This window comes from Mustela nivalis (assembly GCF_964662115.1).
Source record: "Mustela nivalis genome assembly, chromosome: 17".
Lineage (NCBI taxonomy): Eukaryota > Metazoa > Chordata > Mammalia > Carnivora > Mustelidae > Mustela > Mustela nivalis.
In genome coordinates this window covers 34,856,534-34,928,622 of record NC_139036.1, presented here as the reverse complement: position 1 = coordinate 34,928,622, position 72,089 = coordinate 34,856,534, and the positions used below count along the sequence as shown (strand labels likewise).

The 72,089-nt window shown below is 36.8% G+C and overlaps 1 long non-coding RNA gene across 1 annotated transcript; it reads right to left on the bottom strand.

Annotated features, from left to right (window-relative positions):
* Positions 1 to 25,477: 25,477 nt before the first annotated feature.
* Positions 25,478 to 46,411, bottom strand: LOC309851423. Its single transcript, XR_014304771.1, has 3 exons — positions 46,382 to 46,411; positions 46,191 to 46,291; positions 25,478 to 25,580 (listed from the first exon to the last, which is right to left on the bottom strand). It is a non-coding gene; the product is annotated as an uncharacterized lncRNA (long non-coding RNA).
* Between the last annotated feature and the right edge of the window lie 25,678 nt (positions 46,412 to 72,089).

Sequence of the window (72,089 nt, the reverse complement as noted above, 5' to 3'; positions counted from 1 at the left end):
GTAATTATGTTAGAACTGTGATTTTTTTTTTTAATTGAATAGAAGATATTTTTTGAGAAATCTTTTAGGTAGCTATGAGGAGGAAGGTGTTGAGGCAGATAAAAGAGGAGACAAAGGATAGTGAATATATTACTATACTAATTTGAGAGAGAATGAAGAATTACAGTAGGGCAATGGGACCACTACCCATGTACCATCAACAAGGTTCTGCACTGATTGGTCTGAGTTGGGTACCAAGTATTGGAATTTTTTCTAAGCTCAACAAGTAATTATGATACCTAATAAAACTTCAGGAATAGGAGCACCTGGGTGGCTCAGTGGGCTAAGCCTCTGCTTTTGGCTCAGGTCATGGTCTCAGGGTCCTGGGATTGAGCCCCGCATCAGGCTCTCTGCTCGCCAGGGAGCCTGCTTCCTCCCTCTTTCTCTGCCTGCCTCTCTGCCTATTTCTGATCTCTGTCAAATAAATAAATAAAATCTTAAAAAAAAGTTCAGGAATACTGAATTAGATAATTACTTAGAATAAATCAATAGGACTTGACTGATTGAAAAAGAGAATGAGAGAGCAGAGACACGGAGACATCTAAGATTGTGCCCAGAGTCCTATTTTGGAAAAGTCTGCAAATGTTGATGTTATTAATTCAGCTAAAGGAGGTGAGATATTGAATAACCTGAAGGGAAAAAATAATGCTTTCCAAATGAGCATATTAAGTTCAAGGTGCCCATGGTGTATCTGAATGTTGACGGTCAACAAGCAAGTGAATGTAATAGTTCAATACTTTGAAGTTGATATAAAATGTTAGTACTATGAAAAAAGATTTGCAGTTTGAAGGTATAAATTTTAGAGTCATCAGTGTCTTGAAGGGGGGTTAAAAACACCCTGATATGTTTTATTCTTCAGGGGCAGGTTGTGGAATGAGAAAGGCAGGAGACCAATGATGGAAATCTACACTGTGTCAGCATTTCAGGAATAAATAGTGGAAAACTTGCCAATGGAAGTAGCCAGAGGGAATGCTAAAGAGGTTTAATAAGAAATTAGGGAAGTGTGGAGTCATGAAAGCCAAGGAAGAACAGACTTCCAAGATATTATTTGCTGCAATGAAGAAATGATCTAAATTCAGAGTAGGAAGTGTTAATTAGTCTTAGACTAGGGGGACATTAGTAACCTAAGAAAGGTACTTCTCAGGGTATACCAGCTTGATGGAGTGTATTGAGGAATGAAGGAGTGATGAGATGTAGGGAGAGTGATCACAAATTTTTGTTTTGTAAAATTTGGGTAAGGAAATCAATAAAGGTCTGACAGAGTTAATATAGCTAGAGAGGGGCAATATGGCATGTTTGGAGAAGGTGGCAGTAGCAATTGTCTTACAATGACAAAGGTAAAGTGGAGTATGAAGTTGATTTCTTTGGATTAAAGGGACAATAATTTTGAAAGTTGTAAAAAAGGTAGCAGGTTTTATTTTTTTCAACAGTAGAGAACAAATGTAGTTAAATAATTAGGGCAAGAATGGGTAGAGAGCTAATTAAAATTCTACCTTAACTGAAAAGAAAACTTTTAAATTTCCCCTTTCAAAAAATTGTTTTACATAGATACTGAAGTTATTACATATTTTTAATATTAATATTTTAGGATTTCAACATAGGTAGTAACTGGTTTAGATACCAGTTCTGATTCCAAAGTATTTCTTCTAGTCTCTCATACCATCTCAGTTTAATAAGTTCATGAACATCATGCTAAAATATCTTTCAAGAGCAAGAAAACTGCCAAAATTATGAAGTGACTAGAAATCCTTTTTAACTAAAAATCAAGGACTATCCAGAAAACTCCATAGCCTTGTGCTTGGTATTTCTTGGTTGTACTTACTGTGTAATCATTTATATATCCCTATACATTACCCCTTGATAGATACCATCACCCATAAACCATCATCTCAATATTGACAGAGTAATGGTCCTATTGATTTTGACTGGTACTCACTGTAAAACAGGCTTATCTGGAAACTTGCTACAACAGTTTTGAGTTAACAGATTTTCTGTCATACATTTAGACATTAGACATCAATTGAACACATCAGGAGTGTTAATAATATTTGTCTTACCAACTTGCTGTTGAGTCTTAGGCAAGTAATACAACCTGTATAAAACTCTATTTTCCCATTTTGTAAAAAAAAAAAAAAAATGCAAGTATTATGCTTTAGCTTATCCCTTCGATTAAAAAATGCAACAAATTTATGTTATCATCAAGTTGTGTGATGAGAGATGGTAGTTGAGGGAGTAATTAAAAACATAAAATCTATTGGCTATTTGATTTAACCAGTGTCCCTTACTGATCTTGGCTGATCTTAGAGATAGTTTAAAAGTCCCCCTATTATCTGATAAGCCTGATACATATTTGTTAGTTACCATTTAGTTCCAAAGGCCCCATACCAGTGTAGTCCATCCTCTTCAGTCTATTGATTGTTGGCTAGGTTATTTCTTCTTTGGTTTATACACGTATTTAGGGGAAATTATTCTTCCAGATATTATGCCAGGTGCTTTGGAGAAGATACAAATGTGGAGTAAGATCCTTTCTTTCACGTACGAGAAGACTTGTTAAAAGAATTTATCAGGCACAAGAGATTTATATTCCAATATAGAATGTAGTAAACACTTTAAGGCAAGGGTAGATATAGTGATACAAATGCTCTTTCAATTAATCAACTTATTGAACACTATAATGAATGGAGCATTGTTTCTAAGTTCTTGCTCTTCCCAATATAGTCCATGTACCTGCAGCCTTGACTCTGCCTGGGACCTTGTTAGAAATATAGAATCTCAGGTCCAGACTTAGCCATATTAAATTACAACCCATGTTTTAATACAATCCTCAGTTATTGATAATCCTAGGTTATTGACATTCATTAAATCTTTTGAAACACTGATCTTGGGCATCCTGGGTGGCTCAGTTGCTTAACTTTCCAACTCTTGATTTGTGCTCAGGTCATGACTTCAGGGTCTGAGATTGAGTCCAGCATGAGGCTCCATGCTTAGAGGGGAATCTGCTTGAGATTCTCTCCCTCTCTACCTCTGTGCCACCCCCCTGCTCACATGCCCTCTCACTCTCTCTCTAAAATAAATAAATAAATATAAAAAAGAAATAAGGAAAGAAACACTGGTCTAGTTCAGTTTTTCTCGAAGTGGAATATAAGGACCATCTACAACAGAATCCTGGATTCTTGGATCCTACACCTAGCAATTCTGCTCTAGTAGGTTTGTAGTGGGGCCCTGAATCTTTATTGAAACAAAATTATTCTCATGTGATTTTTAACCACATTTGGTTTGAAAACCACTGGTTTGGGCATGGGGGTTGCAAAGCTGGGGATTTAAGGAAATTGACATAAAATTGGAAAGTTTGCTGAGGCCAAGCATGGCTGGATAGGTGTGGATCAAACCCCCCCACCCCGCAAAAAATGGTTTGGATGAAGACAACCATTCAAATGTTTTGATCATTGCAAAATGGGCTTCTTAAAGCAAGAGATTTATGTTATAAAGTCTTCTGTTTGACCATAGATAAATTCTGGTGGATATATCTAAAGCATTGTATTTGGGATCAAAATAGTTTTTATGTCTGGTGTATTAGTTTCCTAGGGGTGCCATAACAAATTACAACAAATTAGGTGGCTTGTAAAACAGAAATTTGTAAGTTCACAGTTCCACAGTATAGAAGTCTGAAATCAAGGTTTTGGCAGGGTGCTGTTTTCTCCAATGACTCCAGGCAAGAATTCTTCCCAGCCTCTAAGTTCTTCTGATGGTTGTTGGCAATCCTTGGCATTCTATGGCTTGGAGATGCTTACTGTAATCTCTACCGTCATCTGCACATGGCCTTCTTCCCTGTGTGTCTTTCTGTGTTCAAATTTTCTCCTTTTTGTGAACATATCTATAATATTTGATTTAGTATGACCTTATATTTTGTCTAGTATGACTTTAATTTTATTACATCTGCAAAGAAAAATGATAAAATAGCATTGACTTTTCATCAGAATGTATGGAATCCTCAATTTTTTTTAATGTTTTTATTTTTATGTTTTAAAAACATATTAAAAGTGCTGAAGGAAAAAAAAGTCATCTAAGAATTTTGTATTTAGAACAGCTATCCTTCAAAAATGAAGGTAAAATAAAAACATTTTTAGGCTAAAACAGTAAAAAAAAAAAAAAAAAACCAACAAAATACTATTGCCAGTAGACCAGCAACACAAGATGAGCTAAGGAAAGTTCTTTGGTCTAAAGGAAAATGACATTTAATGAAAATTCATATCATAAGAAGAAAGGAAGAGCATCAGAAATGATTATTATGTAGGTAAAAAAAAATGTGTATTTATTTTCATTTAATATTGTCAAAGGCAGATAAATAGATGACACTTGCTACTTTAGCTTTGCCTGTCGAAATATGCTTCTGTACTGGGGGCTCTGCCTAACAATCCGGTTCCTCCTTTTTTTTTTTTTTTTTACCCCCCAGTTTTATTGAGAAATCATTGACATACATCCCTGGACAAGTTAAAGGTGCACAGCATGATTTACCTAGATTGTGAAATGATGACCACAGAGAATTTAGTTTACATCCATCATGTCCTATAGCTACAGGGAAAAGAAATGTTCTCCTTGAGAACTCCTAGGATCTACTCTTTTACCTAGTCCCCTTCCTTTTTTCTTTCATAATCATAAACTAATCCCGTGGCCTTTAGTGCTAAGCCTATGTGCCTAACTTCCGATACCCAGCTCATCCTGCACTGGGACCAAAACAAACAAATTTACCAAGATGCCCGATTTCTGACAGCAAAACCATGCCTGGTCACTGCCTGTTTATTCAGTCAAATGTTCTTCATCTTTCCCATTTCACAGGAAAACTAACCTAAATATTCTGGACTGCTTTCTTTTTCTATCAAGAGTAGCTTCTTAAGACTCAATTTATCAGGGCGCCTGGGTGGCTCAGTGGATTAAGCCGCTGCCTTCGGCTCAGGTCATGATCTCAGTGTCCTGGGATCGAGCCCCGCATCGGGCTCTTTGCTCAGCGGGAGCCTGCTTCTCTCTCTCTCTCTGCCTGACTCTCTGCCTACTTGTGATTTCTCTCTCTGTCAAATAAATAAATAAAATCTTTAAAAAAAAAAAAAGACTCAATTTATCATACTATACCATTTTAATTGTTTTCTTAGCACTACAAATTTTAATGTTCTCCTATAAGGTACATGTTTGTTTTCCCTTACTAGTTCATAAGCAATATCAGAGCAATTCCTTTTTCTGTCTTACTCACTAAAATGCTGGCGAGGGAGAGAGTGGGCATTAAATAAATATTTATTAAATAAATTAAACCTTGGTGCCACTGCAAACTATTTAATGAAACAAGAGACTTTTTTTTTCTAAGTCTCAGTTTCCTAACATGCCAAATGGGAGTGAAAAAAAATAATAACTGTACTTAGAGGTGTCATTAACAAGAAATATAGCGTGTGAAAGTGAACTTAAAATTATAAAAATTTATTTTCTTTTAAATATTTAGTTTAGAGAGAAACAGAGAGAATGCACATGAGCTGAGTGGGGTATAGAGGGAGAGAGAGCATCCCAAGCAGCCTCCCTGCTGAACACAGACCCCCACATGGGCCTCAGTCTTAGGACCCCGAGATCATGATCTGAGCTGAAATCAAGAGTCAAGCATTTCATTGACTAAGCCACCCAGGGAGCCCCCAAATCACAGAATTTCTAACATGATTTTATTTTTTGATTTTATTTTATTTTTTATTTTCAGCAAAACAGTATTCATTAGTTTTTGCACCACACCCAGTGCTCCATGCAATCCGTGCCCTCTCCAATACCCACCACCTGGTTCCCCCAACCTCACACCCCCCGGCCCTTTAAAACCCTCAGATTGTTTTTCAGAGTCCATAGTCTCTCATGGTTCACCTCCCCTTCCAATTTCCCCCAACTCCCTTCTCCTCTCTAACTCCCCTTGTCCTCCATGCTATTTGTTATGCTCCACAAATAAGTGAAACCATATGATAACTGACTCTCTCTGCTTGACTTATTTCACTCAGCATAATCTCTTCCAGTCCCATCCATGTTGCTACAAAAGTTGGGTATTCATCCTTTCTGATGGAGGCATAATACTCCATAGTGTATATGGACCACATCTTCCTTATCCATTCATCTGTTGAAGGGCATCTTGGTTCTTTCCACAGTTTGGCAACCCCAAAGATACACATGCAGTGAAAAGAAGGGTCATCTGTACCCCAATGTTTATAACATGATTTTATTTTAAGTTACTTTCCTGGCCACACTGAAGAGCGTATGCTGTTCATATTCTTGAAGTTGCTGTAAGGCACTTAAAAATAATGATGACATTTTAATAGTCCATAATAGTAAATCAGGATAGGATTGAATAAGATATACCTTCAAATATGGAGGAATTCCACTTCCTTAGATATCCAAATCACTGGGCTGCATGAAACACTGGAAAAATGTAGAGTTACTCCAGTGTCTGGTTGTCAGGTTCCAGCTAAAGGCAGAGTGCAGATCCAGACAGTTTCCCCTGCCTGGACATGTGAATTCCAGGATAAAAGATGCCGGATTGTGGGCAGACCAGCCCTTCATGTGCCTGAAATGGTGGACAGAGGTCTCTAGAGGTAAGGAAAATAAGAACAGGTTTCTGAGATAATTAAACAACTTTGAATAACAAGGTTTCAAGTTCCCCTTCCCCTCTTCTTCTCTATAATCTGTGGCTTTTTAAGCATTTTCATGTTACTCCTTGCAGCCTTCCACCCAAGGCTGGCATGGATCCTAAAATTAAACTCTATCTTAATTTCCAGTATCTCATTACTCAACAATCAGGAGCTCTCAAGGGAAATAACCTAATATGTTAATTATTAGTTGGGTCCAGATGACTAACAATTACTGTCTTTAATTCTCTCCTTTTCTTTTCCTGGGGTGGGGAAATGTACATATCAACCCAACTGAATAAATTATAAAATTTCAGGTGATAAAAGAGACAGATATGAAAGAAACTAGTAGAAAGAGAGACACTGTTAAAACTTAATAACAAATTCAGTGAACATTTTATCTGTTATAAGTACTAATACTATAAGCCAACAGTAACCAAAGCTCTGATTGGATGCATAATGTATATTTATGATTATCTTTTTAACTTGTTTCTGGTCTGTGTAACTTGTATGCCCTATTATAACAATATATAATGTTGGAGATATATATATATAATGGATAATGACATTGAAGTTCAAAGTAAGTCACAAATCCAAATCTTCATATCCATAAACAGAGAGTCGGGGTTGAAACAGAGGTGCAAAGTTTGCATTCTATTAAAGTAAAAATGTATCTGCCCATAAGATTTCAAGAGTTGTGACATGGATCCATCTGCACCTGGATAATAAAATAATGGTTAAAAAATATCAATATAGGGACACCTAGGTGGCTCAGTGGGTTAAGCCTCTGCCTTCGGTTCAGGTCATGATCTCAGGGTCCTGGGATTGAGCCCCACATCATGCTCTCTGCTCAGTGGGGAGTCTGCTTCCCCCTCTCTCTCTGCCTTTCTCTCTACCTACTTGTGATCTCTTTCTCTCAAATACACAAATAAATATGTTTTAAAAAATCAATATAAATACAATACCATTGATCTGGATGAAAATTAAGGCTTTATTCTAAACATAGACATTCACTTCCATTGGAACAAACGGCTTGTTCAGTTATCTAGAATGTCTAAGGTTTGTTCCTTTGAGGTGAATTCTGCATGTTATTTTGATAAAGTCCTTCTAAAATTTCTACCCAAGTAAAGATTGTGGATTTGGGAGGGGGGGTTGTTTTTTTCTGATTGTTTGTTTTTGTTTTTCTTTCTCAAAACGTCCTTTCCCTAGAGTAACCCCCCAATGGCATTCAGTTTTTGAGAAAGTTTATAAAGAGGTTAATGATGTTGGTCACTCTGCATCATAAAGTTCTTATGATCTATTCAGCAAATAGCAGTTTTTAATGAGCTCAGTTGCCTCAAAGATAAAAGTATGTTAAGGTATCTGAGATGATAAAGTATGCATTGTGCAGCACTAATCATAATGGCTTAATTAGATGTTAATGTGGTTTTTACGTTCATTAGAATTTAATGGTAACTGAATTTTTAAGTGTTCAGTTAGTCAGCAGTTTGAATATCATAGTCCTGGTGAGGAGATATTTTCAAACCCAGAGCTTGGTAAGAGAGTTGGCGTCAGTGTAAATTATACCCCAAAGAGAAAATTCCCATTTCTCAAGTCCACATTTCATGCCAAGTGATAGCAGGTGGTGAAGTCAGACAGGGCATGAATAACACACCCTCTATTTATGACCAGTCCTATTTATGACCAGTCCTATTTATGACCAGAAGGTAGCAGCTGCCATCTGGCATAATTTTTGGAGGGTATTGAAAGGTCATTGTGACCAAAATATCGATTTAGTGTTATTTTGTGGTTTGGAGTCAGGTAACATTTATTGAGCTATAACTATATGTCAGGTGCTCCCACATATGCTATCTTTAAAAAAGGCCTAACACAAGTCCTATTTTTACCTCCGTTTATTAGATCAACACTTTAAGGTTTGGGGAAGGTAATGAGTGGCTGAAGATGATAGATAAACAATACCTAGACAATATGTAGTTAAGCTGAGTTAGGTACATCTCTAATTCCAAGTACACAATATAGAATTCTCACGGACATTGTCAGTCGTCACAGGTCTTCTCAAGATAGGTGCATTTTAGCTGTTCCTCCTACACTGATACTTAAAAAGGGGAACATATCATAATCAGTGAATAATCCAGTTCTAAAAGCAGTCTTAGGAACCAAAGTACAATATAGTTTACCTGAGGCTCTATGTTTAAAACTTAAAACAAGATATTGACAAAACAGAGACTGCTCAGTGATGGACAGCATGGATAATGAACAAACTCTAAACTATTAGATAGAAAAGACTGTTTTAAGATCCATATGTGTCTTCAAGTATTACTTGGAGTATTACCGAATACTTGGAGACACAGGAAGAAATGTAAGTGATGTTTTATATGTTACAAGCTGACTATAGGGGTAATAAGAAAGTACATGGTCTAAAATGTCTAAACTATCATGTGCTCCCAGGGATGTAGGGAGTGCCCTGTACATTTCCGAGAGAAGGCTGAATAAATGCTTCACAGTAATGTGGAAGGATTCAGCAAGCGATGTGTGATTGAGTTATATAAATTTTTAGGTTCTCCCTCCAGCTACTCCATACAACAATAATGAATAATCTTACATTTTTATGATGAAGTTGTATAAAGCTTACAACAGGGTGGAGCTCGAGAGATTTTTAAAACTTGATTGAAGATGGTTTAGGAGAACTTGCATGGCTCAACATGCAAGTTGAAGCCACTCCCTAGAGCTGGCTTGAAAGGTAAATGCTATATACAAAAAAACTAAAGTATAATTTAAGAGGCAACTAGAATTCATCCTGATCGATAGAATTTTTTCATTCTGTCACAGAGTCTCAAATTTTAGCATTATTGACACATGCAATTGTTTCTTAAAGGTTGGTTGATACCTTCTAGAATTTCTGTTAAAATGTTACACACCCCACAGGAGAATGACACCATAAACTTTTATCAACCAGCATTTTGAAGAAGTATGACAGCTGCATCAGACTCCAGCTCTAGGGGAATAGGGTGGAAGATTCATACTGAAACCTATAAGGAAAGGGTCAAAAAAAGGAGAATTAGAAAAAAGATCGAAAAGTACAGAGGGAAAGTTACAAAGGCAAAGTTTTTAGAAGGACTTCAGGGATTAGTGTTTCTCAATAATTCCTCTAATGTGAATTCTTTTCAAAAACTACCTCTGCAACTAGATGGCATGCATACACACCCATCCCCCCATTTTCTCATCAAATAAAATATGTTCGGTAGTGATCATATTTCCTCACACAATTAAAAGCACATGTATTTCCTTTTAAAAAATACTTTGAAGTACTATGTATATAAAAGAGCACATATCTATGTTTTTCATAAAAGATGCATATATCACACCCTCATCAAAGGATAGATTAGCTAATTTTAAGACACCCCTTCTCCAATCTACTCTGAGTTACTAGCTCCTTTCCTCCTCAAAGAGACCATCTTCCTGATTTCTAGCACCATATCTGAATGTAGCCCATTTCAGCGTTCTTAAAATGGAATAATTTGTCTTGAATTTAGCTTCCTGTCCTGAACAACAGGTTTTTAAGATTCCCCTATGTTCTGTCTTTGGCTTGTTCATTTTCATTGATGTATACTATTTGACCATATGAATGTGCCATGACTTACCTATTATCTCTGATCTTTATGATTTCATCCCAGGCATTTCCATACAGAATCTCAGCAGAGCAGGCTTTTGTAATACGAAGTTAAAAATATATGTGTAAACATTGGGGTACAAATGGCCCTTCTTTTCACTGCATCTGTATCTTTGGAGTAAATACCCAGGAGTGCAATTGCAGGGTCATAGGGAAGCTCTATTTTTAATTTCTTGAGGAATCTCCACACTGTTCTCCAAAGTGGCTGCACCAATTTGTATTCCCACCAACAGTGTAAGAGGGTTCCCCTTTCCCCACATCCCCTCCAACACATGTTTTTTTTTTTTTCCTGTCTTGCTAATTTTAGCCATTCTAACTGGTGTAAGGTGGTATCTCAATGTGGTTTTAATTTGAATCTCCCTGATGGCTAGTGATGATGAACATTTTTTCATGTGTCTGATAGCCATTTGTATGTCTTCATTGGAGAAGTGTCTGTTCATATCTTCTGCCCATTTTTTGATATGATTGTCTGTTTTGTGTGTGTTGAGTTTCAGGAGTTCTTTATAGATCCTGGATATCAACCTTTTGTCTGTACCGTCATTTTCAAATATCTTCTCCCATTCCTTGAGTTGCCTCTTTATTTTTTTGACTGTTTCCTTTGCTGTAATGACCACGGTTGCCAAACTATGGAAAGAACCAAGATGCCCTTCAATGGATGAATGGATAAGGAAGATGTGGTCCATATACACTATGGAGTATTATGCCTCCATCAGAAAGGATGAATACCCAACTTTTGTAGCAACATGGACGGGACTGGAAGAGATTATGCTGAGTAAAATAAGTCAAGCAGAGAGTCAATTATCAAATGTTTCACTTATTTGTGGAGCATAACAAATAGCATGGAGGACAAGGGGAGTTAGAGAGGAGAAGGGAGTTGGGGGAAATTGGAAGGGGAGGTGAACCATGAGAGACTATGGACTCTGAAAAACAATCTGAGGGTTTTAAAGGGCCGGGGGGTGGGAGGTTGGGGGAACCAGGTGGTGGGTATTGGAGAGGGCACGGATTGCATGGAGCACTTGGTGTCGTACAAAAATAATGAATACTGTTACGCTGAAAAAATAAAAATTTAAAAAAATATATGTGTAACATATGAAAACTCAAATAACCAAGAATGGTCAGAGCAATTTGTCATAGAATGCAGTTAAAGGACACCACCACCTGATTTTTAAGGTTTACCATGAAATCACAACAATTAAGGCATTAGTGAAAGTAGTAACTTCATTGGAACAGAGCTGGGAATTGAGAAATAGCTCCACACATATATGGCAAATTGATTTTCCACAAAGGTGCCAATAAAATGCAATGAGGAAATCAGAGTCTTTTCAATTAATGACGCAGCAGTACTGGATTTCTGTGTAAAACAATTGAACTGCAGCCCTGACCTTGCACCTTAACAAAAATTAAGACAAAATGTAAAAACAAGTTAATACTCAATAGGTCTAAAAAATATAGTAGAAAAATTTTTGCCGCTTTAGCTCGGCAAATATTTCTCAGCTAGGTTATAGAAAGCACAAACCATATAAGAAAACATCATAAATCATATGCCATCAAAATACAAAAATTTTTAAAAATAAACAACTTCTTTTTTGAAAGACACCATTAAGGAAGTGAAAAAGAAATCATAGACTGGGGGAAACTTTTGCAATACACAGAACTGACAAAGGATTCATAACCAAAACATAGGACATTCTTCAAATTTATAAGGTTGCATAATATAGAAATGGTCAGAGGAATTAAACAGAAATTACCCAAAGAAAAAAATATCTAAAGAGCAAAAAAATATGTGAAAGAGATAATCAATGTTAGTCATCAGGAAAATCCACATTAAAACCATAACAAGATTATGCTATATATCCATTAAAAGAGCTAAAAATTCAGAAAAATGATAGTTTCAATTATAGGAGAAGATGTGGAGCCATGTTGTATATAAGAAGCTGTATAGAGAAAAGGAATAACATTTTCAGTTCAGGTTAGATAATTTTGTAGATTTTGCACATATGCAATGAAATATGGATAGCCCCTCACATAAGTTAATTTTTTTTTTTTTTTCAGCTTTACGGTGGTGCAAAAGTAATATGTATTCAGTCAAAACTGTACTTCTGGTTGCAAATTTGTATTTTTCCCTGGGCTAATGATATGCAGTACAGTACTGTCTTATTATGCCAGGGAGTGACAGTTAAGCTATCTCTTTCAGTCAGCCTGATAATGAGGTTAAACAGTCAGTAACTTATGACCATAGTACAGCTGTTCTGTTTTTCAGTTTCAGTATAGTATTTAATGAATTTTATGATGTAGTCAACACTTTATTATAAAATAAGCTCTGCATTAGATGATTTTGCCCAACTGTAGGCTAAAGTAAGTGTTCTGAGCATGGTTGAGGTAGGCTAGGCTAAGCTATGATGTTTGTTAGTTTTTTTTTTTTTTTTAGATATATTTATTTATTTATTTATTTATTGACAGAGAGAGAGAGAGAGATCAGAAGTAGGCAGAGAGAGGGGGAAACAGGCTCCTTGCTGAGCAGAGAGCTTGATGGGGGCTCCATCCCAGTACCCTGAGATCATGACCTGAAGCTTAACCTACTGAGCCACCCAGGTGCCCCTGTTTGTTAGGTTAAGTACATGAAGTGCATTTTCAACTTGACAGTATTTTCAACTTACAGTGGGTTTGTTGTGATGTAACTGCGGGGTAAGTTGAGGAAGATCTGTACATGTACACTTTAGTTTTTTGTCAGTTTATAGATGATTACAATGAACCTTCAATTGTTTTAAGGACAAGTGGTTGTGAAAATGTTCTAACGGTAGAGTGATATGGCTTATTTTTTATACCAGTATACATATGAGAGTAAAAGTATGCCTGAAGATACATCTATAGACAAGTATTTCTAGTAATCTGTTGAAGCAGCAAATGACTTTTTAATTAATTGTCATACTGCTTAAATAAAAATCAAATTATCTTGCTTGAAATTATGTACTTATTTATGTTTCTGTCTATTCATCTGTAAATACGACTCTATCTTATAACTACATATGCTTACCTATATGTAGGAATAGAATAATGAAACACTTTTAATTGTGTTACTCTATAATTTTTACATTGTTTTCATTTTTTCTAACAAAATCACATATTTAGTAATTCAAAATATATGCTATATGAAAATCAGTTAATTGGCATTTTTTAGTTGAATCAATGATCAGTTCTTTAGAGGTATCTGGGTGGCTCAGTCTGTTAAACATCAGTCTCTTGATTTTGGCTCAGGTCACCTCATAGTCATGAGATCAAGCCCTGCCTCCCGCTCCATGCTCAGCTGGGAGTCTGCTTTAGATTCTCTCTCTCTACCCCCTACGTAAGCCCTGCCTAGCTATGTGTGCCTGCATATGCATGGACTCTGTCTCTAAAACAAATACATCATTAAAAAATAATCTGGATTTTACATTGCACAGTGAAGTTGTAATGAGATACAGATAAAGGAAATTTGGAGCAAATGTTCGAGCACTTGATACCTAGTTTCTTCTAGTCTTCCTTTGTTATTTCCAATATAGCTTGCTAACCTGTGGGCTCTCCCACTTTCTAAATGTGTTTTGACTTAGGCACTCTGATCCTGCTCTAAGATCCTGCTCTAGTTTTCTATTTTAAACCAGCTCATCTGTTGGATTCTGAGCCTGTTTTATTTATTTTATTTTGGACAACTCCCCTAGGCTTCAGTTTGCTTGCTGTCACTCCGTATCACTCTGTCTTCCTGGTCAGGTCACTAAGCCTTATTTTCATTATCTGTGAAATGGAAATAATATTGCCTCCTCCTAGTGCTGGAAGGAACTTTAATTGATAAATGCATGGTTGTTGTAAACTAATTTTCACATTAAGGAATTAGGAAAGAAAACTCTGAAGGATGCAAAAGAGGAACCTCAAACACCAATGGTATTTAGTCTTTTTATAAAACTCCATATATCACAGTGATCAGCAGCATCTTTATTCAAAAAATCTCCCAGCTACACAAAAAGGTGAAATATAATTACAGTTGTAAAACAGTGTCATCTTAATCTTTTCCCTACTTACTGGAAATTTGACTTAATGTGAGACCTCAAGGGGGAAGGGAGGGTGGGTAGTAACAGAAGTTTTTCTAAGAGACCCAGTCATTAAAAAAACATTGTTAACAATTGTTCTGGCCTACTTCTCATATTCTCATTTGGCTTCTTGCCCAGATTTGTAGAAATCACTAATAATGCCCCAAACAATTCATGAATATAGAGAAAAGAATAAAAAGGGGGGGTTGGCAAAAAAGGAAAAGGGAACTCAGGGGGGAAAATTAACATCAGTTTTTAATTACTGGGGCACTAATGAAGACAGTGAATCAAATAAACAGTTTGTTCTCAAAGTGTTATCATGCAAAACACAATAAACTTGAAAGTTCCTGAAATAACACTTCACAGCAAGTAAAGGAAAGTGCCCTATAACAGTCCTTGAAAGAAGAAATGCATTAGTATTTTGCTTTATGATTCCTGGTTGCAGGTTCCAATCTAATCTCCATAGAAATGGAATTCCAAGTGGGCCTCAGAGATACCTTACAAGCACACTATAATCCCAACTTGAGAGAGAAATTCAAGTTAACCGAAATTCAGTTTACTCTCAAGGGAACAGTTAGGCTGAACTACTAGGAGGGACCAAATTCAAGTTCTTTTTTTTTTTTTTTTTTATAATTTTTTATTTTTTATAAACATATATTTTTATCCCCAGGGGTACAGGTCTGTGAATCACCAGGTTTACACACTTCACAGCACTCACCAAAGCACATACCCTCCCCAATGTCCATAATCCCACCCCCTTCTTCCAAACCCCCTCCCCCAGCAACCCTCAGTTTGTTTTGTGAGATTAAGAGTCACTTATGGTTTGTCTCCCTCCCAATCCCATCTTGTTTCATTGATTCTTAAAAGTGGACTGGCTGAATTCTAAATTAAACCCAAAGAGCTAATATTAGAATTTGAAGAAACGTAGTTTGTTCTAACACCTCCTTCCCTCCCCCTCCCCCCACCAGACTTCTGTTTTCTTTTCTCCCTATTTCTACCCTCATCGGCCTCTTCCATCTCCCATTTTCTTTCATAAATAAGAAATTATTAGGAAAATGCAAAAGACAAAAATGCCCCCAAATTACACAAAGATTCAGGCATCTTTAGAAATAATAAAATACCTATTTAACCACAACTATAACATAGAGACTCTGAAACATATCCATGGAAACACAGTTTTTATTTTTATTTCAGCAGAGTCCTTTTGATCAGTTAGGAGTAAACATTTTTTTTTCCTTAAATGTTGATAGAGATCTAATTTTTTTAGTTTTCTTTTTTTTTTTTTTCCTTTTTAACTAAAGTGCAATACGATTTTTAAACTCACTTAATTGTATTTGGACACATTTTCTGACTAGAGAGTTTCCTTTCAACTATGTGTTAGAAATTTTCTGTTTCCCATTTCAAAACATTTGACAGCAGAAGTATTTCCTTTTTTTTTCCCCTATGCAATTGTGGATATAGTTTTTCAGTCAACTTGAGTATACATATTACTTGAGTGAGCTTTGAAAATTTTTCTGTGTACAAAGAATGATTTTATAGCTTGTCTTTATTTAGCACTTTGGGCGTCAGATAGAGTGGGGTTTAAGGAATAGGTCTGTCACTTAATATGGACAGGTTGTTGAAAAACTAGTTTCTCCAGCTGTGAAATAATTTCATAGTGAAGACTAAATGCTTTGAGGTAAATGGAGCTTCTAGAACAGTGTTTAGCTGTGGGAGACGCGTCCCCTTTGAATGGTCATCCACCTCAGCCAGTGCCTCTCTTTTGAGACCAGTTCTGAAGGCACGTATGTGGTCTTCCAGATGCCGTTTCAATACACCTGATCTTGTTCTTGGATGAAGCTCATGGATGTGGCGCTTTGATCTGGGCCAGATTCCCTCAGAAAATGGCCCTCAGCATAGGGAGGACACAGACCTTAGGAGTTACTTGATCTGGATCACGTTACAAGAAAACTCTTAAAGGAGAAAAAAAGAAAAGTTCTTGCTGCTGAGGTTTCCAGAGCTGGCATTAGTTCCTTGTCTCCTGATTCTGTCTGTGATCTCATGATAAACCACAGTTACCCTGCCGTATCAATATTTATGCATTTTTTTCCTCTTTTTTACTTGAGCTAGAAAGAGGTTCAGGTGCTTTTAAAGGAGCATTAACACATAATTATGTACAGAAGAGTGTGTTGTATAGACAGACCTTCAGGTAAATGTGGGCTACTTAGAATTGGAGACAATGAAGTGAAAGGTGAACAGACTATCTCCTATGTTAGTAGAAGAAAGCTAGTGACCTAGAAACAGCCCATTACAGGTATCTCCTGAGGATGATACTCTCAGAGACTTGGCCCCATAGAAGAAACTGAAAGAGAGACAAATGCCATTCTTGCATAATTGGATGGCTGCTCCTCATTGCACTGTGGAACATGACTGCTGAATCAGTGTTTGGTGGCCTTCTTCAGCAGTTCAAATCACTGAAAACCAAACACAGAAATGTATTTGTTTAGATTATTTGCTTACTTTAGCTTAATTCATGAGCTATTCATGATTATAATGTATGTATTATGTTGCTAGTCAACTGGGAATGGGCTTTTGGAAATAAGATTTAGAATTTCTAGGAAGCATTAAAAGAATTTAAGAAGAGTCATATGGTCCAACTCCACTCTATATCCCTTAAACACTTTATCTAGAGCCACTCTTGCTGAAGGAAATACCAAACCAATGGATGCCTAACCCTTCATTGTCACTTGTTATGGGACTCTTTTTAAAATCAAATTCAGCTGCAAATATGATTAGCAATATCAGAATAAAAACAAAAGAACTTACATCAAGAATTTACCAAAGGATATCATGAAAATCTGTTGGAGGTGGTGGTGGTGAAGTTAAAATCTGTACTTGCAGATGTTGAAGGTTCTCAACCAAGAATTTAACATAAGGAAAACTGCATTTAATGTCTTAGTTTGGATGGTCTGCTGTGTTTGTAACCCTTTTAAGAGTTGCTGATGCAAATATGGACACCATGCTTGATTGCCCCCAGTGTTATTAAATCATCAGATTACTCTGCCCAATACAGGGATAGGTCTTCAAAAATTTCAGAAGACAAACATGTTGGATTGTGTCTGTCACGTGTTTTCTGTTCAGTTCGCTTCCAAGTATTCTGGGAAGAAGGGTGACCAGGTCTTTTAAAAGGCTTTGCCTGGTTCTTCTGGGTGTTTTTGTTTGTTTGTTTGTTTGCTTTTTAGGCCAGGTGTATTAGAAGGAGTTTCAATTGAAATAAGATAACTGATCTACGACTAAAAATAAGGTACATGGTATATAGGACCCGTAAGGCAACAGTTCATCACAAGTAAAAAGACAACAAAGGAGGCTTAGTACTTGGTTTGTAAAGTGGCCTAACCCATCTAATGTGCAGTGAATTAGGAAGTCAACTCAGTTCTTCCCACAAAATAGAGCTATCTTATTACCATATCCAACTCTGCCACCCCAGGACAAGCAATCATCATCTCTTGCCTGAGGACTTCAGTGCCTCCAAACCAGTCTCTGTTCCCATGTTTCTCCACTGTAAACAATTACTAAGGAGAAACCAGAGTGGTTACAGAAACACATAAATCTTACCGTGACAACCATCTGCCCTATTTCAATAGTTTATTGTTGCATTGAGGATAAATCCAAATTTCTTTAAAAAAAAATTTCCTGCCCCCACCCATCCCATGTATTTCTCCTTTTACACAGGGAAGCTGTTCCTGATTCACATTAATTTTTATATAGCTTTACTACATTTGTATATACCCTGATCTGTATCTATACCTGTGTGTGTGCATGTACACATATTTTGAATAGGCAAGATACAGATCAGGGTATAATATTCTTTTTTTTTTTTTTTTTTTTTCAGGGTATAATATTCTTAATACATTTATTTGGAAAAGACCTGTTTCTACATAATATAAGGAATTCCTACAAATTAAAAGTAAGTGAATAAAAAGATGACCAATCCAATTTAACCCCCCCCCCCCCGCCCAAAAAAGGCAAAAGACCTAAGTAGATACTTCTTCAAAAATACATGCAAATGTCAGGAAGCAAGTGAAAAATCTTTGAACAGCTTTGGTCCTTAGGAAAAGTTCCTTAGCATGATAAAACAGATTAATAACAATAAAAAATTAATGACTTACCTGTTTTAAATATCTGGATGTTTTGTTGGCCATGGCCCTAACAAGTTCATGATCAGGGAAAGATTGCAACAGCTTGGGCAGTGGGCAAAATGATATGGTACAAGAAGTTGGCTCCAACAAAAGACTCTTATAAGTTAGAGAAGAACGCCATGTGAGTTATATCAACTTGCTATCTGAGAGAATTCATTTCAGTAAAGTTTACAATGACTTCATTTTCCTGTCCCTCTGAAGCAGGTTCTTAAGTACAGGCTTCTGTGTTTGGAACTGGGAACAAAAAGATGAATAAGACTCTGTCTTCCCTGAGTTCACAGTAAAGTACAGAAGACAGCTACTTAAACTGATCATCATAACATAGTATGGAAAGTGTTTAAAACAAGAGTATCTGTGAAGTGCTGTAAGTCCACAGAGGAAAGAACTGACCTTATCTGGGGTGAGTCTAGAAATACTTTGTAGAAGAGAAAACATTTGAACTGAATTGAGTGATAAGTAGGTGTTGTGCAGAGAAAGACAAAACAAAGGAGCATTAAGGCAGTAGAACCAGCATCTGAAGGCACAGATGTGTGAAAGAGTTTGAGACAGTGGAGGAAGGCCAAAGACACTGTTATAGTAGAATATAAACATTTTGAGTAAAGTGGAAAACATTGCAGTAAGTGGAATTGAAACCGTAGAATGTATTATAAGCAAAGTTAAACAGATTTGTAGCATCTGGAATGTATTCTCCAGTTAGTGAAGAACCTCTGATAGTTTCAAGGTGTGGAGATATTTTGGCAAAATTTATGACTTTGAAAATTCTTGTGATAGGAAGAATAATAACTTCCTCCTACCCAAAGATGTGAATTCATCCTAATCCCCAGAACTTGTGAATATGTTACCTTACCATGGCAAGAGAGGACTTTGCAGATGTGACTAAGGATCTTGAAATGGGAATATTATCCTGGACTATCCAGAAGGCCCGGTGTGATCACAAAAGTCCTTAAAAGTGGAAGCAAGAGGCAGGAGAGACAGAAGGAGATTTGATTGACAGAGCTGGACGTTGGCCTGATGAGACGTGAGAAAGACCCGGTCTGCCACTGCTGGATTTAAAGATGGGGAAAGAGAGCCAAGGGCCGTAGAATGTGAGTGGAGTTTAGATGCTGGAAAAGCCAAGAAAGCAGAGTCTTCCCTAGAGCCTCCAGAAGGAATGCCGCCCTGCTGACACATTGATTCTAGCTCAGTAAGACCGGGTTTAGATTTATGACCTCCAGGACTGTAAGAGAACAGATTTTGCTGTTATAAGACACTAAGTGTGTAGTGATGTATTACAGCAGCCATTCGATTCAAACACAGACTTCACATGACGATGAAAGGATCCTAAGGAGGAGCATTGCCCTCTGTGGTTTCTTCTTAGATATGGCTCTTTCCATCTTTCAGACTCTGGCTAAAAATAGGATCTTGAACCCGGCTGAGAGTGGTGCTTACTATACTACAGTAAATTTAAGAAGAACACGGTCTTTGAAGCCAGAGAAACTTGAATTACGGTCTCAGATCTGTCAGTCACTTACTCTATAAGCTTGGGATAAGTACTGCAAAGATTGACCCTCACTCAGCTTTCTCATCCACGACATACGGAGGATCGCACACTGCTCATGGAGTTGCTATGGGGATCGGCCAACCTAAGATTTCTGAAGATTTTGCAGTATTTGAGTGTACATGCCTAGCACATGCTCTCATTCTCACGTCACAGTTCTCACACCACAGTGAAATCTTAATATATCCGAACATACATATGCAGTCCAGGCTGTTAATTCAGATAGCAAGTGATGGAGGCAAATAGCAAACCCACAGTGAGCACCTGGGGGGAAATATTCTGGAACTGGATGGTAATAATACATCAGAGGAAAGTACTTGTGCACTTTCACAAATAAACACACACAGACACACACTTGCATCCAGAAACACACAAATACAGTGCATGATCGACTGGATTTGGGCATTTTTCTTCTGGATACGTACTGTCATAGAGATAGATGAAAAATTACTTGTTCCTCTGCCAGAGCTCTGCAAACCCACTCAAATGCGTGGGCTGGATATACACAAGGCAGTCCTAGTGAGATTCACCAGACAAATCTAAATTCTTCCTTGAAGAGTCTAGATTTTTTTTTTTTTTTAATTGTGTTCACCCAACAGGGTTTTATTTTTAACTTCCCTTAGTTTTGTTAACAATATCTTGGACAACAGTCCGGGTTTTTAATTAAAAATCAAGTTGGTGTCCCAGTTGAGCAGCTTAGTTTTATACCACTGAACAAAAAACTGGCGGAATTCTTTTATCCCCCAAGAATTTATCTCCATAGTGTGTCCCACATGCATATAGCAAATTACATTTCTCAAAGAGGGGTGCTTTGTTGTTATCTCCTCCAGACCTAAGTAGAAAATGTGTCACCAACCCATTGAATGGCTTAGAGATCTTAGGGAGGCAAAATACCTTAACACTGTTGTGCTAAAGACTTTGAAATATTTGACTGGTGGGTCATTCCAATAATAGCTCAAATAAAAGCAAGATAATGAAAAGAAACATCGCATGCAATATGTTCATATTTCTTGAAGTACTTCCTCAAAAATGATCTGTTTTACAACAAATCCGGATAAGCATTATTTCCCCTATTTTACAAATGAAAAAAATTAAAAATCTAAGTTTTAAGACCAATATCTAATGCCCTAAATTACATAAATGACAAAGCAAGAATCTGATCCCAAATGTGCTTACTAATTAAGGACTCAGTTCTCACTCACATGCACAAAGACGAAGTCATTCCAGGGGTGCCTGGCTGCCTCAGTCAGTTAAGTGTCTGACTCTTGGTTTTGGCTTAGGTCGTGATAAGAATCCTGAGATGGAGCCTTGTGTCCGGCTCTGCGTTCAGCTTGTAGTCTGCTTGAGATTCTCTCTCCCTCTTCCTCTGTCCCTTCCCCTGCTTGCATGTACACACTCATGCTGTCTCTTTAAATAATAAATAAAATCTTTAAAAATAAGACAAAAGCCATTCTGTTAACTTTTTCATTAATACTTTCTTTGATTATAAATTCATATGTTGCAAAGATTGTTTTCCCAAGGTTAGAATTTATTTCTCCTGACAAAAATAACACAGTTTTATATGTTAATCAGTATTCACTTCTACACCATAATTCAAAGTTTGAAGAGATCTGAATAATAGTCTTTGCACTGAGAGTAACTATCTAAACAATAGAAAAATCAAATAATCTTTTTAGGTATTGTAATTCCAATGTAAAACATGGGTACTGAGTTATGTGCCTTGCATTCATTTTATTTTTTAACACGATGTAACACCTGGGTGGCTCATTCGATAAAGCATCTCTGGCTCAGGTCAGGATCCCAGGGTCCTGGGATAGAGGCCCACATCGGCTCCTTGCTCACTGGGGAGTCTGCTTCTCCCTCTCCTTCTACTTGCCAATCCCCTTGCTTGTGCTTATGCTCTCTCTGGCAAGTAAATAAAATCTTTTAAACAAATAAGTAAATAAAAATAAACACGAAACATTCTATAATGCTAAAGCCCTGAAACTTTTTTATTGTCCATCTACTCATCATAGGATTAAAGCATAGTTGTTTTTTTCCTCTGGTTCTTATATTTTAAGTGAAGCCTTCTATGGGCCCAGTAACTCTTTTCATTTTTATAGGCATCTTGTGAAGCATTATAATATGGTTGCTATGTTGCTTCGATTCTTTGAAGTACTGTTCTTTGAAAGTGAAATTGGTTTTCTCAAAAAGTTTTTTTCAACAGCAATTGCTGTAAATTAGTAGTAGTAGTGGATTTATTCAGAATAGATACAAAAGATATCTTCTACTACCAATACCATACAGGAGTTACAAAAAACACATTTTTATTGTAAGGAAAAAAAATACAGAAATTATTACAAAAACTAAAGTATTTATGACTAAACGATGGACTGATGCTACTTGGAAAGGGAGATCATTACTTTCATTTGTCTATAAAATATTCACACGTGACTTTTTTATTCAAATATAATTAACATACAATTAGATTAGTTTCAGGTGTACGATATAGTGATTCAACAATTCTGTCCATTTCTCAGTGCTCATTAAGATAAGTCACACATGTATTTTTTTTTAAGATTTTATTTATTTATTTGACAGAGATCACAAGTAGGCAGAGAAGCAGGCAAAGAGAGAGGGGGAAGCAGGCTCCCTGCTGAGCAGAGATTCCCAATGTGGGGCTCCTTCCCAGGACCCTGAGATCATAAAGGCAGAGGCTAAGCCAAAGGCAGAGGCCTTAACCCACTGAGCCACCCAGGCACCCCCACAGGTGTATTTTTGTCTCCCTTTCTCCCCTTCAATGTGGTCCAGCATCATTCATTTTTGTCACAACATCACTCATATGATGATTGTGATCATCATATGATCACACCTTAAGGTCCACCCTTGAAATTCAACCTCAGTCTAGAGTCGTCTTAACTGGTTTGGAACCCAGTACTGTCCCCACTAGCACTGTACTTAGAATTTATTTAATACCCTTCTCAGCATTCTGTTTTCTCATTTATGAGCCACCGACTGTGAGAAAGTTGCATACAACTTTCTATGCATGATCTCATGCAACCGTGGAGGTAAAATTGGTGGAAAGCAGAACCTATTTTAGATGTTGATAGATAAGGCAGTCACTCCTGTCTGCTTATCAGCTTCCTGATTTGTTAAGAGAGGAATAATAAGATTAGTTGCAATCACCAAGGCTAGCTGCAAGTTAGATTGTCAATAAATTGATGATGATCACCTGCCACTTAATGCTTTCTTGGTCCATTATCTGGAGCTTTCCCAAGACCTTAGTTATTACAGTTTGAAATCGCATGCTCTCATTCCCTCTTCCTTGCTTATACCCAATGTGGAAATCTCTGTTCTCTAGTCTCAGACCTCTCAGGGACCTCCTCTTGCCAGTAACCTCTAATTCTTTCATAAAATTATTTGACTCCCAGATGGCTGACAGTATGTCATCCTTCTAATTTCTTTCTCCTTACAGATCTGCTAGGATTTCTTAATTGGGCAGGATGGATTCATATTTTATGCCTCAAGAATTGACCCATAATTATAATAAAATATAAAGAAGGTTGACTAAATTCTTCTTATCTCCTCAAATCCCTCCCATCCTTTATATTTCTGCTCAAGTTAATTTTTTGAAATGCCTATATGATCACAGATTTAAATGTGTCCGTATCTATTATAGTTTCAATGATATTAAGTTCCTCAGCTTAGCAGAAAAGTCCATTTATGTTGAAGCCCTTGCTATTATTTCTAACTTAATTTTTTGTCCCTTTCTTGCAGGCTTCATTTCAGACTTTTATTGCTTTATGCCAGTGCCTATTTACACATATCATTCCATCGACTAAGAATATCCTTCATTTCCTCTTTTTTTTTTTTACCATTTAACTCCCACTTAAGTTTTAAGAAAGACTTCATTCCTTCAAGTCTAAATTCCTTTTTGTAAAAGCATTTTGTGTGTTCCACAGTTCAGTATGCTTTTTACAGTGTGCAAAACTGAATCATTGACTTACTACCTATATGTTTCATGGGGCCATGGGACCTTACATGTGAGAATATATCTCAGTCATAATTTTATCCTGAGTATTTAGAAAGGAATCAGACTATAGCTTGATTCTGGTCAGATCCTGACTGTCTTAGTTCTGTATAAGATATCTATTTCCATTTGAGTGTCTCATAGATACCTCTAACTCGATTTGTGCATAACTGAGATTTTCCTCCCTTATGAAACATTATTCTCTTTCTATATCCATTCTTTTTATAAATAACCACAGTATCCACTCAGTTTTCTAAGATGGAAACTTCGAAATTGTTCTTTTTTTTTTTTTTTAATTTTATTTATTTGTCAGAGAGAGAGTGAGTGAGAGCGAGCACAGGCAGACAGAGTGGAAGGAAGAGTCAGAGGGAGAGGCAGGCTCCCTGCGGAGCAAGGAGCCCGATGTGGGACTCGATCCCAGGACGCTGGGATCATGACCTGAGCCGAAGGCAGCTGCTTAACCAACTGAGCCACCCAGGCGTCCCCGAAATTGTTCTTAATACTTCTCTGCCCTCACCATATCCTATGCCTTGCCAATCTGTCACATTTCATGTGTTCTCAAATGTCCAGTGTCAAAGTCTGTCCTGCTTTAGGGTCTGTTTAGGGTCAAAGTACTGCCACTGCTTTAGGGTCTGTTTCTAGCAGATGGACTCAGAGTTACTAATACTTCTGGAGCTAGATTACCTTTCATTAGTCTTCTCCAACTGATATCCATTCTCCAACTGGATCTGCATCCAGATCCAACCTGAGGGATATTTCTTTTTTTTTTTTTTAATTTATTTTTTATTTTCAGCATAACAGTATTCATTATTTTTCACCACACCCAGTGCTCCATGCAATTCGTGCCCTTTATAATACCCACCACCTAGTACCCCAACCTCCCAACCCCCACCCCTTCAAAACCCTCAGATTGTTTTTCAGAGTCCATAGTCTCTCATGGTTCACCTCCTGAGGGATATTTCTAATTATCTGATTATGCCATGCTATATCCCCAGAAAATTCTGATGATCTACTTACCATTGTCTTTGGAAAAAAAATTCAAATTGCTTATTATGGCTAGTGAGGACATTCGCCACATATTTACTTCTTTTTATCTTTTTTTAAAGATTTTATTTATTTATTTGATGGAGATCATAAGCAGGCAGAGAGACAGGCAGAGAGAGAAAGCACATTTACTTCTTTAAGTACGTTTTTATGTACTTCAAGTATCAAAATATTATCCAGTCAAAAATGAGTTCCTTGTAGTTTCCCCCAAACGCCATGTATTCTTTCACTTCCAGATGTTTATCTGTGCTCATCTATCTGCCTGCAAGTCTTTCCCCTCCTCTCTCTGCTTCACTAATTAATGTCCTTTCTTCATATTCAGTTAGATATCACTCCCTTCTGGAAATCTTCCTTGGCCACGATGATGGTGGTAATCCCCATAGGAGTGGGCCAGAGACTCCCTGCATTGGTTCAAAAACAAACATTCAAAGAATTTGTGAATAGTTGTTAAACTATTGGTAGCTTGAAATTGGCCATGGTGGAATTATTTACAACATGGAAATGAATAAATAGGACAAAATCACGTTTGTTTGTTTTTACAAAATCAGGTTTTTAATCCCCCCCCCCCAGAAGCACACATGCTTCAACACTTACTTTCATCCAAGCATTTTATACACTATATTGCAATTGTCTGCTCATTAGCTTGCCTTCCCATGAGTTGTAAGATACTTGAAGCTAAGGATAGTTTCTGTTTATTTTATTGCTGACATTTTGTTCGTAGCAGATACAAATTATACATTGCTGCCCCCCCCCAAAAAAGTATTGCCCCGATCCAGTGCCAAGAGATATACCAATTATAATGGGTGTTAAGTGAAAAGAGCTCTGTAGACAAAAATCACAGAGGAATGAATTACTTTCTAATATGGCATTTCTCGAGCTTATCATTTTGTCCTAGTTTTAAGAGAGCTTTATCATAGAAAGCTGGGAGCATAAAAACAAGCTTTAGTGGAAAACAGCTTCAGTACTCCGTTACTAAGTCACTCAGAAATGAGAAAATGCAGTGCCATGTGTAGTCTTTACCTATGGGGTAATATAGTTGTTATTAGCAGAAAGGTATTACCTTCTTTTATGTTTCTAGACATCTTCCTAATTTCAGGTCATTATTAGGGGGATTAAAGTATAGTAAAGCCAACCATAATACTATGGGAGTTCAACAATCCATTTCATTAAGTGCAAGTTCATATATTAAAGGAGTAAACGAGGGTGCCTGGGTGGCTCAGTTCATTAAGCAACTGCCTTTGGCTCCGGTCATGATCCTGAGGTCCCGGAATTAAGTCCCACGTTGGGTTCCCTGCTGGGCAGGGAGTCTGGCTCTCCTGCTGACCTCTCATGCTCTCTCACTCTCATTCTTTCTCTCTCTCTCTCAAATAAATAAATTAAATCTTAAAAAAAAAAAAGCAGGGGCAAATGAGTGACTGGGCTGAATTCACTATAGAAGACAAATGTATTTCCAAATGTATTTTATCTGAAGACTTACTATTGTGGGACTATATTCATAGGAAAGCAAATAAACTATTAGACTGAAATAGATTATATTTTCCTTTCAGCCCAATGATGGTCTATTTAATTTATGCCTTAAGAATCTGTTATTTAGGGGTGCCTGGGTGGCTCAGTGGGTTAAAGCCTCTGCCTTCAGCTCAGGTCATGATCTCAGGGTCCTTGGATCGAGCCCCACGTTGGGCTCTCTGTTCCGTGGGGAGCCTGCTTCCCCCTCTCTCTCTCTCTGCCTGCCTCTCTGCCTACTTGTGATCTCTCTGTCAAATAAATAAATAAAATCTTAAAAAAAAAAAAGAATCTGTTATTTAGTAAGTGTGGGAAAACTTTGATGAGATGTAATTTTTCACAGAAGAAAGAACCAATAGTTCAGCCTATAAGCTTAACAGTAACTATATATAAGAATAAGAATAGGCCTTCAAATATCTTTTTATAATGTTCTTGATGTCAGTAAAACAGAACAAAGCATGATTAAAAAGAAAAAACTATTATTTAGGATGCTATCTTAGCTTTATAGACCTAATCCTGGATATCAAGGAAGTGTACTGTGTTAGCTCCTACTAAGAATTTTAATATGTTTATTAGAGAGCTTCTAGTTATAAATGATTGGCATCTTATTCAAATAACTAAACGATGAAGAATACTAACTCAATTAAAAGAAGAAAAGTAGTTCAGTTTAGACATGGCCGTGTCTTAAGTCCTCAGATGGGAGGTTTGCTGTTACGACATACAGACCTAAGGAAAGGGGAGCATCTTTCTGGTTAGCTCTGGAGAAACAATTCAAATTCTGATTGCCATGATTTGAGTCATGTCACCATCTACGAATCAATCACTTTATCCAAGGAATGGCATACTTTTTCATTTGCCTGTGCTTGTGACTGGGTATATATGTGTCAAAACCTAGAACACATTTCTTTCTGTACATAAAATATTTTAAAATCTCCACCAAACCAATTTTTTAAAAAAATACTTAAATTTACAAATTAAAAACAAAGAATAATCCTAAGTTCAACTTAAAAATATCCCCATTCTTCCAAAAGAGATCTACCTAAACCTGCCTATAGATACGACTTCCAGATCAGTATGTATAGGTTTTATCTTCTTCATTGTCAGAAATAGGCTAAATGATAAAGTCATTTGTGCCCAATATGTATTTCTGATGAACATGAAATGGAATAAGAACAACTTTGCTGGGGTGCCTGGGTGGCTCAGTGGGTTAAGCCGCTGCCTTCGGCTCAGGTCATGACCTCAGGGTCCTGGGATCGAGCCCCGCATCAGGCTCTCTGCTCCGCAGGGAGCCTGCTTCCATCTCTCTCTCTCTCTCTCTGCCTGCCTCTCTGCCTACTTGTGATCTCTGTCAAACAAATAAATAAATAAATCTTTAAAAAAAAAAAAAAGAACAACTTTGCTAAGATCTCTCATTAGAAAAAGGGGAAAAGTTGAAACAACATAAAACATTCACTGATCCATAACATATATAGCATTTCTTTCTGGAAAAGAAGAGTAAACACTTTCTCTTTACCAATAATGAGTTTTTAATCACCCAATGCATTCCCTTCATGTTCTTGAGAGGATAATTTTCCTCCTTGCCACATCTTTGTACAACTTTGGGGGCCAGCATGGATTCTGGAGCTCATTTCCTTTCACTGAGAATTAAGGGCCCTGTGGAATATCTCGGGCATTGAGCAAATAGGTTATCACTATATCCACCACCTGAAAGCACTGTGGGCTAATAAGTAGATTTTTAAAAGGGCCTGAAATCCTTGGGGTGCCCAGGTGGTTTAGTCGGTTAGGAATCCCACTCTTGGTTTTGGCTCAGGTCATAATCTCAGGGTTGTGTGATCAAGCCCGATGTGGGCCTCTGCCATCAGTGCAGAATCTGCTTAAGACTGTCTCTCCCTCTGCTCCCCCTCCCCCGAAGCTCTCTCTTTCTGTAAAATCAATCAATCAGTCAATCCATGTATCTTTTTAAAAAAGTGTCCTCAAATCCAATGTCAACAGGTCATGAAAATGGTTTTCACCATTGTGGCTTTTGTTGCCTTGCACTGAACTGCAGTGTTCAGCCCAACTTTGCAGACTTTCAAAATAAAAGGCCTTGGCTTTTGAAACAGTAGTTTTAGGGGGCACCTGGGTGTCTCAGTCAGTTAAGTGTCTGCCTTCAGCTCACCTCATGAGCCCAGGGTCCTGGGATTGAATCCCGCTTTAGGCTCCCTGGTCTGCTTCTTCCTCTGCCTCTCTTCCATGCTGTGCACTCTCTCTCTCTCTCAGAAATAAATAAATAAAATCTTCTTAAAAAAAAGAAACAGTATTATCAGGTATATATTACCTGGTATAGGAGGCCTTCTATGCTCCTTGAACCCAGGCTGCATCAAATACAGTGGCTCTTTAAATTGTGGATAATGGTTTAATTTAAATGGCAGGATACACCTAACAGAGTTTCTGGAAACCTACATGTTCCATTTTTGTATCCTCTGCGTCCTCTAAATCTTTTCTCCCATTTTTATTAGCTTGGAAACAAAGATTTTTGTTTTTGTTTTGTTGCGTTTGTTGTTTTTCAGTCCAGCAGTCTGTATGGTTTTATGACTTGCTCCATCTTGACTGTGGACTGAAGGAACATAGGACCTCTCCTAACAACACATGCTGTGTTTACTTGTTGCTTTCCAGCATGTCATCTGAGACTGTAACTTTCTCTTTTTGGATGGGATTTTACAAAAGGACATTACAGAAAGACTCCAACATTCTGAAAGATTTTACCAAAGTCTCTTAACTCTCCAGTATTGATGGGTACCTGATATTTTTCCCAGAGACAGAGAACAATATTTTAACCATCACCTTAAATACAATAGTAACTAAGTCCAGAGCTCCTCACCACACTACCCTTTTTCAGGTTAGCCACTTCATTACTACAACTGTTAACTAGCAATAAATTAATTCCAGGCACTAATTACTTAATAAAGTAGGAGTCATTAAATTTACAGAATTTAACAGAAATTTATAGAAATGCAGCTCAATATAGTTAACAAAGTAAAACTTTATTAGATTATATAACTGTAAAGTCCTTTGGCAGACTTTCTTCAGGAATAGCAGAATCAAGGTTCTACCCCATTTCATCACTGGCTTCTGTTCTTCCCAGCATTGTCTTCATTTCTTGGGAATATCTCTTGTATAACTAATGATAAAGATGTACAAGTAGCTTATAGTTAATATACTTTCTGTGGCTTAAAATTCCAGCAAAAAGTGGGATGGTTTTCTCACTAATGTTAACCAAAATCCTAGTGATGAAGTTCTAGAACCTAGGTGAGGTTCGGTGGGCTGAGGTCCGGAGCTGATGACCAAGAAAGAATTCTTGAGACACCTTTGGTGCAAAATGGTGGTTTATTAAAGAACGGGAACAGGACCCATGGGCAGGAAGAGCTGCTGCCTCAGGTTTTGAGGGATGGCAGGTTATATACCTTGCCTTTGTGGGGAGGGTATGAAGGGAAGGGAGATTTTTTTTTTTTTAAGATTTTATTTATTCATTTGACAGAGAGAGATCACAGGTAGGTAGAGAGGCTGGCAGAGAGAGAGAGAGAGAAGCAGGCTCCCCGCTGAGCAGAGAGCCTGATGCGGGACTCGATCCCAGGACCCTGAGATCATGACCTGAGCCGAAGGCAGCGGCTTAACCCACTGAGCCACCCAGGCGCCCCGGAAGGGAGATTCTTGGTGGGGTGTTACAATCCTGCTATCATTTACATTCCCTTCTACCTCAGCCTCCTCCAGTTTATGGTGGGGAGGGAGACATTAGGGCTTCAGGAACTGAGAGTTATTTGCCTCTGAAAATTTGTGCTATTGATAAGGTAACCTCCCTGTTTGTAGATCTCTAGGACATCTGTAGAGCAAGGGAGATTCCTGTTCTGCAGGATTGTGATCTCTGCAAGTTAACTATTTATAGTTTTATGGCAGTCAGGGGTGCCTGAGGAATGCTACACATACTAAGGAGGGGAGCGGGTGGAGAGAGGGTGCAAAGTGCCAGCTTTTGCTCTGTCTTCAGCCAGCCTCCTGCTCCCTCATCACTAGGGCAGGTGTTAATTTATGGAGATGTTTGAACCATTACTCTTTTCAGAGAAATGGAATGTTCTGATTACCCAGCTGGAGGGCACAAATGAGGATTTACTCTCACTCTACTCAAAAACAAAGGTATTTTATAGGATTACTATGAAATTAAGGAGCATTGGTTTTTAAATAAAAGGTATATTGTTAAAAAGAATAGAAATAGAAGGAGGGAAGGAAGGAAGGAAGGAACTTTATATCCAGTAGATACTGAAACTAGAACTCTGCATCAGCTTCAAGATTTTCATGTTCTTTGATGGAGAGCTAACCATCATGATAAGAGTCAGATGATGTTAATTGTAGAGAGGTAGACAAGGAGGCATAAAAGTTATGAAAGGAGAGAATATTGGATCATCTTAAAGGTAACCTATGGATTACTATAGTGATGATATAACCTCAGGGTAAAAGGGATGTCTCACTGAGGCTAGCAGATGGATCCTATCATCTATATTTTCTTGTGATATGAATGAATTTAAAAATCCATTCCTGTACCAATAATCTTATTTTTACTAGCTATTAACTATAATCTACAGATTTTTGACATCTGGGCCATAATACCTTAAAGAATAAAGGAAAAAAAAAAAAGAAAACAGGAATAATACAATGTGCAAATAATTATGTAATGGGTTAAATTCCTTTCTTGAGGCATTTCTCATTTTTCAAACAGTATCTCTCTTGAGAGGTACACATGACTGAGTAATAAAATGAGAATCAATTGACAAACACTTGTCTCCATCAAAAACACTTCTTTCCTCCTCGGCTTCCTTCTCCACCAACAACCCCCCACCGCTAGCAACTTTGGTAGGTTTGCACCTACACAAATATTCTACTTTTCCTTTATAGTTTAAAGGAGGGAGTGGGCTTGAAAAAAGCAAAGAAAATAAAACAATATAACAAAAGCAGTTTTCAAAATTTCTAGAGGTTTAAAAACATGTAGATTATGTATTTATTGATATCCTTAGCTCAATATATAAAATTAGCAAGTGTCACCTCAGTGGTAATCATTTTTTTTTAAAAGATTTTACTTATTTATTTGACAGACAGAGATCACAAGTAGGCAGAGAGGCAGGCAGAGAGAGAGAGAGAGAGGAGGAAGCAGGCTCCCTGCTGAGCAGAGAGCCCGATGTGGGGCTCGATCCCAAGACTCTGAGATCATGACCTGAGCTGAAGGCAGAGGCTTTAACCCACTGAGCCACCCAGGCGCCCCTGTGGTAATCATTTCTAAGGTTTTTTTCTATTGCCGAGTTACTGAAGTCCTAATCTGTAGTGATATTCCTTAACTTCTTATTTTCCTCTCTCTCCACAAAAAAATTAATATTGGATTAAATACTACATTTCCTAAGAGAGAGCTACTTCATATGTTAATCTTTTAATGAATATTATACTGTTTTCTTACTTCTGACTTAAAAATTCTTTGGATTAGGTAAGCTTGACACACACCTAACTTTAAGCCATTGTCTAATTACTTTTTGTATGAGCATAAAAATAATTTATGCCCTTGCAAAAATGAGGAATAAATAAAATAAAGATATAAATAAAGATAATCTATAAATAAATATATAAATAAATAATGCATATAAATAAAGATAATCTATAAATAAATATATAAATAAATAAAGCATATAAATAAAGATAATCTATAAATCCTTTCCCTTGTGTAAGTAATACCTTTTTTTCATATGTTATTGGTATGGCTAGAAGTTTTATCTTAAGAAGCTTGCCAATATCATATATATTTATAATTATAAGAATGATATATTTTTGATATATAAAATTTTAGATGGTAATGTCAGTGTCCCCTCAAATAATACCTGTGCATACTCTTGTCATTTTACTTGATATTAAACTTAACTATAAATATGTTTTGATTAATTTATCTATATTAAATTGATGAGGGAGCAGGAAGCTGGCTGAGGACAAAGCAAAAGATGGAACCTTGCACCTCCTCTCCACCTGCTCCCCTCCCCTTGGTAATGTATGTGACATTCCTCAGGGACCCCTGACTGCCATAAAGGATAAACAACTTGCAGAGATCACAATCCTGCAAGACAGGAGTCTCCCTTGGTTTACAAATGTCCTAGAGATCTACAAAGAAATTACCTTATCAAGAGCACAAATTTCCAAAGGCAAATAACTCAGTTCCTCAAGCCCCAATGTCTCCCTCCCCACTGTAAACAAAACTGGAGGAGGCTGAGGTAGAAGGGAATGTAAATATAGTTAAATCTCTTCTAAACCTAAATCTCACTAACAAAGACTATTGATTATGACATCCCACCAAGAATCTCCTGACTATCTTGGTGTTAATGGTTGGCTTAAAGACAACATTGATCAAGCACAAGAGCAAGGCACCTCATAGGCCCGCTTTAACATATGAAAACTCCATTGAAACCTTCCTTCCCCTCACCTTCCCCCAACCACAGAGTACCTGCCATCCCTCACAACCCAGGGCAACAGCTCTTCCTGCCCATGGGTTCTGTCCCGTGCTTTAATAAACCACTATTTTGCACCAAAGGTGTCTCAAGAATTCTTGATCATCGGCTCCGGACCTCAGCCCACCGAACCTCACCTAGGTTCTAGAACTTCATCAAAATCATCATCATTATTATTATTATACCATATATTAGCATGATATATCTGTTTAAACCATTACATAAAGCAAGTTCCGGTAAGAATTCTTTGTTAGTGCTAGTCTAAAAGGGGGGTCTTCAAAAAGACTGCAGTAATGCACTACAGAAAGATCATAGGTTATAAAACCAGAAATTTTGATATCAGATCTGTTTAGATGATTCTTACTGTGTGCCTATGAGCAAGCTAATTAAATAACCTGAACCCATGTTTTCTCATCTATGAAATAATGTTTACAGTCCTTATTTTTTACCATTTGTCTTGTGAACTAATTGAGTAACATATGTGAGTTACCTGTCACATCATAAATTCTACATACTAATTTCTTCTTTCTTTTCAAATAATTTTGAATTACAATTTAAGAAAATTGAAATCAATTCATGTGCTTAAGAAATTGTTAGTTGTTGAATTTTTGAGTGTGCATGTTTTCAAATTTCCCTTGACATGTATACAGGAAGGAAGGAAAGAATAGAAAGAGAGAGAAGGAAGGGAGTGGGGGAAGAAAGGAAAGGAGGAAGAGAAGGAAGGGAGGGAGGGAGGAAAGGAAATGATATTAGGGTTTTTCAGAGACACAGAACCAGTAGAGTAGGTAGGTAGGTAGATAGGTAGATAATTAGCTTATTGTGATTAAGGAAGCTGAGAAGTCTCACAATCTGCAGTCAGCTATTTGTAGACCCAGAAGATGTAATGTCAGTCCCAATCTGAAGGCCTGAGAACAATCAATAATATAAATTCTAGTCCAAAAGCTGGCAGAATTGAGACACAAGAAGAATCAAGTGTTTCCATTCCAGTCTCATGACAGGAAAAAGACCAATGTTCTAGCTCAAGGCAGGCAGTCAGGAGGAGTGCCCATCTTATTCAGGGGAGAATCAGCCTTTTTTTATTTTATTTTTTTCAGAACTTCAACTGATTGAATGAGGGCCACTCACATTAAGGAGAGCAATCTGCTTTACACAGTCCACCAATTCAAATGTTAATCTCATCAAATACACCTAGAATAGTGTTGACCAAAATATCTGGGTACCCATTTTCCAGTCAAATTAACACACAAAATTAATCATCACAGGAGTAGAAATGGCATGCTTACTTTTTGACAATGGACAGTTTAGTGTGGTTTTAGTTCTGATATTTTCAAACTCCAGAAATGGCCTCTGAAGCATAGGTCATTTCCTTGGGAATTAATTGCTATATTAGGGTTAATGGCCCACAGCAATGAACTTTCTGAGACAGCCATTAATCTGCCTTGATTATTATTGCTTAATTACTAACTAAAGTCTCCTCCTCCATATATAAGCTGAGTATCTCAGCTCAAGATCTGCCATTTTAAAATGTCCGTTCATGATTCTTTTGGGCATATTAGAAACTAATGTTGAAAACAGAAGGTAAATTAAGATAATCACAAGCACAATAACTGATTTTATATTCTAAAATAAACGTTACTTTATTATTTTATTTCACTAATGGTATTAACATTGATATCATTCATATTTAAAAAGTAATTTAAAAAAAGCAATTTTAATATGTTATTTACTATCCAGGCATTTTGGAGATTATATTGTTTCAGTGATGCTTTTCTTTCTGCATTTTTATATGTAGGTATAATATCTAACATGAAAAGTTAGTAGTATGGCATAATGTTATTTCAACATATCTCACACTTATTTTATATACTATTAATGGTGCATTTCAGTCATAAAAATTTAAGCTTAAATTGTTTATATTAGAATTTCACATCAAAAACTAATGATGTACTATATGCTGGCTAATTGAACATAATAAAAAATAAAGTAATTCTTTAAAAAAATTAAAAAATAAACACTAAAACAAAAAAAGCAAAAAAAATTTTTTTCAAAAATTTAAGCTTAAATTGTTTATATTAGAATTCCGCATCAAAAACTAATGATGTACAATATGCTGGCTAATTGAATATAATAAAAAAAAGTAATTCTTTAAAAATTTTAAAAATAAACACTAAAGCAAAAAAAAAAAAAAAAAAAAGTTTTCACATTAAATTTAGTTGCCCAAAATTCTAAATTAAAATGAGTCTGCAAAATCTTCTCCAAAGAAATAAAGTCATAAAGGTAGACCTCTCAGCATAAATGCTGAGGCCTAGAGAAGAGAATCTTCAAAAGTAAAAGCAACATGTATATGCTATCTCTCCCTGGGATGAGAGCTTTCTTTCATCATTTAATTCTCATTTCAATCCATTAAATTAGTTTCTGCTGTTTATACCTTAAATAGTAGAAACTGAGACTCACTTAAGTTAAATGATTTACTCCAACTCCCGTAGTTAGTGGTAAAGCAAAAATTTTAAATTGTCTCTGATTCCAAATCATTTGCACTTTGGATTTAGGAATTAGGGATGTGGGGCAGAGGGAACTTTTTAGCAATCCTCCATTTTATTGAACAGAATTATAAAATGTATAATAAAAAATATATCCATGCCTTCTTTCACATGCCCTATTTGTCCTCTAAAGGCAACTTCTGCCAATTATATGAACTGCTCCTTCTTATATTTAGCTCTGTTATTTCCAGCTAATACATTTATATAAGCATGCTTACTACCTTGATTTTATTAATAATTTATTGATGCCTATTAAGAAATAGGAAGCATTATCACATGAACCACTTCTGTTTCCCCTCTCCCCCCAAAGTATCCTTATATTAAATCAGTATATAGTATGTACATTATTTTTGAGTATGCAAATATTTTTTTCATTTCTGTGCCAACCTGTGTCACTGTTAACCTTAAATTACATACAATAAACAACTTTTTTTTTTTCCTGGAGTTATTAGTTGTTTCCGTTTTTTTGTGTTTTGTTTGTTTGTTTGTTTTTAAGATTTCATTTATTTATGTGACAGGCAGAGAGGCAGGCAGAGAGAGGAGGACGCAGGCTCCCTGAGGAGCAGAGAGCTTGATACCTGGGGTCGTGACCTGAGCTTAACCCACTGAGCCACGCAGGAGCCCCGAGTTGTTTCAGTTTTAATTTGCTCAGTTTTCAGTGTACTTATCAGTAATTCTTTCCAAATCCTCTCATAGAATCCCAATGCCATTTTCTAAATGTTGAAATATATCAGATAATGTTATTGTTCCAAAGGCAACCTATATATCTTCAGGGGTTCTACATCCTCCTGCTTTAAACTTAACTGGTTGCTCCTTAGGCTGTATATACAGTCTCAGTGTAATATGAGACTCTGTTTAACATTATCTTTGTGATTCTTTTCACCTCTTTCTGCTATTGGATTTCTTATTTTCTGGATGTGTTAGCTTCCTCTTTACAAGTGGTAAACCTTTTTTCAGGTCTTACATTCGTGAAAATGTTTATCTTGATTGATAATCTAGCTGGATATAGAATTATGCTAAAAAAAAAATTCTTCAGAACTCTAAAGGCATGGTTCATTTCTTGTGAGGTTGCATGCTGCTTATGAGAGGACCAGTACAATTTTGATTCAGGTTTTCATATATGTGTAAGCTTTCTTTATTTCATTTAAAAATGCTCTGACATTGAGAACTTTAGGTGTTCTCTATTTCTTCTGTTCTAAAATTTCAGTATGGTGTGCTTTCTTGTGGTTCTATTTTCATTTGCTGTTCTTTGCAGTGAGACCTTACAATATGCAAACTCAGATCCTTCAATCCTTAGAAATATGCTTACATTATCTTTCTTAAATTCCTTCTCTTTGTTTAATCCTCTTTGTCTTTCTGAAATTATATTTAATGAATTTTGACCTCATTGTTTCTTTAGTTTTCTTTTTTCACCTATGTCCATTTGTGATACGGTATACTGTGCTTTATAGTAAGAAGTATATTATTTTGTCTTTGTCTTTGTTTCTGGCACAAGAGTTCCTGAAACCCCTGGAATTTTCTAAGTGATGAGAACTGTGAAAGTGTCTTTTGTTATGTGAATGAGGTAGCTGTTGAGCTTTTTGTTTGTTTATTTATGTTCAGTTAGCCAGCATATAGTACATCATTAGTTTTTTTTTTTTTAAAGATTTTATTTATTTATTTGACAGGCAGAGATCACAAGTAGGCAGAGAGGCATACAGAGAGAGAGAGAGGAGGAAGCAGGCTCCCCGCTGAGCAGAGACCCCAATGCGGGACTCGATCCCAGGACCCTGAGATCATGACCTGAGCCGAAGGCAGAGGCTCAACCCACTGAGCCACCCAGGCGCCCCATCATTAGTTTTTGATGTAGTGTTCATTGATTCATTAGTTGGGTATAACACCCAGTGCTTACTACAGCATGTTCCCTCCTTACTACCTATCACCCTGTTACCCTATCCCCCTATCCTCCTCCTCTCTGAAACCCTTGGTTTGTTTCTGGAGTCCATAGTCTCTCATGGTTCATCTCCCTCTATGATTCCCCCCCCTTCAGTTTCCCTGCCTTCCCCTATGGCCGTCCGTACTATTGCTTATGTTCCACATATGAGTGAAACCATATGATAACCGTCTTTCTCTGCTTGACTTACTTCACTTAGTGTAGTCCTCTTCAGTTGCATCCATGTCTTTGCAAATGGTGAGTATTCATCCTCTCTCATGGCTGAATCATATTCCATTGACTTTTGGACTGTAGGTACAGATGAGGCCAGTTGCCAGGGAGCCTACCATGTGATTAGAGGGTTGGAACTTTCAATCCCATCTCACCCAATTTCCAGGGAGAGGCAAGGATCTGGAGGTTGAATCAATTGCCAGTAGCCAGTGATTTAATCAATCATGTCTATGCACTGAAGCCTCCTTAAAAGCCCCCAAAGGACTGAGTTTGGAGAGCTTCTGGACTGGTAAATGTGTAGTGGTGTAAGGGAGTGGTGGACCAGGAGAGGACGTGGAAGCTCTGTGCCCTTTCCACATGCCTTTCCTGTGTATCTCTTTCATCTGGATGTTCATCTGTATTCTTTACATTTCATTGTATAATAAACTGGCAAATGTAAGTAAACTATTTTCCTGAATTCTGTGAGCTACTCTAGTAAGTTAATTGAACCTGAGGCAAGGGGCCATGGGAGCCTCAATTTGTAGACAAATCCAAATCAGATAGAAGTTATGGGTAACCTGTGGATATACTGTTTGTGACTAGTATCTGAGTAGGGGGCAATCTTGTGGAACTGAGACAGGGAAACTGAAGGGACCCCATTTAAAAAGCTGTGGGTTTTTTTGTTTTGTTTTGTTTTGCTCCTTTTCCAGTTTCTCTTCTTGCTGGGATCTGTACCACTGTCTGAATTTGCACATGCCTTGTAATGGAAATAGCATATGTCCTAGTAAGGGACAAAGAGATTATGATATCTTTGGAGACTTCTAGCACTATAGATAACATCTAAGGAGTGACATGGTGGGGTCCTTATAAATGTTCTCCAAGACCACTGATTTCAAATATCTTGACCCAAGACTCGCTTCAGGGAATGCATGACTTATGAAGGACACCTGGGCCTTGCCCTTGTTAGGGCCAGTTCCTGGATGGCTAAAAGGACACATACACAAGACCACAATTGCCAGTAAAAATCTCAGATACCAAGCAAAGAAAAGATTCATGTTTTTTTTTTGTTTTTCCAAGTCCCTTCGACACCCTCTACCTCTCTCTATGTATATATATACAGATATATATATATATACATATACATGTATGTCCCTTCGACACCCTCTACCTCTCTCTATGTATATATATACATATATATATATGTATATATATATATACACATACATATACATGTATACACACACACACACACACACAGAGGGAGAGAGATCTTCAGTAATTCAGTGAATTGCTTTTACTTCTTGTTGGTTCACATTTGATCTCCATACTGTTGTGAAGCCAAGGACCCTCTTGGCTAACCTATGGAACCCCTCTCTGGCTTGTCAGACCCAGCCTGCCTGTATCAAAACTAGGCCCTTAACCTCAGGGATCTGATACTGTCTCCATGTAGATAGTGTTAGATGGAATTAAATTCTAGGACACTAACTGGTATACTAAGTATTGCTTGTTGAAGGTGTACGAACCCCACCCCCACACACACATTTTGGAATTGGGTCCCAGAATTGTAAAGACTACTTCATTGACTTGTCTTAGCTTATTTTTTAACTTTTTTAAAAGCATTTTTAAAACATTTACTGATTTTTTATGTCTTCTATTAAGGATTTTATTGTCCATTTTTAATTCATTATTTTCAAGTTAAATTCACTGGTTTATAAATTACATTCATTGAAATTTATACCGTTTAAATGTAGAGTTGTATGAGTTTATGAAATAATGGAGCAGACACTACCACAATCAAAGTATAAGGCGTTATCATCATGCAAAAAGCTCTCTTATGCCCCATTGTTGATCAATCCCTTTTACCCACCCACTGATATGATTTTGGTTTCTGTATTTTTGCCTTTTCCAGAATGTTACATAAATAGAATCAAATTACAGCCAATATTTTGTGTGTTGCATTGGTCAATAGCAAAATGGCTTGAGATTCATTTATGCAATTGAATTCATCAAGAGTTTATACCTTCTCAATGCTGAGGAGCATTATATTCCTGGTTATACCATAATTTTATAATTTACCCATTAGTTGATAGACCTTGAGTTGTTTCTTATAAACAACAAATGGACATTCACATTCAAATCAAGTTTTTCTGTACGAAAATGTGTTTTGTTACTCTTGAGCAAATGCCTTAGAAAAGGTATTATTGGGTTGTATGACAAATATATGTTTAACCCTCAAGACACTGCCAAAAGCTTGTCCAAAGAACCTGTATTATTTTGCATTCTCACCAGCATTGTATGAGATTTACAAGGGCTCTTCTCTACATCCTTGCCAGTACTTGATGTTTTTTTACTTTTTGTTAGAAACCTCTGCAGGCACTTGAGTTTCAACTTCCACTCTTCCATTCACTTTCAACCTTTCAAAAACGTGTTCAGACTTTTCCTTTCAGAAAGATAAAATATATGTACTTTCCTCTATTCCTTCCACTAAGAACAGCCTAAAACATTGACTATATATATATATATATATATATATATATATATATATATATATATACAGCAAATGTTAAGAAAACTCCAAGAGGTGGAGAGAAGGTAGGCAGATGGGCTAGGGACCTTGGGCCCAAGGAACTACTCTGTGCAGTCCCTGGGTTTTTTGGGTTTTGGGTTTGTTTGTTTGTTTGGTTGGTTCTTTGTACTAGAGCTTGGAGCTGAAGAAGTCATATAACTAGAAACACCCACAGGCATGATAAAAAGTCTGTTCTCTCCAGCCAAAGGATCAAGAAAGTGACAGCCTGGTAAAAACAGGGAAGTTTTAGACAGTGACTACTCTACTCTAGGCAGTCATCACAGAAAAATTATGAACTTATCCCCACCCATGCCACCAAAACCCAAGTAGGGGAGCTTAGACTTACACCAATACTAGAATGTAATAAAGCTCCTTACTATCTTCACTGGGATGGTTACAGAAAAACACAGAAGGAGCTGGGATTTTCATCCTGTTGTCCAGCAATAAGCCATCCATACCCTGGTATCATTGGAGACCCTGACCTTCCGCCCCCCACCCAATAGTAAGAAGGTCGGTGGTACAAAAGGAGGTCCAACAGAGGATCTAGACTTTCACTACCACCCAGTAGTACTGAGAAAACTCTCACCACAGTGTCCATGGGACCATGAAGTGAGCCAGAACTCCCGCTTCTACACAAACATAACAAAAAATATCCCAACTTCAGGTGTCAGTAGAAGCCCAGTAAGGAATGCAGACTTTGACTTCACCTGGTAGTAATGTTTTAATGCCTGCCCTGTATGTCCCTGATCTGGCCTTATATTATGTGATTTATACTCTATTTCTAATGCATTAATTTGCTCTGGTATAGTTTACTGGGAACAAGTTATTTTTTTAACACATAGCTATCACTTACCTTATTCTTAATATTTTCTTTTTACATACAGTTCCAAATTTTTGTGTCTTCCTTAATTCCTTGAAAAGTATAGCTACTGTTGAAAATTTTTCTTTTTCTATTTCCTAGTGTGTATGTGTGTGTATGTATGTGTATACACACACACACACACACACACACACACACACACATATATATATTCCAGATTTGATTCTCTTTTTCTTTCCTTTTTATTTTGCCATTTCCATCTTTCCTTACTCTTATTATTTGATCGAGTATTTTTGTATTGTTGCCCTGCCATATCTTCTTAGGCTGTTTATTAATTAAATAGGCTGCTTCATCTGTATCTTACATTTGGCCAAATGTATTTTGAGTATGCTATTTTTAGCTCCCTTCAAACATCAGGTGAGCTCTGTGTTTGGGGTTTTGCATCAGAGCTTCAGATCAAGAATTGAAAATTAGGCTCCGTTTTGTATTCTATATTCCAATTTTCTATTAACTCTTGATGGTGGTAAGAGGGCATTAAGGGTTTTATAGCCAGTGAATATTTTTCACTGCTCTCTCACATTTTCAATTTCATACTGCCTTGTTAGAATGATATAAAGTATTGTGGCCAGTGAGGATGGGAGAGCTTTGATTCATATGGTTACCCTTGTTTCATGTGGTTCTTTTTTTTTTTCTCCCAAAGATCTGTTTATCTTTTTTTTTTTTCTTATTTTTTAGAGAAAGAGTGTGGGGAGGGCAGAGGGACTGGGGGAGAGAGAGAATCTTAAGCACACTCCCTGCTGAGTACAAAGCCCCACATTGGGTCTCCATCCCACACTCCTGATAATCATGCTCTGAGCTGAAATCAAGAGACAATGCCCAACTGACTGAGCCACCAGATGCCACTATGCTGATTTCATATGGTTCTAATATTTGAGTTCACAGAGCACATCCATTTCTATTTCCTTCTAAGCCAGTGTAACAGGGGACCCATGTCATCCCTTCTTGTGTCATTCACAGTGAGTAGATGGCCTTCATTTGGGATACTGTGCTTGCCCCTTTCATTTGGGAAACTATGTTGCCCCTATGTTTGGGATATTATATTATTATATACCTGTAGGCATTCACATTTACTTTACATTTTATTTTTTCTTACGTCTAACAAAATATTTGATTATTAATTATTTAATTATTGGGGATAATTGGTATTGCCACCTTTCTCCCTGTCAGAAGGAAACTGACAAATTCTATTAATGATGTCAGTTTTTAGCAAGTCACATCAATGAAGAAGTGTATTCTATTTCCTTTTGTTCATTTTCCAACCTCACTTCCTTCCCATCTGGCCCACCGCTGCTTCGCTATCCCTTCCTCTCAGACCAGTCATCAAAGTCCCTTCTCAAATTAGTCAAATTTCTCTTAATTCCTTGCTTCTCATTCTCCCCACAATGCTGAAGTCTAGTGGTGAGTGGTGAGGGTCCCAGTAGAAGGTGGTGGTACTGTACTGGTAGAGGAAGGCATTCCTGTCAATTACTGTTGCCTGCTTTCAATTTTGATCTGCTCATTCTTTTGCTACTAAGCAGTACTTTTCAAGATTTGTGATACAAAATTTGGTTCTTTCATAAGCTTGAATGCTATTAGTTTTTTTGTTGATATTTTTATTATTTTTAAATTTCCTTTAGATGTATGGTAAGGTAGGTTCTGTGAATTTCTTAATATTAATTATTTTTATTTATTTTTAAATTTTAAATTAAAAAAATGTTTTTCTTAGGAAAGTTTAATAAAATTAATAAATTCCTAGCAAGAAGTAGAGAAAGTGCAAATTATCCATACCAGGTATAAAAGAGGGAACACTGTTACAGCAACTACATATCTCAAAATGACAGCGTTATGGACAAATTTATACCAACACATTTGACAGTTTAGGTAGAATGGACAAATTCTTTGAAAAATACAATGTAACGAAACTAATGCAAGAAGAAACAAAATCTGAATAGTGGCATATCTAGCAAATAAATGGAAATTATTACTGAATGTGTCCCCACAAAAAGATTTTATTTATTTGAAAGAGAGAGAGAGAAAGAGAGAGGGAGAGACAGCTGGAGGGGAGGCCAAGGGCAGAGGGAGAGCAGCTAAAAGACTCCCCATGATAAGGGAGCCCAATGCAGGGCTCAGTCCCAGGACCCTGAGATATTCACCATGGGTAAGTGGATGGTCTGTTTTTACAACATGGGAATTGGTAAATGAGCAAGAAATGTAAGCACATTCCCAAGGCTATCTTATCTGAACCGAAGTCAGAGGCTAAACCGATTGAGCCACCCAGGCAACCCTAGGTTCTGTGAATTTTTATTTAACCCTCAATCTTTGAACCACCAATATTTTGTCAACAACTTACTTACGATTTTGGCTGCCCTTATGGTAGTGATAGAACTTGAGTTAATTAAGATAGTTCACTCAGGTGTCCTTTTAGTAAGGGCAACAATGGTAACCCAGGTTGCAATTTCAAGCCCTGTGTATAGCTACTACCCTAATTCTTGACAGTATTCTTAGAAATGATCACTTTTATTAGGAGTGATTGGTGACTAAGGACAGACACTTGACTGAACCCATCATTCAAATGTAAAGCCAGCTCCAAGTTCAACTCCTATCAATGGCAGTTGAGTTGCAAATGACCCACATGAAGGTTCTACATAAAGGATCCATTGTTTTTAAGCTGCCAGTGTTGACCAGGACCTATTTGACCTCTTGGTGATAGTCCCATGTTTGTCTGGTTCTTAACATTAAGACAAGTGATACAAGTGAACACTCATGTGTGCACACAGCCCTAATACAGAAATCTTAGCTTTTCAAGCAATTTGTCATGACTTTCAAAGAAGTGACTAACGGTCAATTTCTAGAACATGTAAGGATCTTTTTGGCATTTTCTATCTGTGAAAAAGTCACAAATACCAAACTATGACCAAAAGACAAATAAATTACTTGCTGTTCATTTACATTCTAGGTTTGTCATGGAAGCGAATGGCCACTGAGAACTCATGTCAAAATCCCAGGCATGTCTCTCATACCTTGGAATAATTTTATTTCATTTGAAATGCTTCTTCTACCCTAGGAAAAATGTCGTCATGTCTAGAGTCCTCTGGTAGAAGAAAGAAGGATCCAACTTTTCCAGAAGTTCAGGAAATATGAAAGCATGTGTCAAACAACAAATATGTAGAAACATATTTCATATTTCAGTCACTCAAAGTACATGTCCTTCAACCAGATTTTCTCTTCTTTACTTGTCTGCATTTGGTGGCATTTGGAACATTAACCTTCAGACTGCAGTTTCCTTATTCTGCTTTCTCCTTTCCTAGCTAGGATTAATTTTAATCAGATGGTAATTAAAATAGGTGCTGCATAACCAACTCACATTTCTGCAGGTAATTAAAGCTTCTAGATTCATGCATTTTCCCCCTCCCAGCTCTGTTAGAAGCAGTGGCAGATAATTTGTATTTTTCCTTCCAGCACAATTCTTATTGCAGTAATGTCTCAAGTTCTAATAAATCTCTTGCAAATAACTTGTTGAGGCTTTGTAATATAAGACAGAAATTATCAATTGTTCATTTGTTCTTCCTATTCTTAAAAAATGTATATAATTCTCAATTGTATGCTGTTCATTCTAAAAACTATAACCTGCCATTGTTTCATTATGAAATAGTTGGGAGTTGTGTCTCAGAAAACCCTAGAACAAACCCTAGAGTAAAGATGGCCAGCATTTTTATTTCTATTTTCATCCTTACTTCTTTCTCTGTCACAGTTACTGAGCATGATACAAAGGATTTTCAAGAAAGATTTCTCCATATGGAGAAAAAAAGATAGCCTTGGGAATGTGCTTACATTTCTTGCTCATTTACCAATTCCCATGTTGTAAAAACAGACCATCCACTTACCCATGGTGAATATCTTTTTTATGAAACATTTGCCCACCATCATTACTTTTTTTAAAAAATTTTACTTATTTATTTGAGAGAGAGCTTGAGAGGGGAGGTCAGAGGGAGAAGCAGACTCCCCATGGAGCTGAGAGCCCAATGTAGGACTCGATCCTAGGACTCCAGGATCATGACCTGAGCCAAAGGCAGTCGTTAACCAACTGAACCACCCAAGTGCCCCTACCATCATTACTTTTAAGATTTCTACATGCACGGGGCATCTGGGTGGCTCAGTGGGTTAAAGCCTCTGCCTTCAGCTCGGGTCATGATCTCGGGGTCCTGGGATCGAGCCCCGCGTCGTGCTCTCTGCTCAGCAGGGGGGAACCTGCTTGCCTTCCTCTCTCTCTCTGCCTGCCTTTCTGCCTGCTTGTGATTTCTGTCAAATAAATAAAATTTTTAAAAAAAGATTTCTACATGCACTCGTTAGATAAGATGCAGCATCCACAAATGGAACTGCTGTAATCCATGATTTAAAAAAAAAAAAAACAAAACACACACACAAACTCTTCCTTCCAGACAGGATGCCATGTTTCTCCCAGCTGCTGGTATGTCTATGGCTTCCATCCTGGAGCTGCCTGAATGTCCCTGGCAGTCCCCAGCTTGGAGCACGGGATCACTTGCCAGGGGCATGACCAACAAACAGCAGTCCACCAAAGCCTCACTCCTTGGGACAGGGTTGCCTGTTAGCTATTGCCAAAGTCTCTGGTGAGCAGCTCACTATGCATCTGGTGGTTATGAAATCTCATTTCATTACACTACTAATTTACAGGGAATGAAATTATAAACAAGGTGATTACTGAGCGTAATTTATGGTCCATGTAATTATATAGCTGTCAAAGTAGTGCTGGCAGTGGAATTGCGCAGAAGAGGGCTGCACTTTTGCCTGGTCTACTGAGTTTGTTAATTGTCCACAGCTGAAAATATTTTTTTGTACTGCAAGATCAGCAACCTTCAGTATAGAGAGCCCAGCTAGAGCTGGTTATAATTACCTGCCTGACTGGAAATGTTGGCTGTTGGCTTTGAAGACCTTCAGGTGATGGAAAATTATCCTCTAGCCTTTTGGTCAATGGAGAAGAACACGTCCACCTTCCTGGGGGGAGGGAAAAGACATAATGAAATAGTAGCAAGTAATAAAATACAGAGCCAAAGTATTCTGTCTCTATCTGTAAATATCTTATACCTGTTATACAGACTCATACTTAGATGCACACAATAAAAGTAATAGTGGTAGAAACGTAACTTAGTATTGCTATAATGAAAAATAAACAGAAAACATCTACTTTTGCCCTTTCTCAATAAATTAGACTTTTAATTATGGCTTTGCTAAGCACAACCCAGCATGTAGGGCTTGTGAGGGAAACCGTATCTGCGAATAATCAGAAGGGGGTGAAACACTCCAGACTACCTTAACCTCTTGCCAAAATCGGTGAAAAACAAAGCACAGAGTGGGCCATTAAACCAAAGTCTTTGTTTACACAGCTACAGTCTGATTTGATGGGCTTGCAATCCTACCCACCCACAGAAGCACTAGTTGTTTTGCAATTTTCATTTTGTAGATGCTACCTGGAAAGCCTAGACAAGTGTTTTTATTTACCTGAATAGCTTGTGCTATAGAAAATCTGAAAATTTAATGCGCAGAGGCATGTAAACTATGCGGCCTGTTTTTAAAAAAATATTTTATTTATTTGAAAGAGACAGAGAGAGTGCACAAACAGGGTAGAGGGGGGTAGAAGGAGAAGCAGTCTCCATGCTGAGCAGGGAGATCAACAAGGGGCTTGATCCCAGGACCTTGGCATCATAACATGAGCTGAAGGCAGACGCTTAACCAACCGAGCCACCCAGGCGCCCCTATGCTGCCTATTTAAACACATTAGAATCTCTGCAACTTTGGCTTCCTCTCATTTCACATGTTATTGAAAATGAGTAGATAGAATTATTGTCCCCTGGTCCTTCTCTGACGGCTATTTCTAGAATCAGTTCTATCTGGATCCTGAATGAGAAGTTCTTCTGAACGAGACCATATTTGTGGTATAGTCACTATTTTTCTTAGAACCAGGACAGAGAGAGCAGAAGGTTCTGTTCCTGAGACTTGAGACAGGTAAATGTTAACCGCGATGATAGAAAGTCATTGATTTTTTTTTTTTCATTTTAAGTTAGAATAAAAACTCTAATAAATGGTATTAGAGTTAAGTAAAATTTTATGTCCATCAATAGGACACAGATTAATTTAAAAAAAAAATGAGCTCTTACCATCTGCCAAATCCATTGTGTGATTTCCTAATAGGCCATAACATAACATAGTAACCTGATAGCAGAACAATTAGTCACCAGAAAATCATATTGCTGGAAGGAGTCCATGGGAAGTTCTGCATATAGGAAAATTTGCCTTTGTGTTGAAATTGATAAGATCGTACACTGCTAGCAACCAGTGCACATTTTTCAGAAAGCAATTTGTCAATTTCTCGAGGTCCTCTGGTCCCTTAGATTTAACTTAAAGAAGTACGTAGAGATTTACAGTCAGAAAGGTGTTCACATACAACATTCTTTTTTAGTAGTAAGAGATTAAAAACATCTAAAATTCCATTTTGTGAAAGATTATTTTAGTAAATCACGATACATTATTAAGATATAAATCGAAGTAAAGTGAGCTTGGTGTAGCGTTGTATCTACATAGTAATGGCACTTTCAAGCTGGGTAAACTTACAGAATATTAGAAGTAAGTATCAGAGAGAAAAGTAAGTGGTTGAGGCACATAGGTTGGTAGAATCATACGTAGCTTTACTTTAAAAGTGCCATTGTGGGATGCCTGGGTGGCTCAGTGTGTTAGAGGACTGACTCTTGATTTCAGCTGAGGTCATGCTCTTAGGGCTCTGAGATGGAGCCCCACATCTGCCTCTGTGCTCAGTGTAGTCTGCTTGGGATTCTCTCTCCCTTTCCCTCTGCCCCTCCCCTTCCTCACACTCCCTCTCTCCCTCACTCCCTCTTTCTCTCTCTCCAAAACAACAACAAAAACCACAACAAAAAAATTAAAATAAAAGTGCCATTGCTACAGCAGTATCTGTACAATGCCTATTGCAGGATACCTTAAACTAAAGCAAAAGTTGCTTCCCCTCCCCTTCCCCCTACCCAGTTCCCTGTTGAATTCTCCTGTTCCCAAAGACCCTATCTGGCTAATGACAGAACTCTGCTTCCCCAGGAAGGAGCCAGACCTCTGCATCAGTTGGCAAGCTTTATAATGGCCAGAATATCCTTAAGATTCATTTGCTTGACTGCAATCTGCTGCCAACTCAGATGCGTTCAGGCAAGGATGCAGAAAATGTGTGTACTTGCTGAAGTGTGCTTCGTTCTCGGCAGCAGGACGGCCAGTGGCGCAGAGTCTGGGAGGGAAACACATTTGTAGTCAGGGTGCAGGGATTGTTTGGTGAAAAGGAGACAGTCAGAACCAGCATTTCCTCTAAGTTAATAAAAAGTCACAGTGGGGAACCCCATCTAACGAATCTCTCTTGTCTTTGTGATCTAGGGTGACTGGAAATTCAGCCCCAGGTTCGCAGGGCTCTAATGCAAACTGATTTCCAGGCAATGTGAGTCATTGTATGGTGGAAAGCTAAAGAAAATAAATAGAAAGCAAATGGAACTTAACTTCGCAGAGAAAAATATCAAATCATGATGGCAAATAATTTACTTTGTTCTTAACTGCCAGGTCAATCTATGGAGTCCTTTTGTATTCAGTTATCATGTATCTTATTTCAAGATAAAATTAATACCCATTTTCCACTACCAGTGTCCAACCCTGCAAGTCTGTGTAAAGAGGGCCAGTCCCAACACAGAAGCCTTTAACTGACTTGACATTGGTTAATTTAATCTAAACACACACACATACACACACAGTCACACATGTACCCGCACACTCCTTTTGGTTACTTCCCTGAAAAAAAAAAAAAATCACCACATATTTTTATAATTCTGCATTTCTCTCCATGTTTTTTTTATCTCACTGGACGTGGAAAAGTTGCATCCCAGCTTTCCTATCTCAGAAACAGTTTTCTCTCCCCTACTCCATTCTCTCCCATCTCATAAATACACAAAGAAATTTCTCCATTTTTTTTTTAATTTTTATTTTTTATAAACATATATTTTTATCCCCAGGGGTACAGGTCTGTTGACAAGATTTCAGATGCAGTTGCATTTCGGTAACTTCTTTAGCATTCTGTTTCATTACCCTAGGTCTTCCAAAAATGGAGGGTCAGACTTGCCTAGGGAAACAAAAATGTGCTCCCTTTAACCTCTCATGCTACAAATCAAATTGTAATCAAATTATCTCACTCTTCCCACTTAAGTAGAAAAGAATAGAGAGTAAATGTAGCTGAAGTAACCTTAGGAGACTTTTTCTGTTAAAAAAAAAAAATCCTTATCTGCATGCTTTACTCACTATCTTTCTTTCTCCCTCCAGTGGCTCTCTGAAAAAAAGATTACTCTTAATTCCCTTGATATGCTGGATACAAATGTGTGTTCACATGAAGCATTTAAGGACTTTTTTTTTTTTTTTTATCTGCACTCTAGACTTTGGCTCAATCTTAGGCTTTGAGAGAAGTAGCCACTCCTGCCTTCTCTTTTGCCTCGAATGTGGTTATTTATGGAATGCTTTTGCCATTGTACTTCTCAGACTCCCTCCTCCCTCTGGTTTTTGTTCTAGAGAGGTAGAGTGATATTTGAAATTATGCTCCAGGACCTTAGGCAAAAGGGCACTTTGCTTCTTAGCTATCATATCCTCTCTCTCCCTAATGGGGTCGCTGTAAACTTTTTGATTGCCTTCTTTCTCAGTTACTGAGGGGGACTGGAAAAATCCTTTTTAACAAGGGGTGTTGATCTGAATATGCAGAGCACTTTAATTGAGCAGTTTTTGCTATACTATTCTTACAAAAAAATTAAGGTCCCAGCTGCTAAGAAAAGAGTATTTAAACCTAGACATGATTTTCATAGCAATCTAACTGGATGCATCCAAACCAATTACCAAGTAAACTGCAAAATACATGATTTGGGCAAAGCAGGTCCCTTAAAGGAAGAAAACCATTCACCGGAAACCCTGCTCAACAGGATGCCGACTTTGTACATGACTTTCTGATATGTGGATGTTTCAAATCTCCCTTCGCTTCAGGCTAATTGGCAGGGATTCCTGCGTGTGTCAAATGTCATGGAAAGGAAAAACAGCATTTATTGCCCTATTTCAAAGAAATGCATAATTGTTCTAATTTTTATTTTCTACCTTATTTCCTTTTTTATTTTTTAAAAATGTTTTCTTCCCCTGATGTTTATCTCATTAACACGATGTTGAATTATTTCCATCTGGCAAGCTGGGGGAATTGGCTAGTATTATGGAGACCAAGCCAAAAACTAACATGATAAGTTATTTATTAGTTCTGGCCCTCTGGTTCCTCTACCCTAATTAGGAATGTGAAGATAGTTATTCATTGCTTATTTGTAATCCTTTTATTTAAAGGGAAAGCAAATGTTGATGTTTCTGCATAGAAAAGCAATACTGATATGCAACCAAATATAGTAGGAGTATTCATGCCCAGTTTGAATATTCAAGTCCAGCCTTGAAGCTGGTTGTGATGGATGGAAATGTCCATCGAAAGAAAAGAACACAGAGTAGAAGTTTTATAACTGAGCACCATTACTAATAAGCAAGTCAGTGGAAATACTGTTCCTGAGAGAAAGAGCACCAATGAATAAGCTGAAAGCATGTCAGCAGCGACCAGTACTGTACATAATCTGTTAGGTTTAGGCTGGGAGAAAGGATGCAAGGGCATGAACAAAGAAAAGAGTGAGATTAATTAAGCCGGAATAATATAACTAAGAAGCAGTTATATTATTATATTATATAACATAATATATATAATAAAATATCTATTATATTTTCCAATTCTGATGTCCTTTAGGGGAGTCCTGGTGTAACAGGATAGGCTGAGATGTCAAGACTTCCAAAACACAAATAACATGGTGATGAAGAGCCCCTTTGGTGCTGTATAATGATCACTACAAAGGAAGCAAATGAAATGCATGCACGTGTCGTGAGAAAATATACCTGTCCCCAAAGTATTAAGCCATGTAGTATATATAGTGTGCATATAAAATGGTCAGACAATTGACTTCTCCATACTGCTGATGCCCGAAGGATATTTTGCCGGTGCTAGGTAAGAAGTGCCGGGGTATCCTTGTCATTGTTCTCTAAGGAAAACCAGTGAGAGTTTGAAATGTGCAACGAGGATTATTAGATGTCTTCTGTAGAATATCTTCAGAATGGGTTGTCTGTCAGTCTTTGAGCCATTCCATCGCTCTATTAATTGTAGAAAACTGATAGTACTGCAAATTATCCTTGTCTAGAGGAATGCAAATAGGTTTTGTCTGGTTGGGCACAATTAATTTTTTCCTATAGATAAGGACCAGCTTTGCCCCGTTTAGCACATTCATTTTAGTGTTTGTGATCACTTTGTGTGTGTGTGTGTGTGTGTGTGTGTGTGTATGTGTCTGAATTTTTCTTTGACCAATTATAATATTTTACTGGTTTTTTCTTAAAGAGTTAAATCTTTGGCATGTGTTAATGTTATATTTTTATTAGGATCTTAGTGTAAGCCTTTCAGCAATTTAATGAAAGAATCTGCTTTCACAGAACCTGTCTTCTATAGAAAGTTTGACATAGTCAGGAAAAGAGGTTAAGAAACAAGGTTCCTACATAAGGAAAGTAAACAGAATCTGTTCCTGAAATAATAAATAAGAAAACTCCCAGAAAAGAACTTTATACAAATCATCTTGATAAAACCGGTACTCAGGGCTCACTTTATTTTTTTTTTCAAGATTTTATTTATTTATTTGACAGACAGAGATCACAAGTAGGCAGAGAGGCAGGCAGAGAGAGGAGGAGGAAGCAGGCTCCCCACTGAGCAGAGAGCCTGATGCAGGGCTCTATCCCAGGACCCTGGGATCATGACCTGAGCTGAAAGCAGAGGCTTTAACCAACTGAGCCACCCAGGCGCCCCCCTAGGCTCGCTTTAAATAGTTGGTTAAGCAGACATTGAACTAAAAGTTCAGATATAACAGAACGATTCGTCTAGCCTGGATGAAGTATAAATATAAATGATACAGGGCATAACAAATAGCATGGAGGACAAGGGGAGTTAGAGAGGAGAAGGGAGTTGGGAGAAATTGGAAGGGGAGGTGAACCATGAGAGACTATGGACTTTGAAAAACAATATGAGGGGATGAAGGGATGGGGGGTGAGAGGTGGGGGGAACCAGGTGGTGGGTATTAGAGAGGGCACATATTGCATGGAGCACTGGGTGTGGTGCAAAAACAATGAATACTGTTATGCTGAAAATTTAAAAAAAAAATGATATGGGGCACACAAGAGGATATAAACATACACACACTAGAGTTCAGACTTAGCCAGATAGTTAATATTTCTTTAGCCATGCTTACTATTAATTATTTACTGAGACAATTAAGTAATTAATTAACTTTATGTTTGCATATACCTATTTTTGCATATATAATATGTTATGCAATCCTAATTTCACAGTATCAGTTCCATTATTTCCACTCCATCATCCTGTTGTCCAAAGCCCTAAATTAAATAATTTCTCCATAGCTTATGGTAGCTACTTGAATAAGATATGTTTTTTTTTCTAAATATCTGTTGTTGTGTCCTGCATGAATAAACCTGATGTGTTTTTAAAATCTCATAAAAATCTGTCTCAGCAAAAATCTGTCTAGCTATCCAGGTATGCTTCATTCTGCATCAGCATTTATTGTATCTTCTTTAAAAAGGAAGTAAAATGACTAAATACTGCAAAATTACAGTAGTTCTCTGATATTTTGGTGTTTTTAGCTGTCAACTCTATAGACAGAATTTGACATGGCCAATTATTATATTTCATTATATATTTTCAAAATGTCAGTTCACATTCCAATTTACTTTGTCCCATTTCATCCCTTGGCTAATGAATTGTCTTCTTCAGACTTATGAATATGAATTGGCAGTGCCATATCCAGTAAAGTTTTTGGCAAAGGTGAATAATTTATTTGTCTCCAGTATTTTCTTCTTTCAGTGTCTCATTATTAACCAGCTGTTATTCTCACTCCCTGGTACATCACATCATCTTACTCCTCTGTAAATACCCCCATAAAAATTCTCATGTCTGTACCTTCACTGGGGCCATTCATGGCAACAGACTTGCCTCTTTCTTTGTCAGCATTTGAAATTCTCGTTATGATGCAAAATTCAGGTTAAGTCATTCCTTCAATTATTTATTCCTTTAAACTTTACAAACAATGAGTGGTAAGATTTTGTCAAGTATTTTGGTTGAATATCTTCTGATTTCCCTACTCCACAGAGTCCTTCACAGTGAAGACTTTATCTTTCATTGGTATTTCAGGAAATAAGACAGTAAGACTTCGGTGAATATTAGAAAAGGCTTTCAGTAGGCATTTTAAAAAATATCGTAAATATTGTATAGTCAAAATTTTTATTTCACTGATGGGCAAACCAAAGTTCAAGAACTGAAGTCACTTACTCAGTGTTATTGAAGCAGATAGGAAAGCCAAGAGTCAACTCTGAGTTTTTGACTCCAAGTCCAAAATTATTTGTTGTACCAGGCTGCCTCATAACTCCTGCTGAAGATTTAAACAAAAGGATTTTGATGGAGAGACATGATAATCTAGCTGTTGTGAAAAACACAATGGACTGTTTCAAATACCTTTAAATTAGTTTTCTATTGCTCTGTGGCACATCATCCTGAAACACAGTGGCTTTAAATTACAGTTCCCATGAGTCAGGTATCTGGGCACAGCATAACTGGTTATCTCAAAGTCTCTCAGAGAGCTCATCTGCAGCTTGGGCTGGCAAAAGAATTTACTTAAAGGCTCACTGTGTGGTTGTCCAAAGCTCTTGGTTCCTCACCTGCTGGTCTCTCCCCAGAACTGCTTCACAAGCAGTGGGGTTTTTCCCAAAGGGAAGAGTCTAGCAGAGAAGAGAGAGTGAGCACCCAAAGTGAAGCCATTGTTGTTATCAGCTGGTTTTAGAAGTGATTGCTTATCAGTTCCGCTATTATTTTCTTTGTTGTAGGTGAGTGAATAAATCCAGTCTACACCTGAATGAAGGGAGAAAATTATACAAGGGCATGTACACCAGGTGGTAGGGATCACCGGGGGGCTGGTGGGGGGTCACTTTAATGGCTGAGTACCACACAGTATTCACAAGGAGTGGGATATTTAAAGCACAGTTACTGTTAAACAACTGTCATTGTATTCTCTAATTTTTAGTTTTTTAGATTGCTGTAGAATTTGGCAAGACATAATTTACTAATCAACTCAATGATACATTACTGATATTTAAAGCACAGTTATTGTTGAACAACTGTCATTGTATTCTCTAATTTTTAGTTTTTTAGATTACTGTAGAATTGGGCAAGACATAATTTACTAATCAACTCAATGATAAATTACTGACAATACCAGTGTATCCTCATGGGACAAGGTTAAACATATGACAAAGTCCTTGATTAAAGATTGAGGTTGAACAATTTGCAGTTAAAACAGTAATAAAATTAACTTTTCTTATTAAGAGAAATAAAAAACAGAAATGAAAATTGTTACTCTGAACTTTGTCTACATGGGAGAAAAACATTTTATCTAAATGAAGTTGAAAAAAAGTCTAGTTTATTAACTATTGGATTTAAATTATCAGAAGAAAGCACTAGTTTATTATCCTAGTAAAGTAGTTTTGAGGAAGTTCAGCTAGTTTGGTTAAATTAATAGCAGGTCTGAACACAAGAAGGGGTTCAGTTCTAGCTGAAGGTCCCTTGAACTATCCATGGGAATTTGGGGTGGTGAGCACAAATGAGGTAGAGGGCAAAACAGACTCTTGGCATCTTTTAGTCAGATGAAGAAAAGCATTCTGAAAGGTCTTTCTAGCTTGTGAAAGAACTTCTGGACACTTAAATATTATTTTTAAAATTATTCATGTTCCTATTTAAAGAGTATGGGTTTAGACCAGTAGGCCATGATTCAAGTAGGAGTTCTCTTTCAAACTATCTCTGTGACTTTGGTCTAGTTATTTTATTGACCTGCAATTCAATTTTTTAAGGTATAAAGGTGGTATAATAATAGAGTGCCTGCCTCACATTTTATTGTGCAAATTAAATGTGACAGTCATATATGGGATATATTTAGCATATAAGTGCTTAGAAGTGGAACATATTGTTATCTATAGATACAACTTCACTTGTATCAAGAATTCACCATTTCAATGAAATTTTCTTACTTGTGGGGTTGATACATAGTTACTGTTCAGCATATTACTCTTGTTGCTCCCAATGTGTAGAAAAAATATAATACACACATAATAAACATTAAGATGTAAACTAATAATAAAATTCTATAGACTTTATTGCCAATATTTATGACCACAGTTCTAGGTGTTCTATAGACTTTATTGCCAATATATATGACAACAATAATAGCTAACATTCATTTCATTTTGTATGGATTTTGATACTCATTTTATATTCTTTATACTAATTTATCTGCATAGCAACAAGAAGGGTAAATAAAAGTATTGTCCCACTCTAAAGATCTGGCAACTGAAATTCCAGAGGACACACATTTTCTATGCAGGGACATAGAGGGTGAACACACACAATATGGGAGAATTGCCTTGTGATACCTGTATGATGAATAGTCTGCGTATGATAGAGCAGACTTGTTCCTTAAGAATAGGGGCACACATGTCGCTATGACAAAGACACCAAGAGTTATGAAAACATGGCTAAGGAACCTGTGCATTGTTAAAAATTACTCAAAACACGGAGTTTTGTAGGTTTCAGAAAGGCTGAGAATCCTCTGTAATTGGTATAAGAACACTCATAAAAGTAGGCACCTTATAGAAGCCGTTTACTTCGGTCACAGTGTAAGGCACAGAAAAGAATTCTGGGAGGAAGATGAGGATGTGGATACTGTCAAGGCAGAGGGTAGAGACATTTCTCTCAGCCACATGGAATCAAAAGCTTTTGATAAAGAGGGATTCAGTTAACAGTGTGTTATTTACAATTAGTTAATGACTGTCATTTGTAACTTAATTTGAGTAAATCTGCTTATGTTTGGAAAAGTAGTTCATATATCTGTACATTGTAAGATTTTATTTCAGAGTAGTCTTTTTACCTAATTCCTTTTATATGTCCTTAAAAATGGATATTTATTCTGGAAGGAATTTTCAGTCATTATACTTTGCCCAGAATGAGAAGACCAAATTTTACGGTCAAAATACCTGCACAAGAAATAAGCTGTACTTCTTGGGAAGGAAATTTCTTTGTCACCATCATATATCTACTCATTGGACATGCTTGTTAATCTCTCATCCCTTCTGAAGGGCTCTAAATCACTGCCTTAGAAATTAGTGTGTAAATAAAACTTGCTACCTTTCAGGTGTACCAATATTAGAAAAAAGCATTTCCAACAGAGTGGTTTATATACTTGTCTGCAAATACATGAGCTTATCTCTTCACCAGTGGTGTTTACTGCCCTGTAGCATGTCCCTTCCTTGGGAACTTGGTCTTGTTTCTTTTCCTGGACTCAATACAACAGAAACAAAGGGTATTTTTATAGAACTCTCTTGTAATCTTTGCTTTATTTTCTAGCCATATGGGTATTGCCTCTAATACACCCAGACACTGGTTTTCCATCTCATCCTTTGCTGACTGCCAAATGCAAGCTCCAGTTGCTCTCGTCTTGGTCCTGGAAAACAGGGTGATCTTTTCCATTGAATCAATGTTTGCCCCTCCTTATCTTATTCTTCCTTATCTCAGTATTAAACCACTCACTCACTGGAGTATACTGCCTTCATTTAGTGAACCTGAACAGATTTCTACTACTTAGTCCAGAATCCACATGACCTCCTCCTGCTTCCCTTCACACAACCCTCAAAAAGAAGTCGTGTCTTATTCTGTATTCTAATTTGTTGACCAAGACTGGGACAGCCTACTTACCTCCTAAGAAAATAATCCTCTCCCTTGGACTGGACCCAGCCCTCATGACCTCCAACCAATATTTTGCCATCTGTCTTATTCTCTAATATTAACTGATTCCAAATGTGCCCAGTGTGGCTGGATATGTCAATTAAGACCATTTCTAGAATTAGCATTGACATATTTTCACTGTATCACACACTGGGCCTGAATTAATGCCCTTCTGGAGCTAACTATGGTAGCCAATTCTCTGAACCCCTGTCCAGCCTTAGCCTGTATCAGATGGTCCTACCACAATAATCACTTTCTGATTCATCTCTTATGTTAATCCATACTCACAGATATCTAAAAGACAGCTTGCTCTGTAGTCTTTTAAAGATTTCTTTCCAAAATTTCAGAAGGCGGTAAGATATTGTAAACGATTATTATAAGTCATTTTAGTCATGAAAAGTCATGAAAGTGATTAAGATTCTCTTTCATGGAGAAGTAGAGGAAAAGCTTAAAAGTTGGCTCTTTGGGTTTTGGGTTCTTTTTGCCTAATTAACATCATTCTTGGCAAACATTCGAACCAAGATGGTAAAGAAAATGGCATTTCACCATGGCATTGGAGTACAGTTATCAAATCTCATCTTGGCATTGATTTTATTTTGGCAAAGCAATTGGAAAATGATGATCAAGAATATCCATAATGAAGTCTTGCAGATTTACAGAACATTTCATTCTTATGATAGTGGAAGTACAGGCCATTTTATTTCAAAGGCTTTGTTTGTAATTGGCAAAAAACTATCCACCAACCTTAATTTTTACCAATTAACTCTCCTCCAACAAGCTCAACAGTTTGATTTGTTTTGGACTTGTGCAAAACCAGGCTACTCTCAAGTTTCAGGATTCTCTTTCATAGACTCTGGAGGGGTTTTAGAAGTCTCTGACTCTCCAGAAAGTGCTAGGTTCTCACTCATTTATGTGCCTCATTTATTTGCCCATGTCACTTTGTACATGCTTATGTTATTAGGGTCACAGCAGGAAGCTAATAGGATTCTGACTCAGTAATTGAAGACAATTTAATAAAACACCCACTTTTAATGATGTGGATGCAATTTAAGGAAACTAAAGTGATACAGTACAATGCCCTAGCACTAGCATTTGTGAATCACTCTCACCATCCTAAGGTTTAAAGAAATTATGAATCATTGCTAAATCTCTAAGAGAGTAGCAATATGGAGTCAGCCAAAGCACAACCACTCTGAAGCAAGTCAGCTAGAGGAGTCTGGGACAATGAATACTTTAGTTGCCTTCTACCCTCCTGTTTCTTGCTAGTGATCCCATTGGTTCAATCTCTGAAGTTCAGCCTCCCAGGAAGAGAGCAGGATGAAGAGGGTTAAGGTGTGGATCTTTAAGAAGAAAGAGACTATATCAACCATGGTATGTTTGAATATACTCTGTTCCTGATCATGTGTTCTCTTAAAAACTATTTTTTAGAGAAGTTTTAGGTTCCCTGTAAAATTGAGAGGAAGGTACAGAGGTTTCCCACATACCCCTTTCCCCCAGAATTGCTTAGGCTTCCTTATTAACATCACCCCACCAGAGCAGTACACTTGTTACAACTGATGACTTTTCACTGACATATCATAATCCCCAGAAGTCCATAGCTTATCTTGGGGTTCACTCTTGGTGTTGTACATTCTTTGAGTTTGGACAAATGTATAATGACATTATAGTATCATGTAGAATATACCTAAATATATTCTATTTTTCTTATATTTCTATTTTTTCTTATGTCCCTTATGATTTGTCTGTTGCATCTCCAAACATATTATGAGATCTCAAAAATAAGAACTGAGACTTATGTTACTTAGGTATCCCTAGCACTTTGCATTATGTCCAACACATAGTAGGCAATAAATAGATGCTTTCTGATGAATAAAGACATATTAGTTTTTATTTTTAAAATAGTATGAGAGTTTTGATTCAAAAATCAGTACAGGGTCATTTTCAAGATACCTGCTATCCTCTTTCCATTTTAAGGTATTCAGGTAAATGTTATCTTCCAGATGATAAAAATCAATTACATTTCCTAAATTCATGGGAGGGACTTTTAGTATATGTGCTCCCGAAGCAAGCACTATGGGAGGGACTTTCTGAGTAAAATTGCATTATTTCACACAGTACTTTAGTGAAACAATTTACTGATTGAACATGCAAGATACTTGGTTGTTAAATTACATTCATATAATGTTGAAAATAAGATTTTTTTTTTTTAGGCTTATTGACTCAAAGCTATTATCTTTGATGATGATCTTTCCACTCCCATTGCCTGAATACCAAAAAAACCCTTTGTGTATATTACTTTTGAGAAAATAACTAACACAATTCTTGGTTTGTAATATAAAGTACTATAATTACAATTTAATGCTTCTCATTGACTGTGACTTTCTGTCTGAAATTATGTATTCAGTACACTTACATTTTCTATGGATTCTAATAGGCTGAGACTATTACTTAAAGAGTATGTGGTTCAGTTGTCCTATGAAGATTCTTCATTTTTTTCATAAAATATGTAAAATTTAAGCTGAAATTTGACATTAAAACTTAGAACTAGAAAGAAAAAAAAAAAAGAAGAAGAAGAAAGCTACTGCCCATCAGTGACTTGACTTTCTCACCTGGGGAAAAAAATAACAACAAAAATATGTGGTTCCTTCCACTAGACACTGGGCTTAGGAACCCTTAGTTAACCCATTGTTGAAAATTTTCTAATTGTATTATCTTGGCAAACCGCTCATCCTCTCTGAGCCTCAGATATTTCATTTTTAAGTGAAATATAAATTTCGTTTGGAAGGTTACTAGCTATAAGGACTATGAGAACTAAAAGAGATAGTGAAGTGCCTGATTGCTTAGTAGACCCTCAAAGTAGCTTGATTATTTATAATATGCTTTAATAGGAGTTTCTTGGACTGTGAGGTTTTACTTTGAGATTTGTGGGAAACAGTTATTATGTATGAGCTCTGAGAAGTAGTCCCTCTGTTTGTTTCTGGAGATTCTTTTTCCAGTCTTGATTATTTTCCTTGTATTCATGTACTGATTGGTTTACAGTTAATGATTTGAAAAGGCAACCATCCAAAGATCTTCTGTGTTTCTCTCTTTATCCTTTCCTAAAATCTTAGAATCCAAGATCTGTTTTCTCACCTGAGTAAAATTACTAAACTCCTCTTGGATTTCCCTTTCCAAACTACAACTTGTCAACTCTCTGTAGGCAGTAATATAAGGCAATGAATTGGCTATGCTTTGTTTTCCCTATCTCAAAAATCACTGTCCTGTGCTGCCTGATGTCCAGTCTCTAAAAAAACCATTGCTTCATGTATTTTGTCCAATTATTTTAGTTGTTTCGGTCAGTTGTATAAATTTGATCCCTTTAAATTTATCTTAGCTTTAAGAAAAAGTCCTCAGATATAAGATAGAAGACTATATACAAGATAATGTGCTCAGATACAAGATAGATGGTCCTTCATAGCTATATCCCACTAACTGGTTCTAGATCTTTTTTGTGAGAAGAAATAAAACTACTTTGTTTTGCCAATGAAATGGTTTAATTTGTTAGGCAACATAAATTACTCTGTCCTGCTTAATTTACATGCTCTAGGGAAATGGTATTAGTTGCAGGTGCATTGTTTCTCATACACCTTTCAGACATTGGGAAAGTAGTGGGGGGGGTGTCATGATTAGTCTCTTCATTCCCTATATACAAATGCTCATTAAATGTCAGTGATTTCTCCTGGTATTTCATTTAGTTGTTAAAAAGATCTTATTTATTTTATTTGAGAGAGAGAGCATCCACAAGTAGGGGAAGGAGCAGAGGGAGAGGTAGAGAATCTCAGGCAGACTTCCTGCTGAATGGGGAGCCCAACATGGGGCTTGATCTCATAACCCTGAGACCATGACCATAGCTAAAACCAAGATTTGGCCACTTAACTGACTGAACCACTGAGGCAGCCCTCTTCTGATGTTTTTAAACATTATGTTACCGTTTTCTATAATAAAACCTTCACCAGATCTAGTGAAATTATCCCCCTGATTTCTCTCTTTTTATTCTCACTCTTACTTCCTAAAAGGAAATGTACTCAGCTCTCAGGAATAACTTCAGAATAAACACTACTATAAACCAACCTTAAGAAAGATTAAAGCAAGGGCACCTCAGTGGCTCAGTTGTTAAGCTTCTGCCTTCAGCTAGAGTCATGATCCCAGGGTCCAGGGATTGAGCCCTGCATGGGGCTCCCTGCTCAACAGGAAGCCTGTGTCTCCCTTTCCCACTCCCCCACTTGTGTTCCCTCTCTCACTGTCTCTCTCTCTGTCAAATAAATAAATAAAATCTTAAAAAAAAAAAAAAGACTAGAACAAAGCCTTGAGAGGATCAAGCTTATTGTCCAGTAATTTAAATGCTTTCCAACACAAAGGTTAATCCAGTTGATTAGAATACAATAAAATTCAGAATCTTATTAACAGTACCCATAATGTACAGCCAAAAATACCAATGCATATGAGAATACAATGAAAATTGAACCAATATCAGAAGCAAAAAGTCAATTGAAATAGAGCTAGATATGACATGCATGGTAGAATTCATAGAGAGAAACTAAATTTAATGTTATCAAAGATTTAAAGGAAAAATTGACATAATGAGTGAGCAGATGGAAAAAACTAGTCAGGAAGAAACACATTTATTTAAAAAGACATATAAAACATAACATAAATATAAATATAAAGTCCTTAGAACCTTGCCTAACATTTAATACTAGCTGTTTGTGAAATGAAATATTCAAATATTTTTTCTGCCATTCATCAAAATATCAGACCCAGTACTTAAACTTGATAAACACAAGATATATATTCTGCCTTGGTCTGGTTTCCTTCGTTATGTGGTCTTCATGATTTTTTTTTTTTTAAATTTTCAAGACCCAGTTTTAAGAGCATACTGCTAATTTATAAACCAATATTATCAGTCAGAACACATTGTTCAGAATTTATTCACTCACTCATTCAACAAGTATTTATTGATTACCAACTAAATACTAGGCACAATAGTAGGAACTGGAAATTCTGTAGGTAACAAGGCTGGTTGCTCTTAAGCAGCTTACATTTTATTGAAGGAGAGATGAGCAAATATGATAATTTTTGGAATTCATGGGAGAAGTAAGCCTAAAACAAGGGGATGCGATTTAGACTAGTAGGGAGTGCTAAGAGCTATTTTTTATTTGGTCATTAGGGAAGTCCTCTTTCAGGTGGTTATCTTTAAGCTGAGCCTTAAATATTACGAAGAGCCAGCATACATAGACCCAGAGGTAAAAAATCCCAGCAAAGGAATAAGCTTGGTTCATGCTAAAAAGAAAAAAGAAAAAGAAAAAGGAAAGAAGACCATTGGCTCTTATTTTTCTTACCAGTTAGGTTCTGGTCAGGTTCTAGTCAAACAGAAAACATTCATTAATTTAAGGACTATAAAGTAGTTTTGAAATTGGTTAGCCATGTGGTAGAAGACAAAATAGGCCAAAAGTAATTGCTGTATTCTATGACAGAGTTACTTACAGTAAGACGCCAATTCTACTCTGATACCTGGGGAAGCCAAAACACTGGGGTTCTTACAAGTTCCAGGTGTGGAAGAGTGGTCTTTTGTAGCTGAGACTTAGAGTCTAAGGGCAGGTCACTCTATAATTAATATTGATATCTCTGAGGGGCATACTAACAATGGTTCTGGGAATACGGATAAACCCTGGAAACTAAAATCAAGTGTCAGTGCTATGGTGAAAAAACGTTGCTGGGGTGACACTGATAAGTGTAAGCAGATAGAAAGGATTACATCTTGCTAACCCTTCAGTTCCTACTCTCCCTATTGCACCCCATATGGGCAGAGTGTAACTGGTGTCCAGCCTGTCCAGTAGAAAAGTGGTTTGAATATCCTCAGCTTCAGCCAAGAAATGAGCTCCCTAACCAGAACAAGGCAGAAGCAGAGTGAGCATAAGAGGACTTGGATGAAGCAGATGCAATGGTAGATAATCTGCAAAAAATAGAGATTTTTTTTTCTATAAAGATAGGATCCGTGGATAACCAAGAGTCTTGAGTATATTCGACTTATATATGGAAAAATATTACTCAGGTTGCTACATGAACATTATGTTGGAAAATGTTAGAAGGAAAAGCAAGGGAATTTAGTTTAGAGGCAATTTAAGTAATCCAGGGTGAAAATGCAGATGGCTTCAACCTGAGAGTTAGCAGTGGGAATGAAGAGGAGTGGATAGTTTCAGAATTATATCCCAGAAGTGGCTGTGAAATTAGATTGAGAGGTTCATGAAGGAAGAGCATGAAGCAAGGATGGACTCCTTGATTTTTAATTGAGCAGTTAGTTGGAAGGAGATGACAAATAGAATTGTGTGACTCTCCAGTTAGATCCAGTTTCTTGTGTGCAAATAATATTCATGATTTATTATGGAACAATACTTTTGTGTTCCTCAGTTCCATAAATAACACAATCATTCAAACAATTGTTCAGGTTAAACACTTAGGAATCAGTTCTTTCCTTCCTCCCGTCCACACCTAAAAGGGTCTTACATTAAAACTATCACAAATCAGAGAGACCTCCTTCCTTCTTCCATTGGTGTACAACAGAGCAGTCAGAGTAAGAGTTGAGTTTATACTAATGAGATAGTATTATTCTATAAGGATCAAAATGCTGTAAAAGCTTTCTGTTATACTTAAAAGTGGAACTTCTTGCTGGTTTTTTTTTTTTTATGGTATTCTTTTTTTTTAAATTAAATTTATTTATTTTCAGCATAACAGTATTCATTATTTTTTCACCACACCCAGTGCTCCATGCAATCCGTGCCCTCTCTAATACCCACCACCTGGTTGCCCCAACCTCCCACCCCACCCTACCCCTTCAGACCCCTCAGATTGTTTTTCAGAGTCCATAGTCTCTCATGATTCACCTCCCCTTCCAATTTCCAACTCCCTTCTCCTCTCTAACTCCCCATGTCCTCCATGCTATTTGTTATGCTCCACAAATAAGTGAAACCATATGATAATTGACTCTCTCTGCTTGACTTCTTTCACTCAGCATAATCTCTTCCAGTCCCGTCCATGTTGCGTTTTTAAAGCCATATGCTATATACCTTCTGCCTATCCCGCCTGTCCCTCTGCTTATCCCATCCACTTCAGCCTTCCTTGTCCATTTAATTGTAGCTTCTCTGGTTCTCATGAGCTTTCTCAAACACTATGAGATCAGTCCAGCCTCAAGATCTTCAGTTTTGCCATTAAATCTGCCTATAATGCATTGCCCCTGAAATCTTTTGACTTGCTCACTTCATTCAAATTTCTGTACATCTGATAACTTCTCAAAAATGTTTTCTCGGATCTTTTTATATAAAATAGTCTCTTTCCACATAATGCTGTCTCCTTGATCTACTTTAATACTCTTTTTAGTCTATTATTATTTGAAATTTTTATTATTTATTTGCTTCCTTGTTAAAGGAAGGGCTCCTGGGTGGCTCAGTCAGTTGAGTGCCTGACTTGGTCTCAGATCAAGCCTTGGTCTCAGGTCATGAGTTCAAGCCCCAGGTGGGCTCTATGATGGGTATGGAGCCTACTTTAAAAAAAAAAAAAAAATATATATATATATATATATATATATATATATATATATATATATACATACATACATATATGTATGTATATATATATGCGCCCCAATGCAATGCAGCACTCTAAGTCAGGAGGTCGGGAAGGACTTTTTCAATCCTGTAACCCCAGTGGCTACAAGTTACCAGCACATGGGTCACATTCAAGACAATTTTTTACATTGATTTATTCAAGTAGATGTTCTTCTCATTATATGATTCAGGTTCTTGTTAGTGACAGAGCTGGAATAATAAAATAGAAGTTTTCCTCATTTCTTTTAATTATATTCCATTGGCAGATTATCACAATTTGTAATCATACATATAATTATTCCCTGTGTGATGTTTTTGAAATCCACAAGGAAAAGGAACCTGCCTGTTTTATTCACTGATGCATCCTCCTTAATTTCCACTATTCCTGAAGTATAGTATATGCTTAATAAATATTTATTGAATGCATGAATAAATAAATTCAAGAATATATACATGAAAAATTGATCTTTCTCAATTTGTAGGGAAACAAGAAAACGGAATTAGAATGAGTTCCCTAAACTGCTGTCCACAGGTGGCTCTGCTTCTCTAAAGCTAACTATGAATACACTGCCCTCTCATGGTCCACTTCAGATTAAATTAGAAAAGGTACTCGGTAGCCATTCCATTATTATGTAAATTTGATTCTAAAGGGGTCTCTACAAAGATAACTATGTAACCAAAATTTACCAATAGGGGCTTTTTAGACTTGTGGATGAAATTCCCATTGCAATGTACCAGGTAATAAGGCTATACATGAAAATACAATTGTAACTAAACCTATTGTGTATATCTTTTAGCCTGCATGATTTTTAAAATGCTTTCAGGATTAAAAATAAAAGGACCTTGACTGCGGAGTTTCAATATTAAAGATGGTCAGAATAATACAATAAATCCCTAGGCACCTGGCTATCAGCACAACTCCCTGCTTGTTTGAAATATCTTTGTTTGCTTTTCACACCAACACCAATCTAACTTGGAACAATCAAATAATCAATTCTATAAAGGTGACTTTTTAAAGAACACGGATATATTTGAGCTCTGGGAGTGGAGGTAGGGATGTGGGGGTAAAGAAAAACTTGAAGCTTTTGTGCTTTCTGACTGCAATGCTCTTTACCCAGGGGGAAAGGTAGTGTTTTAGTTCTATTCTTCCATTTCTCAGTCCAATAATGTGACCTGCATTAATGGTGGTCTCAGAAGGGAAAGATGAGAGAAAACAATGGTAGAAGGAGCCAATTTAGGAATAAAGTAATTTGCATTTGTGTAGCATCGGGGTTTTTTCTCCCTAAGTAACCAAGCACTTGCCTAACACAAATTATTTTCGTGAAAAAGATAATTTTGTCTTTGGCATCACTGGTGTCTTCTGAATTCTTCTCTCTCAACCCCTTCATGCATTTGGCCTCCTGCAAATTCTGCCTTTCCTCTTGCCTCATCACAAATCTAGTCTAGGATAGGTAAGCTAATTATAGAAATTCTGAGTCAGAAGGGATTCTGGTCCAAAAACTTGTAAGCAGACTCCCTCTTAATTTCTAAGTAAAAATAAATGGCAGAAACTCTGTAAAAGAGTTTTTATTTGTGTAGCCCATTAAATGGTTTGCTATAACGTAGATTCCTAAGTTATAATCAGATACTCTTACTATTGGGAATATGGAAATTCTGAGGCTTGGGGTCAGAAATGCATTTTCAGCAAGCATTCCAGGTGATGGATATTCCTCAATGCTTTCCATTTTATTTATTAGCTGTTTTCATATTGTTAAACACAACGTTTTAAACATTCAAAAAGTCAAGAAATAATTAGAAAGAAATGTTAGCTGACGCAATTATTCAGGTTAAGCACAAGTAAATTTTTTTTGCCATATGAGATTGATTTTAAGGAAAATGTTATAGATACATTTAAAACCTCATGACCAGTTTTTGATGTTTTTTCCCTCCTTAGAGTGAACTACTCCCCTGAAGTCATTGTATATATTTTTATAAAGATTTATTTATTTACTTTAGAGAGAGTGCATGCACATGAACAGCGGGAAAGGGCAGAGAGAGAGGGAGAGAATCTCAATCTCACTGAGTGCTGAGCCTGACACAGGGCTTGATCCCAGGACCCTGAGATCTTGACCTGAGCCAAAAGCAAGAGTAAACCACTTAACTGACTGAACCACTCAGGCACCCCAGTCCTTGTATATTTTATATTCTATTATTTCATTGTGAATATTTTATTCAAATGTAACATTATTCATAAATTTTCAGAAATCACGAGTGTAGACCTTGATGAACATCACAAAGTGATCTACCTTGTAATAGAACATTACCAGCATTTCCATGAGGTCCTCTCCTGGGGCACAGATCCCTAGTGTCCCAAGTGACACATTGGAGTGTTTATTCCTAAGCCCTTCGTGGAAGGGTTTTAATGTTTCTTTTCTGTTTGTTTGCTTCCCTACTATATATAGTAAGACTCGAAAAAGGTGTACTCTGCTTTTCAGGAATATTCTACTTGGTGTCTTGTCTTTTCACCATTGTCTGTTTAGTTATGTATCTAGAGATTCAAAGGAAAAACCAATATGTGGTGAACTCATTTGTTTCTATCATTCTATGAGCCTGGGATTTTGTTCCTCTCAAATCCTGCCTGTTTCAGACCCTCTACAAGGTCATTACAGAGTCTTTGTGTGCATATCTGATTTTATTTTTGAGAAGTTTTAGGTTTATAGAAAAATTTAAAGGAAGGAACAGGGAGTTCCCATATAACCTCCTCTCTGCCCAGGTTCCCCTATTATTAAATCTTGTGTTAGAGTGATACATTTGCTAACATTGGCGAGATAAAAAAAAAACTTATTAACTAAAGTCCATAGCTCACATTAGGATTGACACTTTGTGTTGAAGATTCTATGAATTTTAATGTATGAATGGTGATATATATATTATATATACTATGTATTATATTATAGAATATGTAATATATTATATACATATGTATATTAAATGACATAATTTACATACTCTGTGTGTGTGTGTGTGTGTGTGTGTGTATCATTACAATATCATACAGAAAAGTTTCACTGCCCTAAAAATTTTCGGTGTCCCACCGATTCAGCCCTCTGTCACTCTAAAATCATGGTCTTTTTCTTTTATTTTAAATATTTTATTTATTTATTTGACAGACAGACAGAAATCACAAGTAGGCAGAGAGGCAGGCAGAGAGAAAGGGGGACTCTCAGCTCTCTGCTGAGCAGAGAGCCCTATGTGGGACTCGATCCCAGGACCCCAGGATCATGATCCAAGCCAAAGACAGAGGCTCAACCCACTGAGCCACCCAGGCACCCCAACCATAGTCTTTTTTTTTTTTTATTCTATTTATTTATCTGACAGACAGAGATCACAAGTAGGCAGAGAGGCAGGCAGAGAGAAAGGAGGAAGCAGGCTCCCCACCAAGCAGAGAGCCCAATGCAGGGCTGGATCCAGGACCCTGAGATCATGACCCGAGCCGAAGGCAGAGACTTCAACCCATTGAGCCACCCAGGTGCCCCCAACCATGGTCTTTTTAACATATCTCTTTTTTGCTTTTTCCAGAATGTCATATAGTAGGAATCATACAGTATGTAGCCATTACAGATTGACTTCTTTTACTTAGTAATATGCATTTAAGTTCCTTCCATGCCTTTTTAGTAGTTTCATAGCTCCTTTCTTTTTACTGCTAAATAATGTTACATTGTATGGGTTATACTTTATTTATTCGTTCACCTATTGAAAGCCATCTTGGTTGCTTCAAGGTTTTTACAATTATGAATAAAGCCGCTGTTAACATTTATGTGCAGGTTTTTGTGTGGATGTAAATTTTCCGTTCAATTGAGTAAATACCAAGGAGTGCACATGGTGTGAGTGTATTTCATTCTGTAAGATATTGCCAGTTTTTGAAAATGGCTGTATGCCATTTTGCATTCTCATTAGCAATGAATGAAACTTACTGTTGACCCATATTCTTACCAGCATTTGGTGGTGGCAGTATTTTAAAGTTTGGTCGTTCTAGTAGGTGTAGTGGTGACATAATGTTGTTTTAATGATTTATAATTCTAAAAAGACAAAAGATTTATAATTCTCTAATAACATATATTGTGGAGCATCTTTTCACATTCTTATTTGCTGTCTGTATATCTTCTTTGGTGAGGTATCTGTCCAGATTTTGTGTCCATTTTTAAAAATCAGATTATTATTATTGAACTTTCAGCCTTCTTTGTGTATTATGGATAACAGTCCTTTATCGGATGTCTTTTGCAAATATTTCTCCCAGTTTGTGACTTGTCATTCTCTTGACATTGTCTTTCACAGAGCAAAAGTTTTAAATTTAATGAAGCTGAAATTACCAATTTTTTCTTTCATGGATCATGAATTTGTTGCTCTAAGAATTCATTGCTGAACCCGTCACCTACATTATCTCCTATGTTACGTTCTACAAATTGCACAGTTTAGTATATTCCATTTTTATCTATGGCCCATTTTGACTTATTTCTTGTGAAAGATGTAAGGTCTTTGCCTAGTTTCATTGCGTTTGTTTGTTTGTTTGCTTTGTTTTACATCTAGATATTTTATTGTTCTGGTGTCATTTGTTGTAAGACTATCCTTTCTTAAATATATTACCTTTGCTCCTTTGTCGAAGATCAGTTGACTACATTTGTGTGGGTATTTCTGGGCTCTCTATTCTGTTCCTTTGATCTATTTGCCTATCTTTTCACCAATGCTATGTTGTCTTGATTACTGTAGCTTTAGGTCAGGTAGTGTCAGTCCTCCAACTTTGTTCTTCCCTTTTGATATTTCTTGACTATTCTGGGTCTTTTGGCTTCCCACATAAGTTTCAGAATCACAAAATAACTTGCTGGGATTTTGATTGGGATTGTATTGAATCTATAGGTCAAGTCGGGAAGAACTGACATCTTTACAATATTGAGTCATCCTAGCCATGATCATGGATTATCTCTTCATTTATTTAAATTGTCTCTGTTGTCTTTCTTTAAATTTAAATTTTCTTTAAATTTAAATAGTAACAACTCTTTTGGATGTTCTCAGCAGGATTATTGGTGTATTGCCTTTTGATACAGCTGGAAGTGGGTTAGTATCCCAGATTATACTTAAAGGTCTCTAAAGCTTGAGATCAATTGTAATGCAGAAATAAATTTGAATTTAATATAAAGAACCCACATTTCACGGGGGACAATGAGTTTAAGTCAAGTGTGGAACGTAAAATCAAATGCTCTGGAGTTTCACGACGTGGGCTCAAATCCTTGACCTAGTATTTGCTGTAAATCTCAGACCAGGTATTTGATGTCTGTGAGCAGCAGTTCCCTAATGTATGCCCAAGGATATAAACATTATCAATTCAGTATCGTTTGCAAGGATTAAATGGCGGAATACATTTAAACGGTTTAATGAATGACAGGTGGTACTCAAAATATTATTTTTACGTTTATTTCATCATTGAGTATGGATTTAAGTAAATCAAGCATTTGGATTACTCAAGCATTTTGTCATCGACTGTGGATTTTTATAAAGCAAGCATAAATAAGCAAATAAGAAATATTTTTTTCAGCAGCACATCTTTGCCAATGAGATCTGATACTATGGCAGGGATGCAGAAATTTTTTTCTGCACAGTCACTAAAATGAACCCGTAAGAGATGTCATGGAGACTTTAAAACATCACAATCAAACATTTACTCGTTTCAGGAGTCCACTACTCCCAAACTATTTATTTTCTGGTCTTCAAGAATTTAGATAATATGTCTACTTTTAACACTATCACTAAGTTATATAATAATCTGTGACTCTCCACATGCACTGTTTCCAGTGCTAGTAAATATATTTTGCATTAGAAATACTCTGGAGACCAGCCCACTTTGGCCTTTCTACTCTGTCATCACTCTACCATCATGTTTTACCTGTTAGTTTTCTAACAGCTTGGACTCTTGTTTTCTCCCATTCCAGGGTATTCTTTTCATAGTTGCTCAACATTTACATTTATATAAAACGTTAAAATAGACATTTTACTCATCACCTACACTATTTAACTGTCTCCTACCATGTCTGTCATCTTAGTTCTCACATATTCTGCATCAGAATTATCTAGAGTCCATCTCAGAGTAATACTTTTTAGTTCCAGCCCTGTCCAATGACCAATTCATCCTAGTTTTAACACTTACTGTCGTATCGCAGGAAACCCTTTATTGCCAGGAGAACTGGCAAGATTTGTCACCATGGATATACTGAATCAGACTCTGGTAGTAGGTCCAGAAAACTTTGCTTTTGAACATGCTCCCCTAGTGATTCTTACTCACAAAAAATGGTGAGCCACTGGCCTAAAAAAATATACCTCAGACTGTTTTGTTTGCATTATATAATATAATTTTAGACATAAGTTTATTACAATTTCTTTGTTTAGTATTTCCTCACACACAGAAAAATGTGACCTCCTTGACAAAAAAGACATGCTATTTATTTTTTAATCTACAATGACTAAAAGATAGTTGAATCTCATTTTCAAAAATAAATATATGAATACAGTATGTACTTTGATTCTTCTATAAGGGTAGTTTTCTGTTTCTTTTCAAGCTTTGCAAAATGAATGGATTGCGAGGGTTACTGAAATTCAGTATTGAATAATTTAAATTTTCTTTTCTTGATTTCCACATTTCCACTAGTTATGTTGTTAATCTGGTATTTATAATGAGTCAATGTAACAAAATGTCTTTACCCATTTTCTAGTCTGAGGCCTACTTGAGTTTTGTTGAATGAATCAACACACAGAAATCATGAATACTAGGCTAGCGATATGTGCATATACTACTTAAAAAGCAGTATAGTCCTCAGACAAAGACATTTAGAAGAGAATGTATTTTCATTTAAGTGCTACAATTAGGATATTCTTTTTTGAAATATTAAGACATTATTCTTCTTTAAAATACCACAATGGTTAAACAATTGAACATGATTTCTGAGTTATTTTGGTAGCAAATATGAATTTATAATATCACAAGTGATCATCAAACTCATTTTTTTCAGCATTTGAGCATGGGAATACTAAATTCAAAAGAGTTACTTTCTTTGGGGTAAATACTACAAAAAAAAATGCATACACACACACACACACATGTAAGTAAATAAATAAAATAAACCCAGTGTTTATTTTCAAGCATAATTTTGGC